This window comes from Phacochoerus africanus, chromosome 6, assembly GCF_016906955.1.
Source record: "Phacochoerus africanus isolate WHEZ1 chromosome 6, ROS_Pafr_v1, whole genome shotgun sequence".
NCBI classification, from domain to species: domain Eukaryota; kingdom Metazoa; phylum Chordata; class Mammalia; order Artiodactyla; family Suidae; genus Phacochoerus; species Phacochoerus africanus.
In genome coordinates, this window is record NC_062549.1 from 77,842,747 (window position 1) to 77,905,781 (window position 63,035).

Below are 63,035 nucleotides of genomic sequence, written 5' to 3' on the forward strand. Positions count from 1 at the left end.
AAGAGATCCCTAGGCTAGGAAGTTTAAATGTATCTAACATGTTACAAAACCAAACCAGTGAAGGCTGCAGGTTCAGACTGGTCTTGGATAGAGTAAATACTGAAGAGGAGCTGGGAGAGCTGAGGTATAAATAAAATGCAGGGCACTGTCACCCAATGTCTGCATGTTCACCGCTGTCCCCCAGGTACCGGGAAAACAGTTCTCCTAAAGGGCTTACCTTCTAGAAGGTTAGACAGACACTAAATGATAGACGGATTGAGGGGAACTACAGGTACGTCAGGGAAGGACAAAGTGACACTGAAATTGAGACCTGAAAGAAAAACAGGGCTTTTTTTGGGGGGGGGGGGGTAGTGTTTTTAGGGCCGCACCTGCAACATATGGAAGTTCCCAGGCTAGGGGTTGAATTGAAGCTGTAGCTGCTGGCCTACACCACAGTTCAAGGCCCATTGAGCAAAGCCAGGAATGGAACCCACTTCCCCATGGATACCAGTCAGGTTCATTATCACTGAGCCACAACAGAACTCCAAAAAACAGGTTTTCAAAGGGTAGAACTGATTTGAAGTATTTAGAGCATTTAGCTGCAGACCCTACGCACTGCACTCCTCCTAACAACTACTTTCTTTTGCCTCATGGGAAATCTATAAAGGACCTAAAATGCTTATTAACTTTTTAAAAAATGTGACGACAATATTAAATCTTTTTCTGTTCCCAAAGCACCTCATATCTGCATCACTGATGTCTGTATTATAATAACTTGGCAGTCTGGAAAAGGAACAAATAAAAGGACAGACTTAAGAGCCAAGAAGGAGACACTACAAAGGGAAGGGGAGAGAATACAGACAGCGTTCAACATCCTTGGTCTGAAGGACAACATGACTTGTGGAGACGTACTGTGGACACAGACAGTATGAAGAACCTGTGTTCTCTCCAGATACTTGCACATATATAATAAAACTCATCTTGATACATTCTCACTATCAGTAAGCAAAAACATTAGGCACATAAACTCCCAACATTTACACTCCAGAGAAGGTGTAAACCTTTAAGATATTGAAACTGGGTAGGACCCTGTGGGGTTCCTTTGTGTCCCTCAGAGTTATGCTTCAGGACCCTCCGGGAGTTCCAAAGGGCAGGTTTAAATAGCTGCTAATCAGGGAAGGGAGGGGATGCAGAGGCTAGGGAGGCACAAGCAGGAAATAATGGTGCAGCCTTGGGGCAGGGCCTGGGCTGATACACATCTTTGAGCTGTTCAGCCTAACTCAAACCCCCAACAAATGAAAAGATGCTAACTACCTGGTGAAGAATTCTTCATTCTTTAAAGAGAAGGACCACCAGAACCAGTCCCAGGGCCACCAAAAACCAGCTTTGAGGAATGCAAGCTTGCACCTACCCTGATCCTTATCCTATTTTCTACTCCCAAACTATAAAACCACCTCCTGTTCTCTCCCAAAGAAGAGCACAGTCTTTATTAGTCTATCCTGCCCCCCTTTGCCTGATAAAGCAATAAAAGCTATTTTTTTTTTTCTCCTTCACCCAAAACTGTCTCCTTGTTTCTATTTCAGCAACAGTAGGAGCCAATCACTTCTGGTCATTTCTTTCAGCCTATGACTAAGAGAGAAGATTAAGAGTGAATTAATCCCCCCCCCAATAAAGAAGTGACACAAACAACATTTAAAATATTTTATTTAGGAGCTCCCGCTGTGGTACAATGGGATTGGCAGTGTCTTGGTTTAATCCCTGGCCCAGCACAGTGGGTTAGGGATCCGGCATTGCTGCAGCTGTGGCTTAGGTTGAGACTGTGGCTCTGATCTGATCCCTGGCTGGGGAGCTCCATATGCCACGGGGTGGCCCAAAATTTTATTTAATAGAGTGTTACTGGCATATACATGATTTTACATTCTGACATATATTGTACTTGTTATGACAAATGTCACTGACAACTAAGAGGTAGGTCAAGCACCCATATATTTTTTAGAGGCCTAATATCGTGCTTTGCTTATGAATTTTCTGGCTGAATCCCATCTCATGACTTACTTTCTTTGAGCTAATTACTATGCTGTGCTTAGTTCAGTCAGCTCCTTTCTTCCTTCTTTCCAGTTCTTACCTTTCCCAAGGTATAAGAACAATTTTGTCTCTTAATTTCCACTTCCCTGCTGTATCTTGTTGGGGTGCTGGAATAAAACTCCACCTTAAAAACAAAGATAAAATGATTTGCCAAAGACAAGTCTTCTCTGGGCTCTGTAAGAGCATAAAATTAAAAACAAAGTGGTAACACCTGCAAGTCCTTTTCAACCACAACTTTCAGATACGGGTCAGTGCGATGGAAACTTACCAGTAGTTCAATGTTTTTTTCAGTTCCCACCCTGACAAGTGAAGGATTGCAGGCCTCGCTTCCTGGTAGTGTTTGTTCTGCTTGGGTGCCCTTGAAAAGGGTGATAATACTCATCTTAATGCAAACACAACTCAAAAGCTCTCTAATGACTCAGCGGTAGCACTTCCGAGCTGTTACTCTTTCCAAATATTCCTGGATATAACAGGAATCTTAAAAGTTCAGATATTTCTCTACTTTAACTTCATCAGATTGTGATATTTAAGTCCTGTGGCTTCAAGCCAACATGTGACTCATCATCTTCAAAGAATCAGGACCCCCTGAAGCTGCTTCCCCGGCCTTATAGGGCACGTGCTGACGAGGGAACTCCGCAGCCAGCGGAAAAAAAAAAAGGGTGGTCGCGGCGCTTCTGACATGCTCCCAATCTACCGAGCCGGAGCTCTCCCCTCTCGCCTGCAGATCCGGGGTTGGGGCGGAGGCCAGCCCCGCCGGACACAGCGCTCCCCGCGCCCCGTCCCCTCGGTCCCTGGCCCGGTGGCAGGAGCCCAGGGGGACAAAAAGAGGCCCCCGACCTTCGGACGCCCCCCGCCCCGGCCCTCAGCGACAGGCCGAGGGGCCGGGCTCAGGCGCGCTCGCCGCAGAAGCGAAGGTCAAGCTCACCTCGGGGTAGTCGCGTCCGGACAAGGGCCAACACCGCCACGGGCCGCCCAGCGGAGTCCCCGGGGTCACAGTAGGACGAACAGATGGTACGCCCAGGCAAAGGGGGGAGGCGGAGCGGCGCCGGCCCTTCCCGGCAGCCCGCCGACTTCCGGCGGACGCAGACTTCCGGATCTGCGCAGAGCGGCGGCGGGCGCCCCTCCCCCGCGCGCTTCCCGGCGTGCCCCGCGAAGGAAGGGCCGGAGTCGACAATAACAAACCGCGGCGACCGAGTCCGCGGCCCTGCCGAGCCCGGTGCTGCCTCGGGCGTCCCTGTCGCCTGGCCCCTCGGCTCTGACCGGCCGCGGTCCGCCCTCCCCGGCCCCCGACGCAGAGCCGGGGGGCCCCGCCAGCGTCCTCGCCGCCCGGAGGTGGCGGCCGCGGCAGCCCCGGCACCGGCGGTTGTGTCGGTTGGCGGCGCCGATGGGCGGTTGGTAGCCGCCGCCGAGAACGAGGCGGCGGCGGAAGATGTTGCCGGGGGCCGCGGGCCCTGCTGCTGAGGCCGGCGGAGGAGGAGGTGCTGCCCGGTGAGTCCCGGTGCGGGCGGCGGAGGCGGGCCCTGCGGCCCCCGACCCCCCTCAAACCCTCGGGTGGAGGCTGTCGGGGCCGAGTACGCGCCGGCGCCGGGCCCGGCCCGGGGGTCCTGACGTGGAGCGGGCGGTGCGGGGATTGCCATGGGCCGGAGCTCCGGGCGAAGTTGCTCCCGGGGATGACTCAGCCCCGGCCCGGCCCGCGGTGGGAGCGGGATGGGCGTGTGTGCGGTTTCACAACTTCGCGGTGGGCCCGGGACGGCGCTTTGGGGCACCGCGCCGAGCGCCTTCTGGCGCGGGAGGACGCGCCCCGCTCGTTGTTTATGGCTCCGCGGCGGAGCCTCGCCCGTCGGGACTCTCAAGCGTGGCCGTGGCGCGAGGTGCCGTGGGCCTGGATGCCGCGGGGACGATCGTGCTCCCGGGTGATGGGGAGTCACGGAGCCGGACAGCAGTGGCCGCCCGCGTCTCCCGCGATGATGGGACAAGGGAGGTGGGCCCGTTTCGCTCTCTTATTGTGTGGTTTCTTGGTTTTCGTGTGGGTGGTGCTTGTGTGATTTATCCCAAGGGTGGGAAGGTTGGCTCTTCAATTTAAGAAGACTGTTGGATGTAGAATCTCGATATTAGGAAGGAGAGGACCATTGCGGAAGATGGCTGGTTTGATTTGGGGGTTGTGCATTTATAAATAGTCCCTTACAAGGGGCGTGAGGATCTTTTTCCTTTTTGTTTTTAGTCTGACAGAATGCGGCCTCAATGAACGTATTTTCCCAGCAGCAGTTTGGTGTTTGTATTGTGTTTAGAACCTCGATAGAGTTTTATAAAGGGAGGCTGTATGTTGGTGAATGTTTACGTTGGTAAATGCCCGTCGGTGGAAATCGGATAGGGACTCAGCCCACTTTTTTAAATAGTAATTTTATTTAGTCTATTGTGAATCTTTTATGTTAGTCACGGTTAGGCGTAGTTATTGGCCTCATTTTTGTATGATGATACTGGATGACAGGGAAAACAGGGAGTGGGAATCTGAGAACTTCGTTCTGGCTTTTGCTCACAAGCACAAGGTCACAATACATGGCAGATAGACTTTAAACAAATGAACTTCATTGAGTCACAAAGAACTCAATGGGCACAAGACCTTCGTTTTTGAAAAGCCACACTTTTGAACCTAAATTTGTATTATGTAAGCTTGAGAGGAGCTTTTATTTGGCCTCTCATTTCGAGACTATCTTTAAATTCTTATGCATTCAGCAAATGTTTGAACACCTGCTAAGTGCTTTATTTTGCAACTGTGTGTAACTTATGAGTGTTTTTATAAAAAGTAATGGGTAGTAAAATTTTCTCATTTGTGTAATGCCATTCCCTAATCTCTGTTAAGCTTTTTGTATTCAGAGAATACTGGTTCAAGAAACTTGTGCAAACTAGCAGTCCCTTTCCACACACACTGATTCCATCAATTATTTACTTACCAAAGCAGCCCATTGAACCTTCACTGCAAGGAGTGTAAGAATGTGTCCGATACTGGTTTTGCCTTATAAGAGAAAGAAAGTTGAAGTCCTGTGTATAATTGATTACTGCTTAAGCATTATTGAAAGTCAAGGAAAGCCCCAAGAGGAGTGAGGAAGCAAAGGCTGTGCCTACCTGGGGAAAGAGAGCTAGTAAAGGCAGAAGCTGCAGGATTCTCAGCGTGTGCAGGGGAGAGGAGAGGACAGCTGAGGCGGGTGGGCCTGAGGGAGCGGGAGAGTGACGGGGATGTGGTGGTAGTGCTCGCTACACATGTTCAGGTCTTGGAAAGGAAAGTACTCCAATCCCCCACGTGTCAAGGCACAGAGGTTTCCTCAGACCTAGCAAAGCTGGAAGGCAAGTTGGAGCTGGAGTCATTGGTTCATGGACTGTTAGACCCCAGCAAGACCCAGTTTTAGCTCCAGCAACATGAACAGTGATCAAGAGGAACTCTACATTTTAGATGTAAGCTTTGTATACAAGGTTGTGGGAAATGGTGAAACATTGGAAGTTTTAAGATAAATTGCAAATGCAGTCTGCTCTGAGATGCTGGAATACACAGTGCTGGAGAAATGGATTGTGGCGTGCTGGGCTGAAGATTCTGTACTTGCTGTCTCAATGTAACAGTTAAAAGAATGTATGTTTTCCGTATCACATTACTCTGATTCTTTCATTACCCCAGTAACCCTCATTTGTCTGTAACATGGCCCTTTTGGGCAGCGCCCTGGGTCAGCCTTTCTTCCATCCCTCAGTTGCTGTGCTAAGTTGCTCTTCGTAAGTACAGAGCCTTGGTGTCTCCATGTGCCCCTCTTCCATTGGTTAGTCTCTGCTCTCACGATTGCTCACTGGATGCCCCGAGGATTATGGAATGACAATCCCCCCATGATTTTGCTCTCTGTTGAATGGTCATATTTTTTTGGCCTGTAATTATGCTAAGAGATGAAAATAATTGAGACCCCCTTTTTTGGTTACTGGTTCAGGACTGTCCACATCATTTCTTCCTTCCTAAGCCTCACATCATTGGTTGGTAATTCTCCAGAGTATCTGTTGAAATATTAGTCAAATCAGTACAATACTGTTAATACTTCTATGGCTCTTTTAGCCATCATACTGCAAATTCCAGATGTGCACATCCTTTTTTTTTTTTTTTTTTTTGATACTGCTGTTATGTTTACACATAATCTTTTTTTTTTTTTTTTTTTTTTTTTAAGGGCTGCTCTGGCAGCATATGGAGGTTCCCAGGCTAGGGGTCCAATCTGAGCTGTAGCCACCAGCCTACACCACAGCCACAGCAACACCAGATCCTGAGCCACATCTGTGACCTACACCATAGCTCACAGTAACGACGGATCCTTAAGCCACTGAGTGAGGCCAGGGATCAAACCTGCCTCATGGATACTAGTCAGGTTTATTTCTGCTGAGCCAGGATGGGAATTCCTACATAGAATTTTGGTTTAATAGAATGTAGTTAATTTAACATTTGCTGTAAAAGATAGTTTGGGTTTCATTTTTACTTTCAGTGTCTATTATAAAATGAAGCATAGAACTAGAAAATTTTTGCTATGGATAATCTTGAGACTTCAGAGTTTAAAAAAAAACCAGAATTCACATTTAAAGTCATAACTTCATATAGCTAGCCCTTGAAAATTACACCACGCACAGCCCTAGTGCATGGTATCTTAACTGATGACAGTTATACGGGAAAAATGGATATGGCTTCTGTGTTAGAGCTGTTTTGTTGTAGACCATCTTAAATTCATTGTAACGATTATTCTGATTTTCTGTTAAGCAGAAGCTATCAAAAGACATGAAAAAATTTTAAATGCATTAAAGATAAGGTCTAACTATATTCTCTATTAGGACAGATTTTTTTTTTTTTAGACTTTATTTACTAATATTTCCAGTTCTACTTTCTATGAACTTTAGGACCCCACAATGTGTAGTACATTTGTATGTACTGACATGGGGCAATTGCCTTGTAATTATATTATTCAGTTCAAACAAATTGCAACACATGTACTTCCTGTGTATATGGGGAACACCTGAAGGACACATTCCAAAGTGCCAAGAGTATTCGTCCCCTTCTTGCTCAGCCTGCTGTTCTCACATCAGGTTTCTTGTCTAGTCGGACAAGGCATTCATTTAGAATGCCCTGGACCTTTCTGGAAAGGTCCTCTTTCGGGGAATGTGAGGAAGATGGCTGACCTACTCTTCTTTCCTTTTTTTTCTTTTCTTCTTGAAGGAGAAAGGGTAGGATCATGGGAATAAATCTGCTCTGGGGATATTGAAGCCCAATGTTGAGTCCCCAGGTGACCCAGACACTCCATTTGTGGTTTTCACTGATGCAACACCCAGTGGCTCCTCCATAAGGTCCAGCTGCTGTGAGTTACAGTTTGCAGAATTACAAGTCAAACAGAAATTTTCATAGTCCTCTTTCTCTATGAAGCTTTTGGTCTACCTTGTCCAGAATCATCCACATTTCATGTTGTGTTAGACTTGGAAACACCTTGAGGGTGTTTGTACTCCAGCTTCTGGCTGGTGTTTGGCCTGTGCTGGGGGTTCAGTAACCGTGGGTGAATAATGACCGGCTGTGTCCAGTTTGGGGGTCAGAAGTTACTGTCTGGGGGTTTCCCCTTTGTTCTCCGCACTGAGGAAGCTGATTCTAAATTTTGAATGGATTAGACCAGTTGACAGTAAGCTGGAATGATTGACCTGATCATTGTGGTAATCTCTCAAAGAGGAAATTGCAAATTAATCTCCAGTGGTAAATGATGAACACTGCTTTTTGTGAATATGGGAGATGCTTTCTTGTTTTTATGGATACCAAAGTACAGTTGTTAACACCTGTATGTGTGGGAGTAAATGCCGTGGAATCAGGATTTTTAAAAACACATCTCTCCTTGTCCCCTTCATTTATAACTGACTACATCCCAGAAGGATCCAGGAGGAACAGATGTCCTTTCATGGTGTGAGATTATTTTTCCACCACATAAGATAATTCACACCTCTCTAGTTAGGAACTCTGTAAGTTGAGAGGTGGGGAGAAAATGACTGTGCCCCCACCCCCAGGATTAGGGAAGGCTTCCCAGGAGGGCGGATGGACCCTACTTGGATGAGTAGAATTCAGAGAAGCAGAAATGGGGCAGCTGGTTTGTCTGGGAAGACTATGAAATGAGAGTACAGGTTTCATGGAGGCGCAGCTGGAGGTACTTTTAGAAAGATGAACTGGGCTTAATTATGAAGTCCTGGAATGTGGGAGATGTCTTGAAGTTAAACGTGCCACCACTTTTAAAGCTTGTATTCCATTCCTTGTGCCTGGAGATCATCTGAAATGCGTTATGCTTTCCCTCTCACTCTGCAGAAATTCGTAAACTGATGTGCAGAGGGAGCTGGGTCTCAGTTCAGATACAGGTAACTCTGCTCCCCGCCTGCCCTTTTAATGCACATCTCACTTTAGGACAGCTTGGTGGGTTCACACCCGTCTAGGGGGCAGACGGGTGATGAAGGTGAGTGAGACTGAACTGGGTCCTGTGCCGAGGTCACCGGAATGGTGCCTGTGAGGAAGCAGACAGCAGAGCATGGTGGGCCCTTGGTTTCTGACCCCGCCATGGCAATGGTGAGGCTCCAGGAGGCAAGGAAGCCCCACTGCAGTGGGTCCTGGTGGCGGGCAGGCGAGTGAGCAGGGGTTGGAGCCAGGTGGAGGGAGTGTCCAGCTCTGAAAGAAGGGTTATGCCATTGGAAGGAAAGAGGGATATAGGATTTAGACAGGGATAACTGAAGTCTTAGGTAACAAGAGATAGTTTTGTTCACGAAAGAAGCTGGGGAATCCTTTTCAAGGAAACACACTGAATTGAAATTTCTGTGTGGAGGTTGAGCTACAGTGTGGTTTCTGAATGGAGATGGTTAGCAGCGGCCAAGCGCCAGTCCTAAGGTCTGGGGAGTTTCTAACACTGGGCTTCTGGATTCTCCTCTGTGTGGAGAGTCTTCTCCTTACACCCTCACAGCCCTGCGAGCTGGGGCGTCCCCTTCCTTGTGTATCCAAGCGCTTTAGGTTAGTTGAGGTCTGTGGTGGGGGCAGGACTTAAACATAGGTCTTCTTTTCCCAAATCTCACGTTCTTGTCACACTTCTCTTCTCCCATTCATGTGCCTACCAAGACTGTACCTGGAGAAGGAAGTCTGAATGATGGAGTGTGTGCAGGTGGGTCTCCACTGGAACCCTGACTGGGGGTGGCCTGGGGCCGCCAGATGGGGAGGCTGTCTTGTCTCTTAGATGGACCAGCTCTTCCAGGGCAGTGATTTTAGGTCCTTTTTTTCTTTGTAATGCTTAGAATGTTGTCTCTTTTCTTTTTCAAAACAGAAACAAGTTTTTAACCCCAGATTAAATTGTGACTTTTAAAGAGGTTAGTGGAGGAAATAGTTATGAAGAGGAAGAGGTCTTTAAGGTAGAGATGATTATTGTTTTGTCCTTTAATTAAAAGAGTTGTAATAAATTGGTTAATAAACTAGCAGGAATAGCTATTGGTTGTGGTCTTTCTTAGTTACTAGTTGAACTCTGCTTTGTCATTTACTTGCTGCTAGAAGTATCTTACAGAGCTCTGCTTGTGAGAGCCATTTCACTCTTGAGTGCTCTGTGTTATGTCACACAGCTATTGCCTGTCCTGAGGCAGTGCTTTGGAGTATTTACTGTTAAGTTGGCATTGTGCTAAATATGCTGTTTTGCATGGGTTATTTTACTTGCTTTTCACAAGCTGAATGAGGCAGGTATTAACTAATATCGCCACTTTACAGATTAGGAGCTGGAAATTTAGATGGATGTGCTGGTAAAGTTGTTTTTCTTTTAACTCTGTTTACATGACAGTAAAGCCATACGGTTCATAGATTGGCTGGAGAAGAGGTAGGTAATTCAGTAAAATTTATAAATTTTATAATTTTGACTTAGATTACGCAGACTTGGAGTTCCCCTGATGGTGCAGTGGGTTAAGGATCTGGCATTGTCACTATAGCGGCTTAGGTCATTGCTCTGGTGGGTCGTTGCTGTGGGTTCAGTCTCAGTCCTGGCACTTCTGCATGCATGTGTGGGGCAAAAAAAATAGATTACACAAAATTGGTCTTTATATATGTCTTATGTCATTTCTTTTAAAATAACTTTAAATATTTTTAAAAGGAAGAAGGCATTCCTGTTGTGGCTTGGTGGTAACGAACCCAGCTAGTATCCATGAGAACGTGAGTTCGATGCCTGGCCTCACTCAGCAAGTTAAGGATCCACTGTTGCTGTGGCTGTGGTGTAGGCCGGCAACTGCAGCTCCGATTCAACCCCTAGCCTGGGAACTTTCATATGTTGCAGGTTTGGCCCTAAAGAGAAAAAAAAAAAAAAAAAGGAATTTAAAATATTAGCGTGAGGAGTTCCTGTCGTGGCTCAGTGGTTAACAAATCCGACTGGGAACCATGAGGTGGCGGGTTCGATCCCTGGCCTTGCTCAGTGGGTTAAAGATCTGGCTTTGCCGTGAGCCTGGTGTAGGTCACAGAGGCAGCACGGATCTGGTGTTGCTGTGGCTCTGGCATAGGCAGGCAGCTACAGCTCTGATTGGACCCCTAGCCTGGGAACCTCCAATATGCTGAGGAAGAGGCCCTAGAAAAGGCAAAAAGACCAAAAAAAAAAAGTTATCATGAACAAATATATTTTGTTCACTCTATTACCCTTTTAAAGCATTTAACTTTATAACCCATACTTTTCTGTTAAAATCTGATTAGAGCTTTGACTCACAAATTCATATTTTCATTCCCTTATTGTGTCCAATTTGCAAATTATGAAAGAAGTTTAAATATAGAAATAAAATCTTTCCTATATGAAACTTTCTTTGCCATGAAGCTATACCAAGACCACCTAAGAATTAGTAATGGAAAGTCGAAATAACAGTTCAAGATAGAAATAGGGCTTCTTTTTTTTTTTTTTTTTTTTAATTTTAGGGCCATACCTGCAGCATATGGAGGTTCCCAGGCTAGGGGTCGAATCAGAGCTGTAGCTGTTGGCCCATACCACAGCCACAGCAACGCCGGATCCGAGCCATGTCTGTGACCTATACCACAACCCACTGAGCCACAACAGGGACTCCAGAAATAGATTTTTTTAAGGACTCTTTTTAGAGGAGCTAAGGTAAAGAAAAAGAAACTTGATCAGGCAGCTTTGTGAGGAAATTTGGATGCTGGAGAAGTGGAAGCCTCTGCCCCCCTTGGTTTGTCCTAGGACAGAGTGTTCCTCTGAGTCTCCTTCACTGCTCACCTTCCTTCTGGCTCTAAAAGGTGTGCTTTACATTCTGCTATCCCCAAAAGATAGTTCAGCCCTTCAGGACAGGGACCAACCTTGTCTGTTTCCATAAACACTAAGTTGTACCTTCAAGGGTCTTGAGTGGATGGTGGGCAGGCACTGAGGGCATCATCCGGGTGGCTGCCTCAGAGGCTCAGGGAACTCAACTCAAAAGTCAAAGTTCGTGTTTCATGTCTGGGTGTGTTGTTTGAGAATAAGAAAGCCTTGACTGCCCTTTATTCCTTGTACTGATAAGGTGCTGGTGCAGAATGGAAGTTTGGTTTGTATGTTTCGGTATATACCTGCTCACTCATAGGGAGTTATGACTTTGATTTTATGTGCAGTTGTTATGGCTCCCTTAATGTAGTAAAGCATAATGTTTATGCCTTGCTGGAGACACCGTGGTCAGAGTCCCTCTCTACAGCTGTTATTTGTATATTTTGCTTATTTTTGTGGATTGACTGCAAATATAATATGCTGAGAGCTGATGTAACATGCTGTGTCCAGACTTGCTTAAGAATGGGATGAAGAGGAGTTCCCGTCGTGGCGCAGTGGTTAACGAATCTGACTAGGAACCATGAGGTTGCAGGTTCAGTCCCTGCCCTTGCTCAGTGGGTTAACGATCCGGTGTTGCCGTGAGCTGTGGTGTAGGTCGTAGACGCGGCTCGGATCCCGCGTTGCTGTGGCTCTGGCGTAGGCTGGCAGCTACAGCTCCGATTCGACCCCTAGCCTGGGAACCTCCATATGCCCAAGAAATGGCAAAAAGACAAAAAAAAAAAGAATGGGATGAAGAGTGTCTTTGAGAAATAATGGAGAGTTTCTTAGCTCTGTCTCACCGCAGCGACAGATTGCTGCAAAAGTGTTTCAGTCACTTGTCTCTGTCACCGTGAGAAAGGATGACCAGTAGGCGTGAGGAAAATGAAAATTTTCATGCAGCTCAAGTGGGGTGGAGTGGGGTGGGCCCACAATGTCTCAGCTCTAGGTAGCCCTCGTACAGGCATGTGTGACCGTCGTTTTGTTCTAGTAGGTACTTCATGGCCAGTCTTGCTGGAGTTATGTGTACATCCCCTCACTCTCTCTTCTCTCTCTACTGTCCTTGTAAATTTTTGAAGAACAGACCTGCACCCCCCCCACCCCCCAGTACCTCTGCAAGGAAAATGGAAATAGATGTTACCTCTACTTTAGAGATGAGAGATGTGTGTGTTTATTGAGGTTTTACTTACCTGCCCTAGGAACACCAGTTGCTTTTCGGAAAGGTCATAATTATTTATAATAGATTACCACCTATAATATATGACTACTCAATAGAATTACTAAGATAATTGCAATAATTTTCATAATGTTTTGTTATGGAAACTTGGAGACATAAAAGTAGAGAGAACATTACAGTGAATCCAGTCGATCCATCCTGTGTACTTTAATAATTACCAGTGTTGGGAGTTCCCGCTGTAATGCAGGGGGGTAAGGACCCAGTGTTGCCACAGCTGTAGTTTAGGTCGATGCTGCTGGGATTCAATCCCTGGCCAGGGAACTTCGGTATGTGGCCCTTGCAGCCAAAACAAAAGAAAGCAAAACAACATAGCAGTGTTTTGCTGATCTTATCTATCCCCCTGTCCGGCTAAACTCCACTTCGCTTCCTTCCTTCCTTTCGTTTGTCTTTGTTGGACTGTTTTGAAACATCTCAAGTATCATTTTACACGACTTTTTTAGAGCTAATTATTTTTTAGAACTATTATAAGTAAAATGCTGTTATCATCCAAAAAGAGGAATAGTAATTCTTAAGTAATAAAATCTAATACCTAATCCATATTTAGATTTCCACATTTATTTCAAATATATATTTTTTTAACAGTAGTTTCTTTGATTCAGGATCCAAACAGGTTCACACATGACATTTGGCTGTTCTATCTCCTTTAATAGATAGAATTCTTAATCCTCCCTTTTTTTCTTTGAGACCATTTGTTAAAGAAACTAGGTTACTGTCCTGTAGAATGCCTGCCCATTTCTGAATTTAGCCGGTTGTTTTCTAGCAATATTGTGTACATTTTTTTTCTCTGTAACGCCAAATTCCCTATTGCTGGGAGCTGTAGGTGGGAGCATAGGCTTAATTAAATGTTGGCTGGCCTTGGGGAGGGGGCACGAGTGCTGTAAGGCTGGGTAGTGTGGCTCAGGTGAGACCTTGTGTCCCTGTCAGAGGGACAGGTGGTCAGCGAGCACATCTCACCCGCTATTTCTCCATCTGTTGGTGTCTAGGTCTGGTATTTCATTGCAAAGTAGTCGTCCTTTATATTCTGTCTCTAGTACCAGCTGGAGTTTTTCTACACAGGAGACTTTCCTTCCTCCAGCCCTGGTTCTCCTGAAGTTCTTGGAGGAAAGAGGCAGGGCTTCTTTCCTTTCCTAGTTTTGGTAGGAGGTTGCTGCCCTCGCTCACCCAGTATTCCTTTCTTTATTTGGTAACATCATGAACATTTAGTATTTGTATTCATTCCTTTGATGCTCAGACTGTCACATTTCTTTGGCCTCTTAGCCTCTGGCCTCGTCTCCTTGGTCTTTGACAGGTCCCAGCTTCTGTGGCACGTTCAGGTGTCCAGGGTTACGCAATTGGTGCTTTTTCTGCTCTGGACCTTAGGAATCAGCTGCTTCTCCGGGGTCCCTTTTATCGATCTAGACTTAGAGTGGTCCCCACAAGTCTGCTCTCACTTGGGGAACCAGCCACAAGTCAGATGGTGACCAGGACTACCCTGACTTCAGGCCAGCTGACTACAAATTCAGGGCTCCCCAAATCACCTTCAGGTTGAGAAATTCACTTGGAAAGTTCATGGAGGTCAGGAAAGTGCTGTACTTAGGATTACAGTTTTGTTATAGTGAAAGGGTATACATTATGATTAAAAGCAGACAAAGGAAGCTTTGCATAGAGAGGAGTTTGGGAGGGTTCCAGATGCAGAGCTCTGGGTGGCCTGTCCTCTCCGTGGAGTCCGAGAGGGACAGCCTTGTCTCCTCTTGGACAGGGTGCTCAACCGTACAGAGTGCTGTTCCCCAGGAGCTTCCCAGCCGAGTCTTTGTCCAGAGGTTTTAACTGGGGCCTCATCACCCAACGTCCCCAAGGCTGGCCTTTGGCCTCTGTCTGTTCCTGGATGTCAGGCTCCTATTTCCTCTGGAGATCAGAACTGATGTCGTTTTCCCCAAGTATGCATGGGAAAACCATCTGAAAGAAGAAAACAGAAGTGCAAGCATATGTTTTAGAATTGTTTTTACTTAAAAAGAATGCTTTTTTCTTTTCCTACCTGAAAGTAGATATCATGGAGTTTGTGTTTATATGGAAAATTTTTCCTTTTGTCCACTAGGATATAAGCTTCATGAGAGAGGACATTTTTGTCTTTTTTTTTTTAATTCCCCAAACTAAAAATGTCTAGGACATACTAGATTCTTTCTTTGTTTCTTTCTTTGTCTTTTCAGGGTTGCACCTGCAGCACATAGAGGTTCCCAGGCTAGGGTTTGAATCAGAGCTGCAGCTGCAGCTGCTGGCCTATACCACAGCCACAGCAACTCGGGATCCGAGCCCCTTCTGTGACCTACACCACAGCTCATGGCAACACTGGATCCCTTAACCCACTGAGCGAGGCCAGGGATCAAACCCGTGTCCTCATGGCTACCAGCTGGGTTCCTTACCTCTGGGCCACAATGGGACCTCCCATAGGAAGTACTAGATTCTTGGGTGATATTTTTGTTGAATGACTGTTATAAATTGACCCTGGGTTCAAGCCCCTGGAACTTTTATTTATTGAGTTTCTGTCTTTGGGCAAGTTGAGTAACCTCTGAATCTTTTTCCTCATCTGCAAAGGGAGGCAGTAGTCTTACAGGTTGTGAAAAATAAGTGAAGTAATGCATATAAAACTACTGAGCATAATGACTTACATTCAAATGAATCACTCCGTAAACTCTGGCCACCATTAGTTCATGTATCTCACTGGAACAGGTAGCATGCGGGTCTCAGAGAAAGCCTGAGTCTTCTTGTAGTGCTCTACTCCCCCTTCACAAGACAGGCTTCCTCTCACCTCTGCGGCCCCATTTAAATGCACCCATATAGAGAGGCCTGCCTTAGTCCAAGTTAGGTCCTTCTTTTTCCCCATTCTTCATTGGATTCATCACAACTTGCATGGCGTTGGATTTCTTCCTTTTTTTTTTTTGGATTTCTTCCTAATAACACATCTCGGGGATGTTTCTCCTTGGGTTTATTTGATATGGTATTCGTTGGGTTTCCTGGATTTGAATGAGTGATTCCTTTCCCATTTTAGAGAGGTAGGGAGGTTTTCCTGCTGTTATCTCTAAATATTTTCTCTGGCCCTTTGTCTTCTACTGGCACCCCTGTAATGCAGATGTTGGTGCATTTAAGGTTGTCTCAGAGTTCTCTTAGATGCTCCCTAATTCTTTTCATTTTTTCTTTATTCTGTTTCACGTCAGTGATTTCCACCAGTCAGTCTTCCACCTTGCTTATTCATTCTTCTGCCTCCGGTCATCTGCTATTGGTTCCTTCTAGTGAATTTTTTATTTTGTTAATTATATTTTGAATCTCTGCTTGTTTAATCTTTAAATCTTCTGTTTCTTTGTCCAATCTTCTATTTCTTTGTTCAGATTGATAAACTGATTAATTTATCAGTTTTTTCCCAAGATCTTGGATCATCTTTAACATCATTATTCTGAAGTCTTTTTCATCCTGTTCATTTAGCTTTTTCTGAGGTTGCTTTAGTTCCCTTATCTGGCTTATATTCCTCTGCCTTTTCATTTTGTACAGCTTTTTGGGTGGTCTCCTTTTTGCAGACAATAGGGTTGTAGCCTCTTTTGCTTCTGATGTCTGTCCCCCTCCTTGTGGCTGAACTTGGTAGGGGGCTTGCCTGTAGGCTTCCTGGTAGGTGGAGCTGAGTCTTGTCCCTCTGGTGGGTTGGGCTTTGTCTCTGGGTGACTGGAGGCGGCTGTCTGCCTGGGGGTTCTTAAGGTTTGCTGATGGGTGGGGTATGTTCCCACCCAGTTTGTTGTTTGGCCTGGGGCTTCTCAGCCCTGATGGGTGGGGTCAGGTTTTCCTGGAAATGGCAGCCTCCAGGGATGCCCACATGCTGTGCCACTTGTTCTGCTGCCATAGCCATGGCAGCCACCCTCCTTTTCCCAGGAGATCCTTCAAGCCCTGCAGGTAGGTCTGACCTAGATTCCTATGGAGTCCCTGCTCTGCCCTAGGACCCAGTGCACAGGGAGACCTGAGTGTGCCCTTCAGGAGTGGAGTCCCGTTTCCCCCAGTCCCGTGGAGCTCCTGTGCACAGGCCAGGCTGGCCCTCACTGCCAAATGCTCCAGGGGCTCCTTCCCCCAGGGCCAGACCCCCAGGCATGAGAACCCGACCTGGGCTCCGGGACTCTCACTCCTGTGGGAGAGCTCCTGCCATGTAGTTATTTTCCAGTCTGCGTGTTGCCCACCCGGCAGGTGTGGGATTGCTTATATCATGAAAGCGGCCCTCCTGCTGCCTGCCGATGTGGCTGGCCTCTTCTTTGTCTTTAGGTGTAGGATATCTTTTTTGGTAGTTTTCTAGTCTATTTTATTGATGGTTGTTCAGCAGTAGTTGTGATTTTGGTGTTTTTCGTGAGAGAAGGTGAGCTTATTAAGTCCTACTTTGCCATCTTCTGAACAGCTCGCATTTGCCTTCTTCTTGTTTAATGCCTTTTTCTCCCTCAGGACTGGACTCCATCAGGGCAAAGGCCGGGTCTGTTGTTTTCACAGAGTTCCCAGTCCTGGCACGTGTCTGGGTGTTGGCTGGACTGGGATGGATAAATGAAGGAATCGTTCCTGCCGCAGTATCCCATCTATTTCAGTCGCATTCTTTAGATGGTTCCCTTTTACCTGTAAGATAAATTCTTTGCCTTCACTGACTTTCGTTAACTAATTCACCACTTTCCCTGTCCAGCCTGCATTGACTACAGTCATGTGAATCCCTGCTTATCTCTAGTTTCCTCTATAACAGCCAGGGTCTGTGCTCTTTCTAGGCTCCCCCGCCCCGCCCCAGCTACTCTCCTCTTGTCACTCTAAGTGCCTTTCCTGTTTCCCTGTCACTCTGCACACTACTTAGTATTGCAGTTAGGGTGACTCCGCCTGCTTTTCCAGCAGCAGATACTGCCTTTTTTTCATCCTTGTGATGTCTTCACTTCTGGGCTTGTGAATGTCCAGAGCCTGTGTACCTCGAATACCCTTCCTTATTGAGTGCTTGTCTTAGGCATTGTATTGGTTGTTTCTATATCTGTCGTCTTGCTGACTTGAGCTCGCTGGATAAGGTGGGGTTTCCTTTTTTTCTGGTAGTTGAGCTTCATGTAGTCCTGGGACTGTCCGTCCTGTTTCCTGTCACATCCCTTGTCTGCATAGTAACGTAGTGGACGGTAGGCAGCCTGTGCATGAATAAAGTTCAGACGCACAAATAGTCAAAGACAGGGTTTAAGTAGAAAATAAATAATGTCAGGCACGTAAAGTGAAAGCCTTAAAATATTTAACCCAGCAGTTTTACTTCTAGAAATCTACTTTATGGAAATAATCCTAAGCATAGGGAAAAAATGTGGGAATTCCCGATGTGGCTCAGTGGTTTAAGAACCTGACATAGTCTCCATGAGGATGTGGGTTCAGTCCCTGGCCTCACTCAGTAGGTTAAGGGTCTGGAGTTGCTGTGAGCTGTGGTGTAGGTTACAGATGCCGTTCAGATCCCACGTTGCTGTGGCTGTAGTGTAGGCTGGCAGCTGCAGCTCCAATTTGACCCCTAGCCTGGGAACTTCCAGATGCTGTAGGTGTGGCCCTAAAAAAAAGTGGGGGGGAGGGAGATAAAAGAAAAGTAGAAAGAAAAAATGTGTACCTGCAAGATTAAAAAACAAAAACCTAGAAATAGTAACGAACTGGCGAATTCACAAGTTGGAATGGGTTTTGGCCGTCAATATTGATGGTTCTGAAGTATTTGTAATAGTGTGGAAAAGTGATTATTAAGTAAAAGACAAGTAATTATGTAAATCAAGATAAACTGGATAAAGCGCTGGTTTGAAATGCTCAAATTTTTGGTGATTTTTAACATGTTTTTCTCTCACACTATAGGTCTGCAGGGGTGGGCAGGGGGCACTTACTGTCACTCACCCTGGGACGGACCCAGCTCTGTTACTTGTTGTTATCTGGAGGCCCTGGTAGTCAGCTCTTTATTTACCACTGAGGTCTGCCGGCTTCCTAGTCAGTCCCCTTGTTCATGACAAGACTCAGTGCCGACATGCATCTACATTTGAGCCCAGATGGGCTGGGCCGGGCTGCCTGTTCCACCATCACAAGGAGATGGGATAATCCTTTACTGGTGTGGAATTATTCATTCATTTTATTTAGAAAATATTTTAGAGCTAGTTCCCAGGAATGCATGATCCTTGCTTTAAAGAAACTTGCAGTTCCGTAGAGGTGAGAACCATGAAGAGAAACCCCACGTGGAAACCCACGGAGAGGACATAGTGGGCACAGCTAGGGATTCAGTGTGGGAGAGGGAAGGGTGATCCCAGCAGGGAGAAAAAGGTGGGCCTGAGTTGGGGAGCAGCCCAAGGAAGGCTGCAGCCTTGAGGCAGCTTGGGTGGTCCTGGGAGCTGTGGTGGGCGGGGGGGGGGGGGGGGGGGGGAGCAGCTGGGGAGGAGGAAGCCCAGGGCTGCTACCTCAGTGGGCATGGTGGTTCAAGGCGGGAGAGGCTGGGATTGCACTAGGGGTGTTGGAACCCTCCCTCCCTCCCTCCTTGTCCACCTCTCCCAGGGCTAAGCCCTCCCTCCTTAGTCTCCTTATCAAAGGAGGATGGGATTGGAGCTCCCTTTAAAGGATCGGAAGACTTGATCCCACCTGGTCAGTTCTCCGAAGTGGTGCTGCCATGCCAGTCAGCACGGTCACAACTGGCTCTGTGAGCAGAACCGCCTGGTGAGGAGGTGAGGGTCTGTGGGGGTCTGTGAGGGCAGAGGGGAGGAGGAGGTGGGGACCTCCAGCTGGGAGGCCAGGGCTCGGCTTAAAGCAGGAGCCCTGGAGGAGTTGTGCGTGGGCACCGAGCAGGCGTGGGTCGGTGCTGGTGTCTGAGGAAGAGGAAGGTCTAGGCTGGCACCGGGCGAGGCAGGAACAGGAAGCGCGTGGCTGTAGGTGGCAGAGGCATGGAGCTCAGGGCTCCAGAGTGATTTGGGTGGGGCTGGGCGTGCTGCTTGGGAGGGTGAGCGGGTTGAGACCCCACGCCCTGGAACCCATGACTTCTTACTTGGGGTGCCCCTGTGGTGCGGGTACTGTGCTGTCTGATGCCGGGGAAGAGATGACTGTGGTCTCAATCGTGGAAAACAGCACAGGTACTAGTCTCCATCTGTGGTGTGGCTGGGCTGGGCTTCAGGCCTCCTTGTCTGGGGCTCAGCAGGAGTGATCTGCTTCCAGCCCCCAGGTTGTCAAGAACTAGCTCCTTGCAGGTTGTCGGACTGAAACCCTCAGCGACGTGCTGCCCGTTGGCCAGAGGCCAGCTTCAGTTTCTTGCCACGGGGTCTCCATGAGGCAGCTTACTCCGTGGCTCTGCAGGGGAGCCGGCTTTCCATAACCTCTGTGGGGTTTCAGGGCTTCAGAGCCCGTCACAGTCTCTCAACTGGGTCAGAGTTCCACTGGAGTGGAGGTGCCTGGAGGCTGCAGGCAGACAGGCTGGCATAGAGGCTCTGTGCCACTGGTGCCGTTTTATTCCTGTTTTACCGAAGGAGAAACTAAAACAGTTAAGCACCTTGCTGCACATCCTATGTAAGTAGTGGGGTTCTTAGATTTTAAGGGCTGAAAAATGGCTCCAGGCTTTGGCAGTGTTGGGGAGTCTTTGGGGACTTCGGGTTGACTTGTAATGGAGTGGCATTGGTCACTGTCCAGTGTTTGATGTTCAGCGAAGGTGCAGGGAGGAAGGGGGACTGAGCAGAGGTGACTCTCAGAAGGTGACCATACAAGGCAGAAAACACTAACCATTTTTGTTGTCATGTTGAATTATTTCTCTCCGTGATAATCCAGAAACCTTTCTTTTCCAGTTCACTGAGTTTAACCAGTAATGCCGTTTGGTTGCCAATATCAAGCAAAGCAAACAAAAGCCAGTTTTCATCTGCTTTTTAAGAAAAGTGGTAGTCCTTTTCACAGTGCCTGACCGTAAGTCACAGTTCCTCCCGTTATAACAGTCTTTGATCTAGTGATTTAAAATAGTGGTTTGGAAACATTCATTTTAGAACTTTATTTGCCTTTTCCTTCTCTCATAATACCATTCTAAGCTCATATGGAAAGAGGAAAGATAACTACTAGTTTCTGGAGACTTACTTATTGCTAACCTTCCTTACTTAAATTAATCTTGGGGATTTTTACTTCCAGTTGTTAAAAATAAAATGCTAGCTCTTGAAATCTGTCTGTTTATTTATAGATGAGGAAGCTTTATTTGATATATGGGATTTTGACTTGGACAGCTAGTTACTGGCAGAGTTGTTTTAAATGTCCTGGATTTCAGGCCTGGGCACTTCCCCCTGGGCCACCAGGTGGTGACCTGTGAGGGCCGTGGGCGATTGTGACTGAGTGAGGAGGTGAAGCTCAGGTTAAGAGGTGTCTGGGGATGCTCTTTTCCTCCTCTTGCCAAGTAGCAGCTCTTGTTTGTGCTAAGTAAGCTTAGCCTGAAGACGAAAAGGAACATGTGGGGAGGAACTTTCGGAGTTAGATGTTTGACCAAATTTTTGATTTTAATTATTCTTAATGTAGGGTGGTACATGAGAACAGTGTGAAATATACACCTAACTGTTCTGACTGCTGGGCTCTTTTTTTCTCAAAACATGTTATTTTTTAAAAGGTAGAAGTTATACTTTTCACTAATCTCATTACTGTTTATTATTATTATTATTAGTTTTTGCTTCTTAGGGCTGCACCCGTGGCATATGGAAGTTCCTGAATTGGAGCTACAGCTGCTGGCTTACACCACAGCCACAGCAATGCTGGGTCCGAACCACGTCTATGACCAGTAGCACGGCTCATGGCAATGCCAGATCCTTAACCCACTGAGCAGGGCCAGGGATCAAACCTGTGTCCTCATGGAGACTAGTTGGGTTCATTACTGCTGAGCCACAGCTATAACTCCTTCTTTATTATTATTTTTAAGCAGCCAGTTTATTGACTTGTCCAGTTAACCATCTTAGACATCCACACTTATTTTGTTTTTTGTGTTTATTGGTATACCTCTGCTCTGTCTTATGTGAGCATACTTTTATTTGTACTTGGGTTGTAATTGACCACCTCTCTTACCTGTTTCTTTCAGTGACCATATCCGAGTGTGAGGCGCAGGCTCACAGAATCAGGGAATCATCATGAAGTTGTATGTGTTTCTGGTTAACACTGGGACCACCCTGACATTTGACACTGAACTTACAGTGCAAACGTGAGCACATTTCATTGTTCCTCGTCAGTTTTGCATTTTGTACATACCAAAAGTTAGAGAATGATTTGATTTTGAGAAAACTATTCCTTTGTTAAATAGGGATAGCAACATGGCAAGTCTTAAATCTCTTATCCCCAGCATATTATGTATACAGTTGTCATCTCCTCTGAAATGTTAACTTTAAATTCGTTGAAGTTGTGCTTTGTTCTGTTTGTGTGAATGTATTATTCACTGTAAACAAACTGATTTCAAACCAGGGCAGTTGAATAGAAGTAAGTTTCCATAGTTGATTGCTATTCTAAGTGTCACAGAACACTGCTGAGGGTATTGTTGCTAGCTGTATAAACCAGTATGTACCAGTCCTGTGTCTTTTCATCATTGTTTTTATTTTTTGTATGAATAAAGTCAATATTGTTTGTTTTGTTTGTTAATGATAAAATAAAACTTGGAAATAACCTTATTTTTTTAAATGGAATTATGAAATTATTTTTTTTAAAGTTGTAGTTTTTATAGAATGTGATTTGACCTATAAAGGAAATAAATGGTCTTTTGAAAGATTAGGAAAAGGAAGCAATTTTCATCTGGTGTAGACTTAATGTGTTTTGTGTCATGTGATGTGGAGAGTTTAACACATCCCATGTTCTGAGGGTACTAATTTGAACATACTCCTTTGCTACATTACGTCAAGATCACAGAAATAAAAGTCTCTACTGCCTGCATTTCATAGACTCACTTTCAGCTATTTTTTTTCTCTTTTGGGTGCCCCATGGAAAATGGAGTTCCTAGGCCAGGGACGAGATCCCAGCCGCAGTTGTGACCTATGCTGGATTCTTTTTTTTTTTTTTTTTTGTCTTTTTGCCATTTCTTTGGGCCGCTCCTGTGGCATATGGAGGTTCCCAGGCTAGGGGTCGAATCGGAGCTGTAGCTGCCAGCCTACGCCAGAGCCACAGCAACGCAGGATCCGAGCCGTGTCTGCGACCTACACCACAGCTCACGGCAACACCGGATCGTTAACCCACTGAGCAAGGGCAGGGATCGAACCTGCAACCTCATGGTTCCTAGTCAGATTCATTAACCACTGCGCCACAATGGGAACTCCGACCTATGCCGGATTCTTAACCAACTATGCTGGGCTGGAGATCAAACCGATGATCCCATCATGCCATAGCGGGAACTCCTAAACTAACTTTTAGATGGAGGCACATTGGTGATTTACTGACCTTTCAGTCATTTAAGATTGGCTGGTTACTTACGGAATCCAGCTGCAGACATAGGAAGCTTGTATTTTTCCTAGTTTTGGGGGAAGTTTTTAGAGTGAAATTGATTTATCTGTCAGGTATTTTTACATAGTGCCACTTTGCAAATAAGCAAGTTTTTCACTGGGCAGAAGTGACTAGCTGACTTTCTGCCCCCCTCTTTCCTCTAAGTGTGGCGGACCTCAAGCATGCCATCCATAGCAAGTACAAGATTGCGGCCCAGCACCAGGTGCTCGTGGTCAACGGAGGGGAGTGCATGGCTGCCGATCGGAGGGTGTGCACCTACAGCGCTGGGACGGTAGGTGGCGGCTGCTCCCTCCCGCACCTGTCCCAGTGGCACGGCCCCGGGATTGGGAGCTGCGGGTCACGAGGAAGGTGTATGACCTGTATATTGAGGGCAGGGGGCATGCTCAGTATTTATAACATTTTACTTCTTTTTTTTTTTTTGGATTTTTACTTCTATAGGATACAAATCCAATTTTTCTTTTTAACAAAGAAATGATCTTATCTGAACGTCTACCTGCTATTCCTAAAACTACCTTTTCAACAGAAAATGACATGGAAATAAAAGTTGAAGAGTCCCTTATGATGCCTGCAGTTTTTCACACTGTCGCTTCAAGAACACAACTTGCAGTGGTAATTGTAGTATTTATACCTGGTATAGCTGAAAATTTAAAATTGGTATATTTAACAGAATAATGTCTCTCATTCAAATACTTGGTAGTATTTTTGTGGACTTTTAGCTTACTAGGCATCAGTGAATGATCCAAAAAAATGGGTTGCTTTTAAAAGCATTCAAAATAGTCTAAATTATAGAAGAAGCACACCAAAAATATGAAAAATAACAAACTTTTTGAAAAAATACTTTGTGATTACTATGTCTGGCTTTTAAATTTCAGGTGCATTTTTATAAACAATGACAAGACCTTAGAGGGAACAGCTATCTTAACATGATTTGTTTACCCTCTTTCCGAGATGGTGGTGTGCAGACAGTAAGGTGGCTGTGTTAGGGCAGACAGATGAGGAAGAGAGAGCCCAAACTTAAATTGTGATTCTCTCTCTCAGGTCCACATTTAGGTCTGGGAGGAGAACCCAGTTTCTTCCTAATACATAAACCTCTTGTATTACTGCCTTTGTTTGTTTACCTCAGTGAACAGCAGCTGCTATGGGATCTCAGTTCCCAGACCAAGGATTGAACTGGCCCTCATTGGTGAAAGCAGCCAAGTCTTAACCACCCGACCATCAGGGAACTCCCTTTTTAGTTCGTTTTGTTTTTTGTTTGATTTACTGTAATATTGGCTGTAAGCCACCAGTAGTAGGATCCATTGTGCTTTCAGACATGAGAAAATGTTATCTTAGAATCAACTAAATAAAAGTATTCATCTTTCATACAAATACATGAATTAATAATAAAATGTTGATAAAGTGTTAGTATTTGCTCTTTTATAGAAATCTCTTAGCAGTTCGTTTTAATATAGTAATGCATTTGTGAAACTACCCCATTTTTTGTGTAGGATACAACATAAAAAGAGAATGACTTCATCTTCCTGGGATGTAGTTAATAAACATTAAAGAGTCCAGAAATGTTTTTTAGAAGGCAAAATTATTTTTAAAATGATAAATTCTGTAAACCGAATTTATATAATAGAGTCCTTTTAGATTTGTTTTCTGATAATTGGCATACAAATAAACTAATAAAACTAATAAAGATGTCTTACACAGTTGCATGCAATTTAAAAATAATAGTTTTGATTTAATTGAAAAATACAGATATAACATGCTAATTGAAAATGTAATATTAAATATAACAATCACAAGATAACCAGATAGGATATATAATTGTCAAGTGGTTAGAGTAAGAAAAGAATGGCGAGTTCCTATTGTGGCTCAGTGGGTTATAAACCTAACTAGTATCCATGAGGATACAGATTCGATCCCTGGCCCCACTCAGTGGGTTAAGGATGTGGTATTGCCATGAGCTTTGGTGTGTAGGTCGCAGGCATGGCTCCAATCTGGTATTGCTGTGGCTGTGGCGTAGGCCAGTAACTGCAGGTCCTATCTGACCACTAGCCTGGGAACTTCCGTATGGCCCTAAAAAGAAAAAAAAAAAGGGAAGAAAGAATAAATAAAACTTAATCAAAAGATTTAAAGATCAAGTGGATGAAATGTTTCTTCTTTCCCAATATAGGAAATGTATGAAGTTGCCAAGAAACTTTGCTCTTTCTGTGAAGGTCTGGTCCATGATGAACATCTTCAACATCAAGGCTGGGCTGCAATCATGGCCAATCTGGAGGATTGCTCAAATTCATACCAAAAGCTGCTTTTCAAATTTGAAAGTATTTATTCAAATTATCTGCAGTCTGTAGAAGACATCAAGTTGAAACTTACTCAGTATGTTTGCCATTAAAATGGATAAGAAGTTTGTTTAAAAATACCTTTGCAGTTTTTCATTAGTTTTAGTAATGGTAATTTTGTTTCTGTTAGGAAATGTATTTATAGTAATTGAGGTTCTTGTTCTTAAGACATTTGTGATGACTTTTATGGACTGTAAAATTTAAAAATCAGGGCCCTTTTTTATCCTCCACATACTTTATGGATCTACCACATTTTTTTTTCTTGTAATTTCTTTATGTAAAAGGCTCAAAATACTTCTGAAATCATTTCGAAACTCAGGAATCTTTGTCTCTTTCTTGTCTTTCTTTTACAATAAAGTAAAGCAAAGTGCAGAAATAATGATTTCATGGAAAAGTTTTCAAACATGAGGCAGCTAAGGAAAACTTTACTTTTCATTTTAAATATTGCCACATGATGTAGGCTTGTGCTCTAGTTCTCAATGAGATGTTTTTCTGGCTCTTTGCATGTAAGCACATCTGATACCTATTGGTTATTTTCTAAAAGGGCTGTCTATAGTGAATGTAATTCTGCATGAGTGTATATGTATGCTTTCAATGTTTTGTGTTCATTTTTTGGGTTCTTTTTAAGTTTATCTTTATTTAACCTGGATTGCATGTTCTTTTTTTCTTTTTTAAAGTTTCTCTATTTTGTGGTATGAATACTGAGAACATTTTGGCCATAGGCTGACAATGGGACACCTCTTTGGAAGGAAGGGAACGCTTTATTAAGACTGGAGAGAGCTTTTGAAAGTTTTTTTTTTTTTGTCTTTTTGCTATTTCTTGGGCCGCTCCCGCGGCATATGGAGGTTCCCAGGCTAGGGGTCCAATCGGAGCTGTAGCCACCGGCCCACGCCAGAGCCACAGCAACGCAGGATCCAAGCCGCGTCTGCAACCTACACCACAGCTCACGGCAATGCCAGATCCTTAACCCACTGAGCAAAGGCAGGGATCGAACCCGCAACCTCATGGTTCCTAGTCGGATTCGTTAACCACTGTGCCACGACGGAAACTTCTGAAAGTTTTTATAAGAACCTTTTCGAGTTACTATTTTTGAGGGAGAGTTCTTCCAGATTTATTTATTTATTTTGGGGGGTGGGCTGCACTCAACAGCACATGGAAGTTCCCTGGCCTGGGATTGAACCTGTACCATAGCAGTGGCTCGAGCCACAGCTGTGGCAATGCTGGATTCTTAGCCCACTAGGCCACCAGGGAATTCCTCAGATGTTAATTTAAGGTAGGGGCCTAAATCATTTTACATATGTTTTTCACAGACGTGAAGTCAAGATTTCATCTTTTCCCCATGTTTTTTGATAGCATCTGTCTTATTTTTAGGGTGTGATGAATGCAAGAGTTATCTCTTTAATTTTTAATAAAAACATTACTTTTGGAGTTCCCACTGTGGTGCAGTGGGATTGATGGTGCCTCTGGAGCACTGGGACAAAGGTTCGATCCCTGGCTCTGCACAGTGGGTTAAGGATCTGGTGTTGCCACAGCTGTGGAGTGGGTCATGATTGTGGCTCAGATCTGGTCCCTGTCCCGAGGACTCCCTCTGCTGAGAGGCAGCAAAAAAGGGGCAGGGGGGCAGGGAGGAGGAATGTTATTTTTATCCTCTGCTTTCAGTACATCAAAAATACTTGATTAGCTTAAAGATAAATGTTAAACTTTAAGGGACTGCCATGGTAAATCTTTTTTACAAATTCCAATTTTTTATATCATTAGGGTTTATTAAAAACCATGTGCCTACTTGTTTAGGATAAACCTGCTACCTTTACTTTTGAGGGTGCTGTGGTGTGTGAACGATATCCTTTTCTCTGTCTCCTAAGTCTTTTTTAAAGAATACCTCGTAGACCTCTTTAGATGCATGTACTATAGCAGAGGCATGAGGTTAATGTTTATACTAATAAAATCTTTCTTTCAGAATGCCAATCTCTTTTGTACTGACAGATCTTTTGTATTTTAAGTTTAGGAACTGCAGTTTCAGTGATGGCCAAGATTCCGCTGTTGGAGTGCCTGACCAGACACAGCTATAGGGAGTGTTTGGGAAGATTGGATTCCCTGCCTGAACACGAAGGCTCAGAAGAGGCGGAGACGAAGACTTCCGCTGACCTGGTGCTGTCCCCTGAGATGCCTGCAACACCGATCAAACCCTTGTCAACCTCGTGTCTAAAGGCAGCGGAACATGTAGCCCCAGAAGCCACGGATGCTGAAAGTGGAAAAGAAATTAGGGAGTCTGGTCAAAATACTGCCCAGCTGGACGAGACTTCAGTAGATGCTAAAGACGGCGATCTGCCTTTTTTCAATGTTTCTCTGTTAGACTGGATCAATGTTCAGGACAGGCCTAATGATGTGGAATCCTTGGTCAGGAAATGCTTTGATTCCATGAGCAGGGTAAGGAACAGTAATGGGATTTTTCTTGTCATTTTAACCACTTGAAATTATATTACCTGTACTTGGTATTTTCATAGAGTAAGGGGAGAAAGGACATGTCATAGTAGAAATAATGAGCCTTGGGGTTCCTGCTGTGGCTTGGCAGGTTAAGAACCCAACTAGTATCCATGAGGACGCAGGTTCCGTTCCATGGCCTCACTCAGTGGGTTAAGGATCTGGCATTACTGCAAGCTGCCATAGACTGCAGATGCAGCTCGGATCTGGTGTGGTTGTGGCTGTGGTGTAGGCTGGCAGTTGCAGCTCTGATTCTCCCCCTGGCCTGGGAACCTCCATATGCTGCAGGCACGGCCCTAAAAAGACAAAAAGAAAGAATGAACCTTGGTGTTAAACTTTATAACCATGTGTGTGACCTTGGACAAATCAAATTATTTAACTTGTAACCTTGTTTATGAAGTGACAGCAAATTTGGGAAGATTATTGGAGATAATATAGGTAAAATTGCTATCCAGTGCCAAGCCTGAAATGTCTGCTCCAGTGGGGGTGGTTTTGTTGGCAGTGGTACTTTGAATTTTTTCCCCTGACCTTGTGGTATTCCTTGAACTTTTTAATGTCTCCTATCCTTCTTTTTTTTTTTTTTGTCTTTTTGCCATTTCTTGGGCCGCTCCCGCGGCACATGGAGGTTCCCAGGCTAGGGGTCGAATCGGAGCTGTAGCCACCGGCCTACGCCAGAGCCACAGCAACGCAGGATCCGAGCCGTGTCTGCGACCTACACCACAGCTCACGGCAACGCCGGAACCGTGACCCACTGAGCAAGGGCAGGGATCGAACCCGCAACTTCATGGTTCCTAGTCGGATTCGTTAACCACTGCGCCACGACGGGAACTCCAATGTCTCCTATCCTTTAATTTGTTCCTGTTTAGACGCTATCCTCTGTTAGGCGAAACTCAAACAGTCTTGCTGGTTTTCGTTTTTGTGCCTTGGGTACTGAGTATTCTCTAAATAAAAGGAAATAGGTGAAAAGTATTTGACTAACTCTGACCTGCCCTATTACTTACATTAACTTGTTAATGCTTCATATGATCATATTTACAGATGCTATAGAACTTTGAAGCTTTTTGGGAAAAAGTATTAATGATACTACTTCATTTTTTAACAGTTAAATTTTTACACTGAGAAAGATGTGCATTTGGTGAAATACACAAGTCTTGAGTGGTTAATTCAGAGTAATCAACTTGCAAAGAAAGATACATTGGACTTTCTATCTCCCAGGAAACACTCATGCGTGTTTTTCTAATGGGCACCCCTCAGAGGGAACTGCTTTCTGGTGTTTAAAAGAAAAATTTTAGATACTGCATCCACCTGAGATTTTTTTTTCTTTTTTTTTTTTGCCCTTTGGGGCTGCACTTGGGGCATATTTAAGTTGCCAGGCTAGGGATGGAATCAGAGCTACAGCTGCTGGATGTACACCACAGCCACAGCAATGCAGGATCCCAGCCGTGTCTGCACCCTACCCACAGCTCATGGCAACACCGGATCCTTAACTCACCAAACAAGGCCAGGGATTGAACCTGCATCCTCATGGATATTGGTCTGGTTCATTACTGCTGAGCCACTGTGGGAACTCCCCAAACTATTGGCATTTTAGTAGGCTAAAAATTCCATCTATGATTATGGGCAATCAGCCACCTGACGGTGTCCTTTTTTATAATTCCCGTGAGTCAGAGAAACAGAGCTTCAAGACCATGAGAACCTCCTTTCGAAAGCTTGCAGTTGGCTTTGTGTTTGCATGGTTCCTAAATGAAATCTAGCAAAGCGCTAAGTTTTATTTACTTTATATGACAAGAGAAAGAAAACCATGGTCCTCTTCTGGCTTAATAATGAAAAGTTACGGTAATTTATATCCACAGAATTGAGTGACTCTCACAGTGTTCTGACTTGCTTGTCTGTGTAGCTCTAGTCTACTTTTGGTGGATTAGAACATACAGAAACATTATGATCAGAAGCCATGCTTGGGGTTGGTTTTTTCCTGCCTAAGTCAGTGCCGTGCTTTATATGTAGTTGTAATTTTGCCCAGGTTGAAAATTTGACTCTATTTTAGTTGTCTTTTTTAGCCTTTCCTCACCCTGATAATTTTCAACTAGTAAGTACTTTGGAAATATGTACCCATTGTACTTACCACAAAAATGAGAAAATGTTCACATATGCACTTGTCTTAGTTATCATGCGAAGCAAGTACTGCCTGTGTTAAGTAATGTCTGAGATAACTTTTTTTATGATGTTAGAAATGCAGTTTCTTTTCTTACATATATATATTTCTTGAGTTCTGTAATTCTTTTAAAAAATTTTTTACTATAGTTGATTTATAATGTTGTACCAATTTCTCCTGTACAGCCAAGTAACCCAGTCATACATGTACATGCATTCTTTTTCTCATATTATCTTCTATCATGTTCTATCCCAAGAGATTGGATATAGTTCCCTGTGCTATAGAGCAGGACCTCATTGCTTATCCATTCTAAATGTAATAGTTTGCATCTACTAATCCCAAATTCTCTGTCCATCCCATTCCCTCCTCTCTCCTCCTTGGCAACCACAAGTCTGTTCTCCATGTCTATGAGTCTGTTTCTGTTTCATAGATAGGTTCATCTATGCCATATTTTAGATTCCAGCTATAAGTTATAATATGGTATTTTTCTCTTTTTGACTTAATTCACTTAGTATGAGAATCTCTAGTTGCATCCATGTTGCTGCAAATGGCCTTTTGTTTTTTTATCGCTGCGTAGTATTCCATTGTGTATATGTACCACCTCTTCTTAATCCGTTCATCCTAAATGGGTGGACATTTAGGTTGTTTCCATGTCTTGGCTATTGTGCCTGGTGCTACAGTGAACATACAGGTGCATTTATCTTTTTCAATGAAAGTTTTGTCCAGATACATGTCCAGGAGTGGGTTTGTTCTATATTTTCAACTATTACTGCTTTTCTTTGAAGCTGTGTATCAAAATACGGTGAAGTATATTTTTAAACTGTTTGCTGGAAATTTTGTTCATATCCGTTTCCTTTCAGCTTGATCCACGGATTATTCGACCCTTTATAGCAGAATGTCGTCAAACTATCGCCAATCTCGATAATCAGAACATGAAAGCCATCAAAGGGCTGGAAGACCGGCTGTACGCCCTGGACCAGATGATCGCCAGCTGCGGGCGACTCGTCAACGAACAGAAAGAGCTCGCTCAGGTGCTTATTGCCAGCTCCCTGGGCAGAGGAATTTGCAGTTCTTCTAGACAAACTTACATGCAGTATCAGCTTTCTGTGCACTTGTGTTTTCACTTCCCTCATGAGTATTCTTAGTGCAGAGCCCCAGATTCCAGGTAACAAAAGAAGCAGGCCTGTGGTTCAGGTTCAGGTTTGAGAAATGAAGGGAGCTGAGGTTGCTGTGGATGACAGCTGGAAGGTGGACTGAGAGCTGTGACAGCAGGGGAGGGCATGTGTAGCCCGACAGCCAGGTTGGGGAGGGCCTCAGTCCCTCCTGTGCCGCCTCGGGGAAGAAAATAAATAGATCTTAAAGAATTTACTAGTACTTGGGTTCTTAGGTCTGATTTAAATGTTGTGCTCCAAGAACTCTGTCATCAAAGTAGATGTCTAACCAGAAGGTTATTAGTGGTGTGGAGAGCTGGTCTCCCCTTGTGGTGACTGCAGCTCAGCCTCCTTCACTGTCTGGTACTCTGAGAACAGCCTGTAAGTCAAAGAGAGGACTTTGACAATCTTGGCACTAACACATGCTTTTCTGGCTTAGTTTTCCCTGCCAGTATTTTTTCCTCTATTTGTGTTCTTTCATTAGAACATCTGAATAATCATCTTGGTAGGCACAGATGTCTTAGGTCCCTTGCGTGGCTGAGGAGATGCAGTATGCTGTCGGGAGGGCAGTGTGTGTCACCTCGCCATGTGCTTTCTAAACGTTTAAAATGTGTGTAGCGCTTTTATAGATGACTAATTGAATTTGTCTTGTAATTACCAGATTCTCTTTTTCTCTCTCTTGGTTTTGGAACCAGCCACCTTATGGTAAACTGAATTTCTCTCTCTTGTATTTGTGCTGAATGGAGCCCCAGAGCCCTGAGAGTGGGGGTCCTTGTTTAATTTCTGGTCTGTAGCAAATGGTCAACATTTCATCATTATAATTTTGTAGTAGTTTTTTTCTTCTTGTTGGTTTAATAGAAACCCATTATCAGATTAAGAAAGTTACATTCTGTTTCTAATCCTGGACCATCCTTATTCTTGGAATAAGTTCAACATGGTCATAATAGAATGTATTAAGTGTATTTCTTTAAAGTAATAAGTGTCCTTGATGTATTGAAGTCTAGTCTACATTAAAATATCCTTTAGTGTTTCCTTTTAATGACAAATTCAGTTTTTGTTGCTTGAAAAAATCTCTTTAAGTCACCAGTGTTTCTGAAGGATATTTTCTCTTGATAGTGAATTCTAGGCTATTAGTGATTTATTTGTAGCACTTTGCCTTCAGTTGGACTGTCTGGCAAAGTGTAGCTTTCTTTGTATTTCTCCTGCATTTGGCTTGAACTACATGAATTGTGAATTGATTCTCTATTTTTCTTGAACTCAGTAAAAGTTTATCAGTAAGACTTTATCAAAGGAGATTAAAGCAGTGAGTTTTCTTTTTAAGAGAGTAAATTATAGAAAAAGCATAGCCACGGTTAAGCATGCAGCACATTGGAAGAAAATTAAGATATGAAATTACTTTTTAAATTTCAGATATTGAACCACTTTAGTACATATTTTCGTGACATTTAGAAAACCAGGAAACAGGAAGGGGGGAAGAGAACTACCAGAAAGTGAGAAGACACACGTGCTGTTCTTTGCCAGTCCCGAGGTTGAGTACCCACAGCAATCGTTATCCACAGTAGCAAGTGTGACAGTGAGATGGATGTGCGACCCTGAAACTCGTGTAACATTTAATTGTGTAGTAAGTCGAGGAGGGAGACCTGTAAATACAATATCATACTTAGCAAGATGTCTCATCATGATGTCTTGGAACTTTTTTTGTGTGATTGCTGTTGGGTTTGGCATGTCTGTCTGAATTAATCTCTAGCCTAAACACAATCCCTACCCAACACAAAGATGCACAGTTCACCTATGAAAATAAATAAGGATAGCTAAGAACCAAGTCTTCATTATTTTTCCTATGAAATAATCGCATGTACTCTGAGTCATCGTTCTGAGGAGATGAGCACAGACCAGTGGAACAGAGTATAGTAGCCCAGAAAAACTGGCGAGAGGAAGGGCTTTTTGATGAATCGTGCAAAGCCAGGTGATGTATTGAGTACCACTGGTTAGATGAAACCTATTGTTACTGTTCCTGGCCTTGGCCAGGACCCCCTGTGTGTTCAGTCATGCTCTGCCTGACGGGTTTAGGAGCTGAGAGAGGAGAAGCACCTGCTGCTTCTGATTTGCCTGCTGTGTCCTTGGATACATTTGCTTTAACTTGCTGGGTCTCATTTTTTTCTCCTTCCTCTGAAAGTGGAACGGAATTAGATGAGCATAAGTGTCTTAAAAACTCTCTTTTGCTGTGCACGCATCTACTACATTGAGGAAAGTAGGAGATTTTAAAATCTTATTTGAAAGTAGAACAATTCATGTCTAACATAAAGATTCTCCTCTTAGATGAGTGTGTGTTTTTTCATGAAAGTTAATATCCATTAAAATATTTTCTCTCAAAGGGATTTTTAGCTAACCAGATGAGAGCTGAAAACTTGAAGGACGCATCTGTATTACCTGATTTGTGCCTGAGTCATGCAAATCAGTTGATGATTATGTTGCAAAATCATAGAAAACTGTTGGATATTAAACAGAAGTGTACCACTGCCAAACAAGAACTAGCAAATAACCTTCATGTCAGACTGAAGTAAGTGATTCGTGTGTCCAGTTTGGGGCCTTGAGAGCTGATGTTTTTACTTCTTCCCAAGTGATGGAGTAATGTTATCACTGCTGAAAGATGTCATTGATTGAGTAACATGGGGTTGCATGGTTTGGATGGAGTTTGTGCTCTTGGTTTCGTTCTGTAGGTGGTGTTGCTTTGTGATGCTTCACGCTGATCAGGACGGGGAGAAGTTGCAGGCTTTGCTCCGCCTGGTTATGGAGCTCTTGGAAAGAGTCAGGATTGTTGAGGCTCTGAGTACAGTCCCTCAGATGTACTGCCTCGCTGTTGTGGAGGTGGTCAGGAGGAAAATGTTCATTCAACACTACAGGGAGGTGAGCAGCTTGTGGGCTGTTGGAATTGTGTCTGAGCCTCCTCGGCCTGGTGTGTGATATTAACGTAAGCTCTCCTCTCCTTAGTGGGCTGGTGCTTTAGTCAGAGACGGGAAGCGATTATATGAGGCCGAAAAGTCAAAAAGGGAATCCTTTGGGAAATTATTTAGTAAGTATTCTTTGTTTAAGAAAGATGCTATTTTTATTTCATAGATATGAATGTAGCACGTATGGATTGTAATATAACTGTATTGTTAATTTCTTTACACAGGGAAGTCTTTTTTGAGAAATCGTCTCTTTAGGGGCTTGGACTCCTGGCCCCCGTCCTTTTGTGTATGTATTTATTTCCTAACCTGACTAAATCCTGTATGTGCTCAAACCTTTATTTCACAAGTAGAGACATTTATCAGAAACAGGTTTTTTTTTTTTTGGTCAACATAAAAATGTATCTGGCTATAAAAGCCTTCACTTGATTTTTAATTGGAGTTTTGGCTCAGGAGTCTTTAACTACATGGGGTCGGGAGGTTAGTCCCCACTGTTGAGATGGGTGGGAATCCCCCCCTGCCCCCCTACTAGAGTGTAGACAGGTGAGAGCAGCTGACACCAACCACAGTGGTCTGGGGACCACTGGGTTTTTTGCATAAGAAAAATGATTCTGTGGGCAGAGAAATTCTGGAAATGCTTTGTCTTCTCCTCAGGCACACTGCTTAACTGTTGAATGTGTTTGTGTACTGTATGGTTCCTTAGGGCTTTAAATGTATGTATTTTTGTGTGTCTGCAAATGAGTGTTATAATCGGCAGGAGTCCCCACATTCCTTCATCTCGGAACCCTGCTGAATGATGAGGGTCTCAACAGCACTAAATCTGCATCAGTTATGACTGAGAAAGTTGGACATATCTGTAGAGGTGCATTTCTTGGCAACATTATAGAGAAACGGAAGATGCTTTTTTTTAAGAAGCTAAAATTGACCATGACACCCCCCCCCTTTTTTTTTGTCTTTTTAGGGCTGCACCCGTGGCACATAGAAATTCGCAGGCTGGGGGGTGAATCGGAGCTATAGCCTCCAGCCTGTACCACAGCTACAGCAACGCTAGATCTGAGCCACGTCTGAGAACTACACCACAGCTGATGGCACTGCCGGATCCTTAAGAGAGGCCAGGGATTGAACCTGCGTTCTCATGGATGCTAGTCAGATTCATTTCCACTGAGCCACGATGGGAACTCCTCATGACTAAGACTTTGTATTTTGGAAAATGTAATGAAAAGAAGAAGTGAAGGGCACAGAAGGAAGTTTTATATAAGAAAAAGTGATTTTTTGGAGTTCCCGTCGTGGCACAGTGGTTAACGAATCCGACTAGGAACCATGAGGTTGCGGGTTCGGTCCCTGCCTTTGCTCAGTGGGTTAAGAATCCGGCGTTGCTGTGAGCTGTGGTGTAGGTTGCAGACGGGGCTCTGATCCCGTGTTGCTGTGGCTCTGGCATAGGCCGGTGGCTATAGCTCCGATTAGACCCCTAGCCTGGGAACCTTCGTATGCCATGGGAGCGGCCCTAGAAAAGGCAAAAAGACAAAAGAAAAAGTGATTTTACTACGTGAAAACAACACAGCACTCTAGTAGGTGATGAGGACAGATACAAGACTAGGGTAGTCTTACCACCATATGCTGCCATGAGTGAAAATTTGGAAAAAAGCCTGCATAATAGTGAGACATATGGGTTCCTTCAGCGATGGTGGGAAGGGCAGAATTCCCATCTGAAGATGCTAGGAGCAGAGAAGCAGTTGATCACCAGCAGTATAGACGTCCAGGTTATTTCAGACTGATGGAAGTGGTGTGTGTGTCCTGGTGTCCTCACCAAGTAGCCCTTCATTTTTATTTTATTTTATTCTGTTTCTTAAGTGTGAGTAGATCATTTGAAGCATTTTGTTTGTTATATTAAATTCGGTTATAATTATCCATTTATAAACTTGTTCTGTATATTTTTTGATAAATTTTTTTTTCATATAGACACAGAAGCCTAGAAAGTTTGACTGTGAACTTCCCGATATTTCATTAAAAGATTTACAGTTTCTGCAATCATTTTGTCCTTCTGAAGTTCAGCCGTTTCTCAGGTAGGTGTCAGTGGTATTTTTAACTGGAGTTACTGCCTTGTGATGAGTTCCTTGTTCTGGAGCTGTGGGAAGTCTCACAGTCCTTGTAGGGTAGGAGATGCCACAGTAGGGAAGTGTTTTATGGTAGACTGGCCCTTCTGGGGCTGCTTTTGGAATTTTCTGTGGGGTACAGAAATGATCATAAAATGAAGATAAGGAAATTAATGCCTGACATTAAATTCATTTTTTCTAATGGTGATCTGATGTTGCACATGCCGTGGGAGACTTCTGGTTTGTCACTGTAGTGATATAACTTAGTCTTAAGCTATTCCTGCTCTCAGTTGAAGGGAGATGATAATGCCGTAGTTACTTTTGAGATGGATGAAAATATTTGGTGGTAGTTCTCCATTTTTCATTGAGAAGTCAGCAGTCTAATTGGATTGCACTGTTTCAGGGTGCCCTTACTTTGTGACTTTGAACCTCTGCACCAGCACGCACTTGCTCTGCATAACTTGGTGAAGGCAGCACAAAGTTTGGATGAGATGTCGCAGACCATTACAGATCTACTGAGTGAACAAAAGGCAAATCGAGTTCTTAGAGGTGGGTCGCCCTTAGTGTAAACGCCCATGTCCCTGCAGGTTGGTAAGCCTGTCCCTTTCTTTTCCAGGCGTCCGTGAGTCAGACGACCCCCCAGTCGGCCTCCTCGCCCCGGGTAGAAAGTGCGACAGGAATGACAACTACTACCTCACCCAGAACTCCTCCGCCACTCGATGTTCAGGACCCCTTATGTCCTGCAGTCTGTCCCTTAGAAGAGCTGTCCCCAGATAGCATTGATGCACATACATTTGATTTTGAAACCATCCCCCACCCAAACATAGAGCAAACTCTTCACCAAGCTTCATTAGACTTGGATTCCTTAGCAGAGAGTCCCGAATCGGATTTTATGTCTGCTGTGAATGAGTTTGTAATAGAAGAAAATCTATCGTCTCCCAATCCTATCAGTGATCCTCAAAGTCCAGAAATGATGGTGGAGTCTCTTTACTCATCAGTCATCAATGCGATAGACAGCAGGCGGATGCAGGATACAAATACGTGTGGTCAGGAGGACGCGGGCGGCCGGGCGTCTCTCAGCGTCCAGCTGGAGAAGTGCCGAGTCACTGCCCACGACTCGCACCTCAGTATACAAACCATCAAGGAGGACCTTTGCCACTTCCGCACATTTGTACAGAAAGAACAGGGTGATTTCTCAAATTCGTTAAAGTGTACAGCAGTTGAAATAAGAAACATTATTGAAAAGGTAAAACATTCTTTGGAAATAACACTAAATGAAAACCATCAAAGAGAGCTACAGTCTTTAAAAAGTGACTATGAAGGCAGACTTGCTGCCCTGGTAAAGGAGAGTGAAGAAAATGAAAACAGAATCACACAGCTGAAAGGAGATTTAGCATGCCTTGAGGAGGTTTTACAAAATAAAGATAACGAATTCGCTTTGGTTAAACACGAGAAAGAAGTGGTGGTCGGCCTGCAGAATGAGAAGGATCAGAAGCTGCTGGCGATGGAAGGGCTCCTGCGCACTCAGCATGGTGAGATCGAGGGGCTGAAGCAGTCCCGGGAGATGGCGCTGGAGGACTTAGAGAGGCTGCGCGAGGAGCATGAGGCCAGGATGCAGCTGCTGAGGGCGGAGCTCCAGCGCTCGGAGCAGAGCCGCCTGAAGGAGCTGGAGGACACGCTGCAGGCCAGGCACACTCAGGAGCTGGAGAGGGCCCTGGCCGACCACAGGGTGTGCCTTGAGAAGCTGGAGAAGGAGAACCAGCAGAGACTGGAGCAGGTGCAAAACTCTCATGCTGCAGTCATCCAGGAGAGAGAACAGCAGCTTCAGGAGTTAAAACTCAAGGTTTCTGATTTGTCGGACATGAGGTGTAAGTTAGAGGTTGAGCTTGCCTTGAAGGAAGCAGAAACTGACGAAATAAAACTATTGCTGGAGGAAAGCAGAGCCCAACAGAAGGAGACCCTGAAATCTCTCCTTGAACAAGAGACAGAATACTTGAGATCAGAGATAAGTAAACTAAACCAGAAGATTCAAGATCATAATGAACATTATCAGGTGGGCTTGGCAGAGCTGAGAACTTTGATGACAATTGAAAAGGATGAGTGCATTTCAGAGTTAATCAGTAGGCACGAAGGGGAATCTACTATACTGAGAGCAGAATTGAGCAAAGTGACATCATTGCATCACCACGCATTGGAAATAGAAAAAAGCCTGAGAGAAGAGTTAGCTGAACTGCAGAGGAAATTGGACTCAGAACTGAGTGCTCTTGAAAAACAAAAAGATGAGAAAATCATCCAACAAGAGGAGAAGTACGAAGCTATCATCCAGAAGCTTGAGAAAGACAAAGAGGAGTTTGTCATTCGACAGGAACAGGATAGAGAACTGCTAATTCAGAAGCTTAATTGCGAAAAGGCAAAAGCAGCAGACATTGAGGCTGCCCTGAAAGAATTTAACTTGGAAAGAGAAGCTGTTGAGAAAGAGTTATTAGAAAGAGTTAAACATCTTGAGAGTCAAATAGCAGAAAGGTAAGAATTAACTTCAGTTTGTAATCATAAAAGTAAAATCTTGGTGATTCTGATTTTCATTGCGTGCATAATCATAGTACCTTCATTTACTCATTTACCGCAGGTAAATGTAACAAGAGAGTTTATGAAATAAAAACTCTTTAAAATAGCGTTTCTTACAAACATTAAAAAAAAAATAGGCTGTGTAACTCTATTGGGATGACTTTTTAAAATGGATTAGTATATTGGATCTCCAAAGAAATAATTTTTGCAAATTTCACATGTTTTCAGGATCTTCTTTCTCCTTTTAGTTTATTTGTAATTTTTCCCCCTAAATTCTTCATTTGAAAATTACTTATTTTCATCTTTGAAAATCATGTGTGTATGTATAAAAGAACGCTTTCCCCCGAGCAGCAGTTAGTAAAGGCTCAATTCTAGAATGGAGCTAGCTAGCTCCTTCCTGGATGTTGTTTTCTTGATACTACAATTCCAGTTATTTGCTCTGTGATTCAAAAGATAATGTTAAAGTTCCAGGTTTTATGCAGTGCTGAGGTTTTTGCGTTTCTGTTATTGTTACTGTCTGATGTTATTGCCTTGATCAGAGAAAACGGTCTTCAGTATTTCTACTCATTAAAATTTATTGAGAGGTTTTGTGGCCTAATAAACAACTTCTAGAACATTATCTATTGGTTCCATCATTAATTCTTACAAGGGACTGTGCTCATAGGGATATGCATTATGAGTTTAACCTAAGCTGGTTCCTGTCCCTTTCACAGTCTCCTGGGACTGTGTGTAGTGCTCATAGATGGAGGCACACTTGAACCTAGCTCTGTTTCCTGGAGGGATTGGAGGCTCTTAGAGGAGTTAAGCCCCAGGCCAGGTTCACGGAATGTGGGGGAACCCTGCTTTGGTCAAGGGAGGCCCTGCTGAAGGCCAGGAGAGCACTGAGTGCCGCGGCCACACCCTCCAGAGCTGATGGCTCGGTGGCGCCTGGGAGGCCCGCAGCGCAGCACCGGGGTTCTGGTCTCCACAGGAAGCTGGCTGAGTTGGCCTCTGGGAAACCTGGCTGCTCTCCTGCTTCCCAGACCTCAGGCACATGCTCTCCACTGGCAGAGCCGAAGGTATAAAGGGGCTTCTGGGAACAAGTACCTATGGGAGTCCTACAGAGGCTGAGCAGGGGCAGGACAGTGGCCCACCGGGCACACCCCCTTCCAGAACATCCTGCTCGCGTCCCCCTTACCTGGGAGATGCTCCCCCTCCGTCACAGTTCAGACGCCCCAAGAACTTCCTGATGCCCGGCACCTCCTGCACAGACTCAGCCTCCTGAGGCACTGTCACTTAGATGCTGACAGCAAGGTTAACTACCTTTATCCAAGCGTGTTACATGCTAGGGCCCTGGGAGAGGGGTGACCACCTTGGTCGCTTTCTGTACCTGGCCTCTTGGCTCTGTCGGTCTTCACAGCTCCCTTCTCTTACCCACTCCACGTTTTACCTTGGGAAATAGATTAGCTGACTTTTGCTTCTTAACCTGAAGAAACTGCCCTTCTTGGTCCTTCCTCTAGTAGATTTTGTGGCTAGACACACGGTTCCAGGAGATAACTCTAGGAACAGCTGACCTCTAGGAACGTTCCTGTGCCCTCTCTGTGTGGGCACACCTGTCCCCCGAGTCTGACCTCTAGGAACGCTCCTGTGCCCTCTCTGTGCAGGCACACCTGTCCCACGAGTCCGTATGAGCAGCAGCCCCCCCCCCAATGTGGGGTCAGTGGCAGGAGGGACCCTAGTAGCACGTGGTAGTTCAGGCCTCCAGTTCGGTGTCCAGTCATCATGGCCTCAGTGACGTCCATGCCCTGGGACTGGCTGAGTGGCATGGATGTGCCTCATGACCTGCATTGGCTCCTCCCTCCGCTGTCCTGTCCTGTAGGCACCACTGCAGAGCCTTGGGGCGGAGTGGCCCCAGCACCCACCCCCAGCAGTGCAGAGGGACCCAGTAAATCCTTCAGTGTGCGAGGCTTTAGCTGCTTCTTAATCAGCAGTAACAAATTCTGTCACCTGTTCATTGAGTAATGCTCATCATTTTTGAGAAAATGTTGAAAACTCAAGTCTGAGTGAGTCTGATCGTCATTTTCAAGGAGAAATAGTTCATCATGAAAGAAATAGTTCCTTCTGCTCACGTGGCCGCAGCCCCTGGGCAGGTGCTTTTCCACGGGGCAGACAGAGTCTGTGGTGGCAGAAGTGGCACTTCTTATATTCTCACACAGAGGATTAAAAGATCCTGCTCAGTGGTCAAGACTCAATAATACTAATGATTTCATTGCATCAGGGATGTTTCAGAATAAGCCTGCCTTCACTTTGAGGGCCTTGAGGTAAAGGATACCATGATCGCTGCTGTCTTTAGTTAAGGTGTCAGCAGCTTTATCATCTGTGTGGATGTCAACAAGATGTAAAAGAGGACCCTTTCTGATCCTGCAGGTTTGAGGGTGCGGGGGGACTGCAGGTCACACTGTGTAGAGGTCGGCTGGCAGAGTTTCTATAAAGGGCCTCGTTGTGAATATCCCAGTCTTTGTGGGTAAATGTCTGTCCAGGCTATTCCGCTGTACTCTTGAATCAAGAGAGATACGATAGAAATGAATGGGTGTGGCTGTGTTCCAGTGAAACTTCGCAGGTTCCAGGCCATTGTCTACCTGTGACCTAGGGTGTCTGGACACCTAATTTATGTGCAGTGTTGGCATTACATCCAGGCTTTAGGCAGTCACCCTAGAAAACTGCTAAGAGCTGGTGTTGAACCTAGAATCTCGGGTCCTTACAGTTACACAGATAATTTTGGCCAGATTGTTCCTGTTGTAACTCTCATTGGATCCATCGCTAAATATATTTCCTGTGATTCTGCCAAAATAAATGAATTATGATTTTTCTTTGGTTAGATTTTTTAGCCCCTCTGGGATCTGGGGATTTGCGAGTAGCACTGGGTCTGGAAGGATGAACTGCTGGGAGAGGTGTTGAGATCATGTTGAGAAGGGAACCTCAGGCACAGTGATGCTCATTTCTTCAAGTCAGGGGTGGGGGCGTCACGCAGCTGACGTGTCCAGGCTCTCACTGCCCTGGCACTGAGGTGGTCACGGCCACCCGCCAGGTTGGAGAGGATCAGAGAGTCAGATCCAGATTTGTCTTTATGATATATTCCCCTGTATCTGTCTGGATTGACCTTAGGAAACAACCTCTTTTAATATTCCAAGATGAAGGGGTTTAAACTAGATTTAGAGCTTGACGAAGTTTGGGAGGGCTGCTGCTGAAGGTCTGGGATTGGTAGGGTCACAGCCACCTTAGGTACAGAGCTGGTGGCTGTCACGAGACTTTGTGACACTTGTCTACAAGACCCTGATGTAGGAGTTTGCTTGGAAACCCCCTGGTAAACCTTATGTTGCGCTCGGATCTGGCCATGCTGCCTCTGACGATGAAGGATCTGCAGCGGTCTTTCATGCAGCCAACTTGCGTGGGCAGACTTGCAGCCAGAGCTTATCGGGAAGGGGGTTCTGGATCGTGTAGTTCTGGCTTCAGAGGGAACACTGGAAAGGAGCAAGGAGGAGACCTGAAAGGAAACGATGCTGACATGGCGACAGCTCATCTCCCAGCTGCCCCACATGGCTGCCTGACCACGTGGCAGGAGCAGCGTTGAGAGGCCGCCTGGCCGGGATGTGAAGAAGAGTGTGAGTTCTGCCTTTCATGTTACAGCGCCCCCGGAGCAGCCAGGAGAGGCCAGCGGTGCCCTGCAGAACCGGCAGAGGCTGGGAACAGATCACAGAAGAGACAGCAGCCAGTGCCTGAAAAGCCATCAGTCTTTCTGGGGTTAAGGAAATGCAGGATGAGAATTGCATACCTTTCTTTGCCCCATGTCACTGGGAAAATTAGGGTGGTAGTAATATTTTGAGGGTTTAAGAAAGGAGCTTTCTCATACGCATGTTCAAGGGATATGAAAGCCAGGCACCAGTGTGTGGTTTTCATGTGTCTGGAGCTCCACCACGTACACTGTTCACGATCGTGTGTCCAGGAGGAGTTGACGTGGGTCTCTGTCAGGACGGGAGCATTTGGGTTTTGTTGTTTTATTTTTTTCTTCTTTGGCCGCCTTGCGGCATATAGAGTTCCCAGGCCAGGAATCAGATCTGAGATGCAGTTGCGACCTAAGCCACGGCTGTGGCAATGTCAGATCCTTGACCCACTGTGCTGGACCAGCGACCGAACCTGTGTCCCAACCCTCCAGAGACATTGCCGATTCTGTTGTACCACAGTGGGAACGCCTCAGTTTCATGATTGTAAATCTCTTACTCTGTAAGCTCAGAAGAGTCTTAAAACCCACCATAAACTAATTGTTTACAAGGCCTAAATCTAATGTAGTCATTGATCAGGGAGAGGCTGAGCATCAGGACAGTCTCGTTTGTATTCAGCTCTGGTTTCCTAGTTGCTAGAAATGTTGATTATAATAGGTTTTCTAGCACACACTAATTTATTAACACGGGGACCAGAGATGCTTTACTTCAAGGTCTGTGCTACAATATGATGTCCCCAACTGACAAGTCTCTCTCGCTTCCTTGAGTTTTAATTTCAAGACCTTTTTAAGGTTTTTAATTAATCTCTGCAAAGATTGGGTTTTGTAAGTTTCTCTTTGGGATGAGGGCAGCCTTGATTGATAATTTTCTTAGATTTCCATGCCAGCATTGCTAGATCAAAAACATTTTTAACTAAACTGTGATACTGTAACCTTGTTTTATTCCTTCCACCCATCACACACACACACACCCTCCCTACCTCCCTGTTCCCCAGAGAAAGCTGGCCAGTGATGCTGTTTTAAAACAATGCAGGTGTCAATGCTAGGGTTCTTTCCCCTGAATGTGAAATAAAGCCAAACCAAAACACGTGGTTGATGGTTATCTGGAACATTTTCTAACGGGAACCTCAGACAGTATGGCATGGTACCACTTTGGATCAGACTAATGATACAGTGCCTTGATAGCACAGGGATAGATTCCTGAGCCTCCCCCAAGTACCAGAGTCACTTATCTGAGTGCTGTGGTGTTTGCGTATAACCTGCCTTCCATACACTTTAAATCATCTCCAGATCCGTTGTGATGGCTGCCCTGCAACTGCAGGGGTGGGATGGCCCCTGGAGGCCTGTCACCTATGTGCAGCCGGCAGGCATGAGCCGGACAGCACAGAAGAGAAACTCAGTGGAAGCCCCGTGCTGGGCTGCCTTCATCCGCAACATCTTGTTGGCCTGTGAGTCCCTGTCTCCCTGCTGGCTCCTCGGTGACCTGGGACAGCGCATCTGTCCTTTCTGCCCTGTGTGTCCCCTTCTCTGGGCCTGAAAGGAGAAACTTTGGGAGATGTTGAGGTGTCATTTTAAAATTATTAATTGTACATCGAAGGCCATCAGGTGACGTAGTTGCTAAACTAGTTTAGGAATATTTGCACTACAGCCTTTTGTCTATGGCTTAGAACATGCATTTTAGATTAACACCTTTGATGAGATTATCTACTTCTTGCACAACAGGCTCTTAGATGTAAAGGATTATTTGGTTGAAATAGGTAAGATTAGAGTTAAAATAATTGTCAAACTGTGCTTGTGCTTTCTCCTTTCCCTCATCCGCTCCTCTGGTCTCTTGTCAGCAGTCCCTGAGAAACTGGCCAGTTCCGAGAGAAGTGAATAGAAATTCAGGAATATGAATATTTAAGTTCCGCTTTAGTTATGTGTTATTTATTCACTAACTAAAAGTGAAGTCCATTTTAACACTTGTTTTCTGCAGGCCTGTTTATTTACCTTTTAGTCCTGTCCGTTGTAGTTAAAGAAAAAGCAAAACTAAAATTTGAAGCTGAGTTCTTGAGAAATATATTGCTTTTTATATTGAAAACATTACCTTTTGCTGGTAGAAGCTGATTATCCTGAATTTATCCTATAGAATCACTCAGCCATCCTGGTGTCAGGGAGTATATAATCTGTAAGAAGCTTTTCCCCTTTTCTTATTTCTCTCTTGTTGGTAGATAAAAAAGAGAGTTCACATATAAACATCTTTAAAACTATTAGCTACTATTAGATTTAGGGAAGAAATTTAGCCCATCTGATGTCATCGAATTATGACAGTTGGTATACTTGTGATTACATCTGTAATTTTCAAAAAAAAATTTATAATGTATTTAATTTTTAAAGTCATGCCATTGAATCTGCCAGAGAAGATTCTTCAAGCCTAGTTGCTGAACTTCAAGAAAAGCTCCAGGAAGAAAAAGCTAAGTTTCTAGAACAGCTTGAAGAGCAAGAGAAGAGGAAGAATGAAGAAATGCAGAATGTTCGAACATCTTTGATTGCTGAGCAACAGGTACATGGAACCCCTGCCCTTATTTCATTTGTTTTAGGTAGGAAGAAGATGGACATACATTAGCAAATAACACTTCTTTGTGTAGCTGAGGTTTCTGCTATCGTCAATGTGATTTTTCTGCATTGATCCTGATGATTTTCATTAAATGTCTTCATAATAAAAGCTTTTTTTGGTTTGCTTTTTAGGGCCACACCTGAGGCATATGGAGGTTCCCAGGCTCGAGGTCTAATTGGAGGTACAGCCACCAGCCCACACTAGAGCCACAGCAACACTGGATCCTCAACCCACTGAGCAAAGCTAGGGATCAAACCTACAACTTCATGGTTCCTAGTTGGGTTCGTTTCAGCTGTGCCACAATGGGAACTCCAGCATTTTCTTTTTAATAGTCATTCTGCCACATAGGTGTTTCAACATGAAGTCATACTAGATTTAGAAATCAGGAAATGTGAGTTCTGTTTCTGGTGTCCTAGCTACTATGTGATCTCATAAACATCATTTACCTCTTCTCGACTCAGATTAGTTTCTTGCAAATGAAAAGTGTTTATGCTACTATATAGATGATACTTGAATTTTTTCTCTAAGCTCTAAAATGTTATCTTAAACTGCATGCTAGTAAATCTCATCCATGTGATGAATGTTATTGAACTTCGGTGCAGAAGCGAAGTGGTTAGCAGGTGCCAGAGCACTGAGGACAGGACCCTGTTAGGGAGCATTACGTCAGCTCAGGTACTTGATGACAGGGAAGAGGAAATAAAGAGCTCCCCCAGACTGCTGCATAATCAAGGGCACCCACAGGGGAGGAGCATGGGGGCAGCAGGGCCGGGCAGGGTTGACACTGACGTCCTTCTTTATCCTGAGGAATACGTTTCTGAGATCGGTGGACTTCTTACAATTGACCTTGTGTGATTGGATTTTCCTGCTCTCAGATGTCTTTTTAGCATTAAAATGTCAACCAAAGAACAGCAAGAAAATACAGATGTGTAGTTCAAAACCCTTACTTAGGAGCTTTAAATTTTAAGGCCCAAAGAAAGAAAAGCCTGAAAAGGGGGAATGAGAAAGAATAACCAGAAAAAGGAAGAGTATGCCTTCTGGAAATCAGGGAAATTGACTGCTCAGGCGTGAGGAGGAGCCGCCGGTTTAAGGCAGGAGGTAGGGGAAGAGGCCGCTCTCAGCGTCTCAGTCTCTGCGGTCTGACTTGGTGGCCATTCTTTCCGTGATTCACTGCACAAGATGGGCTTTCTCACCCTTCGTGGCCGCCTTTCTCCCTGGGAGCCTCTGAGCCCATGTACAGCTTTCAAAATGAAGTGGGGGGTGAAGTCACTGACGGAAAGCAGACTGTGAAGCTGGCAGCCGACTCATTCAGATTCAGTGCTTTGCATGTGTGTGGATAAGAGGAGAGGTGACTCCTGAGGAACCTTCCAGGTTAAGGAGCATATGGATGTGACAGGCTAGTTACTTGGGTTGATTTGTAACTAACTGGTTTTATAAGGGTGCCTTGGCCCTCATTGGCTCTCACCCCAACTAGCCTTGTTTCTAACGTGTATTATAAGTTGTGTTAACTTCCCTGAAAATCCACTTCATGTTGCAGAAACAGCACAGATTATGAAAACAAGGTAACTAATACACTACTTTAAATATTTGTTAATTTTCTACACATAAGTACTGTAGAGAAATGGCTTGATTGAAGGACATATTATAAATGTTCTGTTTGGGGGATCTTCCTGTCTGCTTTCTGGCTATAACGAACTCACTAATTTTGGTCTAAGAATGCCACATTCTTGTTAAATCTCCCCATTTCCAGCATTGTTGGCATTATTCATTGATGGGAGATCTTTGACTCTTGATTTTGGGAACTGGCTCATGGGGTCTCTGCAGGCAGTTGGGTGTATGGGCTTCACAGTGAGAAAGAGTCCCCGAGGATGAGCAGTAGAGGAGTGCCCAGCGGGATAAGCCCGCAGGTGTCCTGATGTGAAGCAGGCCGGGCCAGCCGCATATAGGGTGTCCTGTGGAAGTCGAGATGCTCAGGACAGAAGGGAGGCCACAGCACTGGTTAAGCTGTTAGCAGTTTGAGTTCTTGCCGCCAAATTTAAAAATCATTTGCTCATGCTTTTCCTCTGACAATATGTGGACAGTAAAGTGAAAATAGCATTTTTATTTAAAAAACAGCACTTGTGAATTACACCTTTTCTTCTGCGCATACATGTACCCCATGCAAAAATAGATGCAGTCCATTTTCTGTAGCTCTGGCTGCCCTGTGCATGCAGGTAACTTAAGTAGGTATCCTTCTGTTGTTCCAGACCAACTTTAACACTGTTTTAACGAGAGAGAAAATGAGAAAAGAAAACATAATCAATGATCTCAGCGATAAGCTAAAAAGCACGATGCAGCAGCAAGAGCGGGACAAAGGTTAGTGCCTCGCCTTGAGACAGGTTGGGTTCGGCCTCCCGCGGCGTGTTTGTAACGCTCACCCTACTCGCGGCTTCAGATCTGATCGAGTCGCTGTCGGCGGACCGGGCGCGGTTGCTGGAGGAGAAGAAGCGGCTGGAGGAGGAGGTCGGCCGTCTACGGGGCGCCGGCCCGGTGCCCTCCCCGAGCGCGGCAGCCCCGGAGCTTTACGGAGCCTGCGCCGCCGCGGAGCCGCCGGGGGAGGCGGAGAGGCCGCTGTTGCCCGAGGCCCCCGACGAGGGGAGGGCAGACCTGGCCTTGGAGACCAGCACCATGTCCGTGCAGTGAGTACCGCGCGCCGCCCGCCCTCAGGTTCAGGCCGAAGCAGCAGGTGTGACTGCGGGGGTGGCAGCTGGAGGGCGGGTGTGTCCCCCGAGAGGGGGTGAGCCTGGAGGAAATGGCTGTGTTCATCATTTGATGAAGGGGCCCCTTCACGGAGCTTATGGGTATCAGCACCCTGACAGTTTTCTTTGTCATTTAGAGCTCACTTTTTAAAAATGACACCAAAGCCAGCACACTATTTCTTTTTTCCTTTTGAACGTTTTAATGTGATGGGCAAATTCATACATAATGGTGGCTAGCACGTTGTAGCCACTTAGTCATACTTCTGTAGTCTTACATTGAGATTTGGTTGATTTTTTTTTTTTAAATGAGCTCTTTTTTTTTTTAGTTTGGTCGTGCACTCAAGGACATGTGGCATTTTGTTTTGTTTTTAATTTTAATGATGAAGCCACTCCAGAATGACTATTTTGTCTGTAATGTGGTTAAGAAGAATGGCTCTTAAGCCCTGGGAGAAAGGTTGAAATTTCAAAGACATTATCCCTAGAAAAATGTGTGCACCAAGTTTTGCTTATAATTTCAAAAGGTTTATCAGTGTAGGTTCAGGATCTGGCACAAAGAAAAGACACCATTAGAACATGTCCTGATTTAAATGAGCTGCTTTGAAAATATAGTACAAACCCTTATATTTGTAAAGTGCTGTGTATTTACAAAATCTTAGGGAGAAACACGAAGTCCAGAATTTTAAGAATTAAACTAAAATCAGCCATATTCTCTCCTAGAGAAAACGTCCATATGCTCTCTGAAGAAAAACAAAGGATAATGCTGCTGGAACGAGTAAGTCACTTTTTCTCTTGAAACGTAGGGTTTAATGTGTTCACTCTGGGGTGCAGTGAAGTAAACCTTAAGCTAAAAGCAGACTTAATTTGTGTTTATAAATCAGATGTTTTTTAATGGTTACTTTTGTCGTTAATGTTTTGAGAAGTCCTGTCATCTTTGATCCAGGTGGTCAGCACTCAGCAGTACAGTGTAAATGTAAGTGTAAGTATTTTCTAGAATAGAGAAGAAATAGAATATGTGAATCATGAAGAAAAGGTATTTTTAAAATAGCAGTTAATTGACGTGAACAGAAAAAAGTTGGCAGTAAGGGGTTTCTTCTCAGTTTGCAGATTTAGTGTATCTTTGTTCATAAACTGCTTTTCAAAGATATACTAAGTCTGCAAACTGAGAAGAAACCTCTTACTGCCAATTTTTTTCTGTTCAAAACATGTACTTTTGGGTCCTTCTCAGACAGTTATCGTGCAAAGAGCAAAAGAAACTTCTATGACTTTTAACAGTTTCTTTTGCTCTTTCCACGATAACTGTCTGAGAAGAACCCAAAGTCGGAATTGCAGACACGTCTGCTCTTGTTGCTGAGGGTCTGTGTGCATTTGCTGAGGTGTGTGTTTGAGCTGCAGAGCCTCCTCTCAGGCCTGAGCTCTGGGCACAGACTCGGGGGTAGATCACAGATACCTGTCTCCTGTGTGCAGTTTCCACCAGTGATTCTCACGCACATCCAGCTTTGGGAACCCCGGCCTGAGTGAAATAGAGCTCAGAGTGTCCCAATTCTCTGTTAAAAGAGAATTAGCCAGTAAGCCAGTAAATAAAATGGATGGAGAAGAGCCCTAGAAAAGAATGTCCCCACAAACCTGTGCTGCACGGCACAGGAGCATGAGGACGGGGACACGTGGGCAGTCATCACGCTTAGATTGGAGCATTTTCGAGCATAAACCGTGGGCCTCTCTTTCCCACCCCTGCAGACACTACAGTTGAAAGAAGAAGAAAACAAGCGGTTGAATCAGAGACTGGTAAGGTTTTCTCGACATTTAAATGTTTGCATTGTATTTCAGTGATGAAGATCAGACGGTTGTGTGGTTTGATTCATTTTCTCCTGGTCATTTTCGTCGAGCTCTGTTGGTCATTGATGAATTTTAAAAGCAGTCAGCAAAATCCAGGTAGTTTTTCTGGTTACTAATAGGCCATAATCCGTTAGGATTCCATAACTACATATGTTGTGATACCCAGTTAGGACTCAGTAAACAAGTTGAAGCTGCTCTTGAAGGGGCCCCTGAAGGCAGCAAACAGGTCCTGGAGGACAGCGTCCCCGTGTGTGTGTGCAGAGTTGACATCTTCTGTCCTTGAACCTGACACCCTGCTTAGGACCCTAGTGGGCCTCTGTGTTACTTTGGCTTTACTCTCGTCTGTGAACTTAACCAAGTTCCCAAATAGTTTCACAGTCAACCTTATGCTTTAATAAAGAAGCTGCTTCATTTTTCAAATTCTAATGATTATAATTTATGAGGAAATAGGAACAGTTCAAGGCCTGTGTTCAATACTTTTGAAAAGGTTTAAGGTACTTATTAGAATGGAGTTTTTTAAAAATAAAGTTTAAGCGAAGCACACACTTTCAGAGAGGCTTGGAGGAGCCGCCCACCTGCCCAGCCCGCCCCATACATTTTCTGAGCAGTGCCTCCAAGAGAGCAGGAGCTCTGTCATCCAGGGTGTTGGTCCTGTTCCTGATGCTTCCAGCTCCCGGGTAGTAAGTGACGGTGGAGATGCAGAGTTTTGCCCTTGAAATCCAGGGTGGCTTCTCTGTGTGACTCACCTTCGTGTCAGCTCCGCTCTGCAGCTAGTGCTTCCTCACATCTGGGCCCTTGTTTGTAGCAAATACGTGCAAAACTGGAGCTTGTGAAAAACCTAAAAGTTGAATGTAGTCTGAAAAATGGATTGTTAAACTTGTTTTCACTGGCATCATAGAGACTATGATTTTTGAAAATCAGTTGGTGTACACTTTAGGTCTTTCTGTTCACTTTTTGTTTTCTTTCTCTATTGTTTTTAATTTAATTTAATTTTTTTTTTTGCTTTTTAGGGCCAAATTCATGGCAGATGTAAGTTCCCAGTCTAGGGGTCGAATTGGAGCTACAGCTGCCGACCTCCACCACAGCCACAGCAACCCAGGATCTGAGCTGTGTGTGCCACCTACACCACAGCTCTTGGCAACACAAGATCCTTAACCCACTGAGTGATGCCAGGGATCAAACCTGCATCCTCATGGATCCTCATTGGATTCCTTTGCACTGTGGCACAATAAGAACTCCCTCTCTTGTTTTTAAACACCCATTGAGACCCTCCTAGTGTTGAGAGGGAAATGAAAAAACTTCTTTGCACCGGAGTTGAACATAACAAAGAGGAATCTTAGCAGAGGAGTTTCTCTGTCCCCGATTTGTGAGATTATAATTGGGCCCACCCTGCTTGGGGGATCAGCATTGTTGCCATCCTTTCTGGCCCCAGGACCATGGGACATGTGCCCTGTGTGTCATGTGATAGTGTGAAAACGGACTGTAGCCTGACTGAGGAGCGGGCACCCGGTTAGCCCGTCCGCCCGCCGTGGCCATCGGGGACAAGGGGGCACGGCCACCTTCCTAGTCTAGTACTATGTGAAAAACCTCAGTCTTTTCCTTATAGTATTTTTTAGGATTAAGTATGTAATTAGAAATAAAATGATTTTATATTCAGCTTTTAATTCAGCCAAATTTGATTAAGAAATAACATAAGTAAAAGCATGGGTTAAATTTGTTGAAGGAAAGGAATTGCATTAATGAACCATGAAAGTTGGGCCACAGACGTAAATGTTGTCACACTGAGGGGTGTTTGTAGCCTGGGCCTCGAGTGAGCAGGCCACTGCGCTGTCTCGGCCTCACCAGCCCTTCTCTTCCCAGATGTCCCAGAGCCTGTCCTCCGTCTCCCCGCGGCACTCTGAGAAGATCGCCATCAGAGAGTAAGTGTCTTTGCACTTTGCATTTCTGTGAAGAAAATACGCCAAACCGAGTAGTATTGAATTGTTAATGAAAATGTGTTTCAATGGCTGTAATCTTCAGCTTCAGATTCAGTCAACTGAGTATTTTGTACTCATTTGTAGTTAACATTGTTTTATTCAAAAGCAGGGTTTTTCTTAATTATTTTGGGAACACGATTGCATTCAAAGTTCTTCCTGTTACAGCTTTATCATTTACACATACATTCCTGAAGCCTTTTGGACTCTACTTCCCTTTTCAGCTCGTGCCCTCTCTTTTATTTTATTTTTTTAAACTTCCTTTTGCCTTTTTTTTTTTTTTTTTTTAAAGCTGTGCCTGGGCATATGGAAGTTCCCAGGCTAGGGGTCACTTTAGAGCTTGAGCTGCCGGCCTACACCACAGCCACAACAATACCAGATCCGAGCTGTGTCTGCGACCTACACCACAGCTCAAGGCAGGACCAGGGATTGAACCAGATCCTCATGGATACAAGTCGGGTTCATTACTGCTGAACCACAGTGATAACTCCTGGTGCCTCCTCTCTTAAATCCCATTTATCACCTTAGTCTTTTTCAGTTTATATTGGAGAGTCTTGATTTTTGAAATTGCAATGTTTCTTCATTTTCATTTCTCAGACTTCATTTTATTGATATGCTGCAACTCCATAGTACACTGTTAGTGTTGTCAGTTGCCCGGTTGAATGGACAGTCTTCCTGGACCAGGTGACCGCATAGTAATGTATTGGTCTGTGGAGTGGGCTGTTGGAAAGCAGGGTGTCCGGAGTCATAGAAATAAGACCCTCTATTCTGTCTGTAACAGATCCGGCACCCGATGTTTGGTTATCAGACATGCCCATGATGACCTTTGACTTCTCCTTAGAGCTTTGTTTTCTCTCAGTGATTTGAAAGGGTTGGGTGTTTCTGTCTTTACCTATCAGCTCTATGTCAAGTCTGTTCAGTTTATGATCATTCAAAGATTAGAGAGAGATGAGCTTTAAAAACAAACAAAAAACCCAAAACAACAGCAACAACACAAGAAAAAAACTACCACACTGCCTCAGAGAAGCCCCATCTTTTTTTTTACGGTGTTGTCTTCTGGTGCTTATCCAGAACAGGGCCTTCACATCTCCTTTCGTCAGACAGGTAATTAGGATAAGCAGTTAATGAAGGAAAGGCTTTGCAGGTGATTTAAATGATTTATCAGGTATCCTAGATCCAGATGAACTTTGAACTGGAATTCGGAACAACAGTTCTGAAAGACCCTGAAGAGACAGACACCCCCTGAAACTCTGGGTGTTTGGCACCCACTCTTACCTTCCTGCCCCTCCTTTCAGGCTTCACCCCCGGTCAGTAATGGCCCTTTGCACCTAAGTACATGCATCTGGTTGTCTGTGGGCCTCTCTGAAAAGGAGGGGCACACATGCCTGGAGACTGGAGCCTTGGCCTGGGTTAGTCCTCTGTGCCCTATTGTGGTTATAGGTTTGCTCCCCAGTTAGGTTTATTGCTGTAAAATGCAAGATTGGGATGAGCATATCTGCCTATAACTAGATAAACTAGAATGGGTATTTGTTTCCCTCTCATCCAGGTAGGTTTGTTTTTGTTTTGTTTTGTTTGTTTTTTTTTGGGGAGGTGGTTCTTTTAAACAGTAGATTGTATTGAAAATTTTATTTTTAAAAACTTTGGGAGTTCCCTTCCTGGCACAGAGGAAATGAATCCGACTAGTATCCATGAGGATACAGGTTCAATCCTTGGCCTCTCTCAGTGGGTTGGGGATCCGGCATTGCGTGAGCTGTGGTTGTAGGTCGAAGATGAGGCTTGGATCCTGCGTTGCTGTGGCTGTGGTGTAGGCCAGTGGCTATAGCTCCGATTTGACCCCTAGCCTGGGAACATCGGTATGCCACAGGTGCGGCCCTAAAAGAAAGCAAAACAAAATAAAACTGTGGTCTTTGATGGTTCCTGGTGTTATCCTTTGAACACCTCTATCTATCCAGTGTTCCCGTTAGGAGCAGAGTAGAGGGAAAAAATGATGTGCATGTGAAGTTCCGTGTTGCATTCATAATTGAATGTGTAGTTGAATGCTGCGGAATCTGTAGGTAGAGTCTTGAGAAAAGGGTGACGGTACCGTCACCGCCCTGACGTTACTCCTCTGTTTAGTTTTCAGGTGGGCGACCTGGTCCTTATCATCCTGGACGAGCGCCACGACAACTACGTGCTCTTCACCGTGAGCCCCACCTTGTACTTCCTGCATTCGGAGTCTCTGCCTGCCCTGGACCTCAAACCAGGTGAGGGGGGTAAGTGTCCGCTCGCCGAAGACGCCCCGAGCGCAGAGGATGCATGAAAGCCTGTCCTCCCCTCCTTTCTTACTGTGTCAGAATGAGATGTGTAAACGGAACTCTGCTTCATCCGCCTTTTGTTTGTTTTTATAAAATCTGTATCACCAGATTATGTTCCTGGATGCAGTTGACAGATCAGAATTGGAGGGTAGCTGATGCAGGCGGTTGGAGCAGGACGTGGTTGAAATTCTCATATCTGCTCAAGCTTAACATTAACATGCTCCTTTGTTTGGGGCTTTTCTTGTTTTGGCAAAAATATTTTTAAAAATCATAAAATGTCTTTTCTATCCGAGTTGTCCTGTGTTTCTACCTTGTTTTTCATTAAACTTGTCAATCTTTTTTTTTTTTAAGAAAAAAGCAGTAAGATTTGTTAAAGTATACTAAATTAAAAAACAGACTAGATATCCTGTGATACCTCATCTAAATAGAATTATTTAAAAACAAGAATAGTTGTCCATTTAGTGTAATGTTCCCATTTGCAGTGACTTGGGAATCATGGTGAGATTGCATTTCTGGGAACTGGGCTGCCGCCACAGGACACCGCCTCCCCCCTACACACACACACTGTTGTTGTGGTGGGTTCTGTAGAGCAGCCATGGATATGTGTCATGTGACCAGGAAAAGTGGGAAGTTGAACTTGGAATTGAGTTTACTAGTTTTCTATCTTAAATAAAACAATGAACTTGGATTTTTAAAAAAATTTTTGTGGGGTTTTTTTGTTGTTTTTCATTTATTTAGACCTATTTGAAAAGGATTTTTTTTCCTTGCCCTTTTTTTTTTTTTTTTATTGCTTTTTAAGGCACACCTGTAGTGTATGGAAGTTCCCAGGCTAGGGGTGGAATTGGAGCTATAACTACTGGTCTGCACCACAGCCACAGCAACAAAAGATCTGAGCTACGTCTTTGACCTACACCACAGCCTAGGGCAATGCTGGATCCTTAAACCACTGAGCAAGGCCAGAGATCGAACCTTCATCCTCATGGATACTGGTCAGATTCGTTTGCATTGTGCCACACCAGGAACTCCTGAAAAGGATTTTTAAATTTACCAAAAGGTCAGTGTTCCTGTTGTGGCTCAGCTAGTTAAGAACCTGACATAGTATCTGTGAAGATGTGGGTTCAATGCCTGGGCTTGCTCAGTGGGTTAAGGATCCAGCTTTGCCATGAGCTGTGGTGTAGGTTGCAGGTGCGGCTCAGATCTGGCATTGCTGTGACTGTGGTGTAGTCTGGCAGCTGTAGCTCCACTTCAGCCCAGCCCTGGAATGTCCATATGCTGTAGGTGTAGCCCTAAAAATAAAAATAAAATAAATTTACCAAAAGATTGCATAACTAAGTACAGTATAAAAAGGCCCATATCCCTTTGCCCTGCCCCAGCATTACCTGCCCCATTGGCATCATCTCTGTGTGTGCACGTCTGATGTACACATACGTAGCTGTATACAACCATGTGCACATTTTTGTTTCCAGAACCATATGAAGCTAAATGATGTCTCGCCCCAATATCCGTACCTCACTGCGCATTTCCATTTCCTAAGAACAGGAAGAGGTCCGATGTTCAGTGGACACTCCCTGTAAAGGCTCACAGGTCCCATAGAAAAGAATTTATTTAACCGTCTTACCTCACCACAAAACTCTGCTCCCTCTCCTCCCCCCCCCCTTCTTTTCTGACCCCTGAAGGAGGGTGGTAGTTGGGGCAAAGCTCCTGGCCTCCCCTGCCTCCTGGCCCCGGGGACAAGGGCATTGTCATTCGTGACTTGGGACTCCTTGCTCCTTGGACATTAGTGTTAGATAGTTCTTTTCAGAAATTGTGAATTCTCTGTGGAGTGCGCTCACCATCCCCTGCAGTCTGCGGCTTTTATCTTATCTTCACTCCTGGTGGTTCATTCAGGATGTCTGTTATTTCTATCTTGCCAAATTATGTTTATGGAATAAAAATCAGTTTTAGATTTTCTTGGGAACCTCAGAAGCTTTACCCTAAACAGATAATTTATTGGTCGTGTGCTTTTGTACTCTCCTTTTTTATGACAACTTCTCTGGTGAATTTAAAACGAGAATGAGTGTTTACCTCGCAGCTCATCCTCTGGCCTTTTCATCCTGCCTCCTTCTGCTTTCTTCCTCTCCCTTCACCCTTCATACACGCACTGCCCTGGAGACTTCTGTTCATTCTTAACCCTTATTGTGCTACTTACTGTGCAGGGACTGTGTTTGCATTTCAGTGCTGAAAAAAAAAGGTAATATTTCACTTTGAACCTAGAAAATAAAAATGCTCTGCTTTCAGCTGCAGCAGTGGGCACCTGTCAGCACTTTCAGTAGGTGGCGCTGCTGAGCTAACTCAGGATTCCTAGGTTATATATATTCATGATTTGTACTCAGATTGTGTGTTTCTTGAACTTTGTTAGTTCTGTGGTTTTACTGAACAGTGTGTACATGAGTCCAAAACTAGTGGTTGAAAAGTGACATGAATTCAGTTTTGATTTATAAATCATTATTCATTTCTGTGATTTCACTCTTGAAAACATCATTAGTCTGTTTTGATTCTAGTGGTTATATTTTCATGAGTAGTGATTATAACTACTTTTGAAAAGAAATTAACAGTTTGATTCCATAGCTTCAGGTGCGTCTAGAAGACCTTGGGTCCTTGGAAAAGTGATGGAGAAGGAGTACTGTCAGGCCAAAAAGGTAAGGCCACCAGGGGGCGGGGCCCAGGTGGAGAGCAGGGTTTGCGCGCTGCTGCCTGCAAGCTGTGGACAGTGCCCTTCTTGGCCTTCTCATCCACTCATGTCAGGCCTTGAACTTAATGCCATTTTCTAAATATTTGTGCTGTTTATCTTCTAATAGTAGAGGTAGATTACCAGCAAGCTATCGACCTATCAGGAAACTACTATAAGTTTCTGTTCCATGAGTATTAAGTTACTAGTATTTTCATGTGCACAAAAAGAACATAGCATAACTGGTAATCAGTCTGTTTACAAGTAGAGTTGGTATTTTCTTATTTTCATAATACTACCCCCACTGAAGAAAGATGATGTGACATGTTTGGTGGCCCAGAGCACCTGCCTGCTGTCAGCAGTGTCAGTACTGTAGAATGTGAGCTCTCCTGAGCACTCTTCCTGGCTCTCTCATTTGTGGCCCCCTGTGCACCAGAACACTAACAGAACTTGAACTGTGTGGTGTTGGGGTTTCTTTGATGCTTAAAATAATGACACATGGCTCAGTTTATCCTACATTCTTTATCAATGATAACCAACTCTGCCATCAGTGTTAGTGGCTTAGTGTACTCGCATCTGGTGCAGGGTGGGTCTGTGTCCTTTAATAAAGTCACCCACCCCCAATAATCTAGCATTGAAGAGCGTGATTGGATGGTACCTATGCAGTGAGGTTTAATCACCCTTTTCTTTCTGTCTTAGGCACAAAACAGATTTAAAGTTCCTTTGGGGACAAAGTTTTACAGAGTGAAAGCTGTGTCGTGGAATAAGAAAGTATAATTTATGGAAGAAATTGAGACAGTCTGTGACATTTTTCTCTGATTTGTCCAACAGTGCTCATTCATCACTCCAAAAACAAGGCCATCTTTTTATATAAGAGTTATCATGACAATATACTTCATTGGTGTATATCATTTACTTTTTACCTGGCTACATTTTAGGAACAATAAATTCATCAAAACCCTTGGCCGAATTAAAATGGTTTTGTTCTTGTTTTTCTACCCAAGTAACTCTTAGAAATGCGGACCAAACTAGTTCATTTTCTCAAAGGGCACACCCTGTGCATCGTGGCTTATGATGAGCCATGTTAATTGCCTGTTACATAGACAATAGCTTGAACTTAGATATTCAGTGTTTGTTCTTATTACCAGCATTTGTCCTTTTGTGAAATCAATATCGGAAAACTTGCACTCTTTAACACATTCTTTACAAAATGTATAAATTCTTCAAAACTGTCTAAAGAGGAGTGTTATTGCATGCAGATAATCATAATTTTGGGTTTGCCTCTGTAGATTACTAAAGCAAATTGTTTCATTTATTTTTTTAAATGCCCTTTGATGTTTCAAAACAAAAAGGAACTCTAATTCGATTGACTGACTTTAAGATCAGCCATAATCAATCTTCAAAAGCACTTTGAACAGATGGTCCCTGGGCTCTGCAGGGGGGACTGTGCTGGTGAGGGTTTCTGGGGCAGCTCACGAGCCTTCCCAGTGCTTCGTGACTGTTTAGAATGGTTATAGTGATGGGGTCGTAGGTCATGGTTCAGTCTCAGAAAAACATATTCACTGTACATTAACCATTAGAGGTCATCTGAATAACAAACTGTTGTATTGTAAAAGACATGTAGAATTTTAAAACAATAAAGATTTGAACCTGTAAATGTGTGTGCCTTTTAAAGAAGACATTTTTAATATATTTGATTGTTGGGAAGTGTGAAAAACTTGTTCTGTATCATATCAGAAGAGAAACATGTTTATTACAAAATGTTCCTTAACTATATACTGTATAACAGGGTAAAACAGTGTTATGTAGACTAGAGTTGTGTAAATGCCATCTTTAGGTAAATTGCTATGGAGCACAGGTATTTAAATGAGGCAGTTGAGTTGGATGAGACTTGTTTCAGGTTTGTTGCTAGAGAACAATAATAAAATGATTTTTTTTCCAGAAAATATTTAATTTCTTCATAAAAATAAGTTAAATATTTTTTTAAATGTGTATATCTAATAGTACAGAAAATGGAATAAGCACCATAGTGTATAGAAAACTGAATTTGACAACATATTAATGAATAAATGAACAAATGATTTCACATGTTTCTATTCGGTCCTTCCACTCCATCTTCACACAGAGAATATCCATCAGAGTGACAGAGTCCTTTGTCTCCACAGTGGTTTTGTGAAGCAGGTCTGGGGGGTCTGCATGGGTCTGTCGGGTGGGCCCCCGGACTCGATGTGCATTCATTTGTGCTGTGGGTTGTGGGAGGGCCGTGACGTCTCATCACTGTTGTTCCTAATGTTGGATTTTGTTGCTCATAGTTTTTCTTATGTCCTGTTTTACGTCCATGTTGTCAGAGGTCACAGGCCTTTATAAAGCAAAGAGAAAGTGCAGCCTTCTCAGTTACGGAGAAGAAAGTGAAGCCTGATTGAGTGCCTACCGTTGGCAGGGTGAGCTTTGGCCTCGGGACGCCTGAGCTCCAGTCCCACATCTGACTTGAATTTGGGATAAGCTGCATAAACTCTCAATATCCCTTTTCTCAGTGTATAAATGGTGTAATAATAGGACCGACCTCAAAGGGCTGTTTTGAAGATGAAGTGATGGGAAAATTATTTTAAGTGTAAAAGGCTTTGAACAGTTTCACATAACAGCCTGAATGAATGTTAACTATTCCAAAGACTTCTCTGTATAATCAGAACCTATGTATTTATTATTCAAACTCTAATAGAAATGTAGCTTTCTTTATTACATAGATGAAAGTTTAAACCCATTTAACTGCAAGTAAACTTTAAGCATACATGAATTATGTGGATAGTTTTATTTATTTTTGCAAAGGTACCTGGTTATACTAAGAACAGAATGAAAAAATACGTAAAATTTGATTTTTATTTATTGTAAAAAATCATCATGGTATAAGACATGTGCATGCTTTCAAAAAATTAATATACCCTTAAGCCCCTGTCCTATTTTTCAGTTTTGCCACATAGAGGTAATTTTATTCATTTAGCCATTTTTATTTCATGTGCCAAATTATATGACTATACTGGTATTCTTAGTAAATCAATTTATACTATCAATCTGCTTTCTCACAAGAAAATTTAGTTATTTCACAAGAACTTTTTCTGTCTCTGTCCTTCCTATGTAATAGTATATTACTTTCTAGTTGGTTCATTAGCATTTATATGATCATGACTTTTTAGAGAAATAGCCATCATAAGTGGGGGTTTTATGTGCTTGTGGGGCTTTGTATATCTTTGTTGGAGAAATACTGGTGCAAGCACTTTGTCCATTTTCAGTTGTCTTTTTGTTGTTGAGTTGTGAGAGTTCTTTATATAGTCTGGATACGAAGTTCATATGACTTAGAAATGTTTTCGCCCATTTTATAGGCACCTTGTTAGTTTCTTGATTATCTTTTTTGATGGACAGAAGTTTATCTTGAGGAAGTCCTATTTATTTTTGGTCTGTGCTTTTGATGTCATATCTAAGAGTTTTGTGATGTTAACTCATGTTTTAGATTGTTGATCCACTTTAAATTGATGTGTGTATTATGGTGTGAGGTGGGGGGTCCAGCTTCGTTCTTTTATGGATATCTGTTAATCCCAGTACCACTTGAAGACGCTTTTTTTCTCCGTTGGAATCATTTGATAGCCTTTATTGGAAATCATTTGGCCATTGATGTGTGAGCCTATTTCTAGACTCTGAATTTTGATCCATTGGTGTGTGTGTGGGGGAGTGTGTGTCCCTAATTCAGTACCACAGTTTTTATTGAGTTTTATAATAAGCTTTGTAATAACTTTTGAAATCTGGAATTATGAGTCCTCCAATTTTGGTCTTCTTTTAACCCTTTGGCTGTTAGGGTACATTGACTTTCCATATGAATTGTAGAATTGACTTTTCCATTCTGGAAAAATAGCTTTTGGAATTTCGTTAAGGATTGCGTCAATCTGTAAGTCACTTTATTGCAGTATTGCCATTCTTAATATTGTCTTTCAGTTTATAAACACATGGCGTCTTTTTATTTATTTTAGAAACGTTTTCTAGTCTTCAATGTATGGTCTTTCACCTCCTTGGTTAAATTTATTCTTAGGTATTTTATTCTTTTGGGGTTTGTAACTGGAATTGCTTTCTTAATTGTGAGATTATCTATAAATAGAAATTGTTCTACTACTTCCTTTCCATTTTGGAGGCTTTGAATTTTTTTCTTGCCTGATCTGGCTAGAACTTCAATACAGCGTTGCTTCGAAGCAGTGAAAATGAGCCTCTTTGGGTGCCTGATCTTGCAGAGACAGCTTTCAGTCTTTGCGCCACTGGATATGTTACTTCCTGTGGGGTTTTCATGTATAGATAGCTTTTACAGTAAGGAAGTTCTAGTTTGTTAAATGTTTTTAATCACAGAAGGGTGTTGAATTTTGTCAGATGCTTTTCTGTATTGAGATGATCATGTGTATATTTCCTTCATTCTGTTAATGTGATGTATTAATAATGTTGAGCCATTCTCGCATTGTGGAGTAGACACACACACGTCATTTCACATAATAATCCTTTAAACCTGCTGCTGAATTCAGCTTTCTAGAATTATGTTGAGTATTTTTGCATCACTGCGTTCATGGACACATTATCTGGATACTAATGCACCATTTTTGGTGACATCATTAGTGGGTTGATCCTTTGAAGACATGAAAACACGTTCAGAGTGATTAGTGACTTGGCCAATGACCAGAATTAGGAGCTGAAAGGGAATCACAGGAGTCACTCGCAACTTAGCCTAATGTTCTTCCAGGCAGGGGACCCAAAACCCTGAGTTTATGGCTTAATTTACTCCTGCAATTGGAATTGTTTACATGAATTGCATTTCTTTCAGACATGGGCCTAAGAGAACAAAAACAGACTGAAAGACAGTGATTTGCTGGGAATGAAACCGCCTGTGTCGGTAGTGCCCTAAAGCGGGCTCGTGCGGCACTTGTCTGTCCTGTTTGCTCCAAGTTGGGGGCCGAGAGGTGGGTTTATTTTTAAAATGTCTCTGTGTGTATGTGTTTGGCAAAGTACAACTCCCTTTAAAACACTATGGGTTTCCTGTAAAACCTTCTAGAGTTCTCTAAATGTCCTTTAAAGGCTAAATGGTAATTGACACGGGCCTCTCTCTAATGGCAGCGTACTTTCTGGGAAAACTCTGTCTTGCTGAGAATTTTCTAGGTGCTGACCTCCCCTGCAGCCTTAAAGGGCATCTAGCAGTCGCAGTCTTGATCTGGTCAGTTTTTCCTCTGGGAATCTTCAGCTTGCTGCAGAGGACCCACCCTTACAAGTCCCAAGTCTCCTCTGTTTTTGCTGAACTCTTCTTGGAAACTGAAGAGTTTCTTCTCTGTGTCTTGTCTCTTCCCATGCCTCATACTCAGCTAAATCAGCCAACACTTTGAACATTTCTTGGAAACTTTTTTAGCCAAAAGTACATGTTATAGTTTCGCTACTAAAAGACCTAAGGCACCATCTTTGCAGCTTCCACTAGCAGTTGACTTTCCCAGCCCTCACGGACAGCTAGTTCCCTGTTCCCAGCTTTCCAAGCAGTGCAAAATATCCTGGGGTTTTGTTAGGTCAGCACCTCATTCTGGGTACCAGTTTCTGTGTCAAGTATGCTGTAACTGCTCATACCAAAAGCAGTGGCTTAGAATAACATTTATTTACTTGGGGTGTCTGCAGTCACCTGTTGACTCCCCTCAGGCTGGATGCTCCCTGACATGGCTCAGGTGGCTGGCGCTGCATCAGGGTCATCAGGGACGCCGCAGCTCCTCCTGTGTCCTGTCTGAGCCCCCTGGGTTTCCACACAGGCAGCAGTATTCCTAAGAGGGGGCAGCAAAGTCAGAAGCCAGGAGGTCAGAGTGGGCTACTTGTGCTGCAGGCTTCTGGTCACTGAGCCAACTCAGATTCAAAGTGTAGGAGCAGCTGCAAGTATACATACATAGGTACATACGTACATGTGTGTATCTTTTTTAAACCACCACACCTATTTTTGAGGTTAGGGCTGAAATAGCTATTTGCTGTTTGGCCTTTAATATTAAGGTATAAATGTCCTTAAGGATTTAAAAAAAAAAAGAAGTGTGTGATTTAGTGATGCCTCGAGCCACAAAACATATTGTTTAAAATCTCATTTTCATAAATTTACCCTTTTACCCACACTTACTGGTAATAACTGGGAAGCGGTTTTAAGTGTTATTAATTTCCATTCATTGATAGCTTTTATATTAGTCATACTCTTAGACTATAAACAAGCCATCTTTGGCCAATTTACAAAAATACTTTGTATCATTTATCATCTTTATGAGTAAGATGAGAAGTCAGACAATTCCTAACATAGT

The 63,035-nt window shown here is 43.9% G+C and overlaps 1 protein-coding gene across 6 annotated transcripts; it reads left to right on the plus strand.

The window, feature by feature from the left end:
* Window positions 1–3,412: 3,412 nt before the first annotated feature.
* RB1CC1 (RB1 inducible coiled-coil 1) lies at window positions 3,413–58,351 on the plus strand. 6 transcript variants are annotated; one of them, XM_047783929.1, is made up of 24 exons: window positions 3,413–3,552; window positions 20,421–20,535; window positions 21,680–21,799; window positions 23,227–23,353; window positions 23,521–23,691; window positions 25,244–25,446; window positions 27,410–27,836; window positions 30,903–31,073; window positions 33,569–33,753; window positions 33,914–34,100; window positions 34,185–34,266; window positions 34,369–34,430; window positions 36,101–36,204; window positions 36,638–36,764; window positions 36,851–38,757; window positions 44,933–45,098; window positions 47,396–47,504; window positions 47,584–47,827; window positions 48,605–48,659; window positions 49,622–49,669; window positions 51,581–51,639; window positions 53,809–53,945; window positions 56,595–56,665; window positions 57,394–58,351. In XM_047783929.1, the coding sequence occupies exons 3-24, from the start codon at window positions 21,729–21,731 to the stop codon at window positions 57,469–57,471; spliced, it is 4,791 nt and encodes a 1,596-aa protein (XP_047639885.1). In that variant the 5' UTR covers window positions 3,413–3,552; window positions 20,421–20,535; window positions 21,680–21,728; the 3' UTR covers window positions 57,472–58,351. The 6 variants fall into 6 exon arrangements, 5 of the variants coding, with proteins under 5 accessions (XP_047639885.1, XP_047639887.1, XP_047639888.1 ...); XM_047783931.1 differs by having other exon boundaries at window positions 53,809–53,936; XM_047783932.1 differs by lacking the exons at window positions 56,595–56,665; window positions 57,394–58,351 and adding an exon at window positions 54,096–54,675 and having other exon boundaries at window positions 53,809–53,936.
* Window positions 58,352–63,035: the final 4,684 nt, after the last annotated feature.

What these genes read in the sequence shown, in the direction of transcription:
- RB1CC1 (XM_047783929.1), top strand. Translation starts at nt 21,729, where the DNA reads ATGAAGTTGTATGTGTTTCTGGTTAACACTGGGACCACCCTGACATTT. An exon ending in CAAGAACACAACTTGCAGTG is followed by an intron (nt 23,692 to 25,243) that starts GTAATTGTAGTA and finishes TTCCCAATATAG; the next exon opens with GAAATGTATGAAGTTGCCAA. An exon ending in CCTGGCCCCCGTCCTTTTGT is followed by an intron (nt 34,431 to 36,100) that starts GTATGTATTTAT and finishes TTTTTCATATAG; the next exon opens with ACACAGAAGCCTAGAAAGTT.